The following is a 72089-nucleotide window of genomic DNA, read 5'->3' as shown; positions in this document are numbered from 1 at the left end:
ACTGGGAAGAAATGAAACACGCAGAACCAGATCCATGGAATGGAATTGAGGGTCCAGAAATAAACCCAAGCTTCTATGGTCAATTCCTCGATGCCAAAGGAGAGTACACAATAAGGATGCGAACAAAAGCCTCTGCAACGAAAGACAATGGGAATTGGAGATGGTTCCATCTGAAAAATCACATTGGCTTTTGGTCTCATAACACCTCAGATTCAGTGAAACACATCAACGCAAAACTGAAGAGATGAAAGTCCTGGAAATAAACAAGGGACATTGGCTCCTTAATGTCAGGGACTTCTCAACATGTGTGGGGGGTGAAGCAAAATTGGGTGTCTTCAAGTCAAGGAAACAGGAAACCAAAGGACACCAATGGGCTTGCATCCATTTGAACAGCTATGCAACAGAAAAGCTAAGCATTCACAAATCAAAATGGTAACAAACTGAACACAAAAGAATATTTGCAAGCAGAATACCGGCGAAGGGGTTCCTTCGTAAAAGAGAGTGAGAATTCCCACCACTAAGTCTCCCAGAATTGACCACAGACGAATCCCTTCCCCTCACACAAACTCCAGTCTCAAATCATTACCTCACTCGAAAGGAAAAACTATAGCCTCACCCTAGGTCAATATTATACATGTGTCCATGCATTCACAGATTGTGAGCATCCACAGGAGAGACACAGAGAAGAAGAGACAGACTGAAGTTGGACAGGTCATAAAAGAGACGGAACGAGGGACAGAGACTGAACAATGGAGAGAGGAAATGAGTCAATTTCACAGAATTTATATGTATCTCTCTTGAGGATGGAAACAATGACAGTGCCTATTCCCCCTCGATGATTAGACTCAAAGACAAGGATGTGGGGAGCCACTGTTGGAACAGCCTCCCCCACCCCTCGAGGCTGAGTGGGACACTTGAGTAGGACGAGGAAGGTTGATATCAGAAGGGGCGATGTCTGAATATGACCTTTGGATCCTCGCAATGCAGGGGTCAAGAAATAGGCAGGAAGGGGACTGCCTTCGCCCAGGTCCCAGAGCCCATCCAGGCCTGATTCTGCCCCATTCTGTGCTAGGTCAGCCCTGTGTGGAATCCTTCCTTTGGGAAGTCTGTGTCCAAGCTCCTTTTGATGGAGGCCCAAAGTTTGAACAGGCACTGGAGCTCTTCGTAAGCTGACAGACCTAGGCAGGTGATGGGAGAGGGACCCCCACTCTGCACACGGAGAGACTGGGGAAACCCTGCGGGGCACATGTCTTGCCCAGGGCCACATCACTCCTGAGAAGAAGGAGCCTTGGTTGAAAGCAGCTCTGTCCTCAGAGCTCAGGCTCTGGCTGCACCAAGTTCTCCCCAAGGCTGTTGGATGGGGTGTGTAGGTGTCACTTTGCCTGCACTTGGACTAAGGGCGTTGGGGAACAGCCAGATACCAGAGGTTCCCTTTGGGAGCTTGTGGAAGGGACCTCAGCCACGAACCCAGGAAATGATGTCACTTCCTGGCAACAGAACCCAACAGAACCCTCAACCCATGTATCCAGGCCTCCCCAGGGGAAAGAAGCCCCAAGCCAGATCACTTGCTTTCAAGATGTTCTGCTGCTTGCCCCTGCTAAGAGGCCGGGGCCTCAGGAGAGCTCACAGGCAGAGTGTGTGGGAATGTGGTCGACACTGGCTCAGGCACCCCCTTCCTTGAGAGGCCTCTGGCCCTTTGCCCAAAGGAACAGAAAGGTACCAGGGGAGCCCCAGACCGGGTCCAGCCACATCTCCCGTCCCATGCGGGGAAGCCTGAGGCCTTTCCCTGTGTGTGGATGGGGGTTTCTCCGGGTGTGTCGAACTCAAGCAAGCCCAGCCACATGAGGGTCAGGAGTCATTGGGCTGCTTGTGGCCATACCCCAGGGGAGAGCAGGCTGGGTGGCATGAGGAGAGTCCGGGCAGTGCCAGCTGCCCATGCTGGCCGCACACCCTAATGAGGTTTTCTGTCCTTCTGGGTGGGTATCTGACCAAACACTTGTGTCTCTGGTCTTTCGTGGAGCAGAAGGGCAGGCAGGCAGAAGCAGCAGCCATCCTGGCCAGGCACAGATCAGAAATATCGAAGCAGGGCTGGCTGATGGTCACTATCATTGCAGATCGTCCCAACTGAGGTGCCCCTGAGGGGCACAACCTATCCACCTCCCAGAGGGAGGGCTCAGCGCACCAGCCCCCTTCCCTGGAGGCTAAATACAGGCTCCAGGTGAGAATGGCCTCAGAGGGCTCAGCCCAAATGGCGTTGAAGAGGAAGAGGGCAAGGCCTGCTGCTCAGACACCACCCAGCACAAAACCCGGGGCCCAGTCTCAGGCTGCCACGAGCTCAGCACAGCTGGCTCTGACCCAGAGCTCTGAGAAGCCCTGCCTCGGAGGCAGCTGGAGGACCCGGAGCCCAGCAGCGCAGAGCACAGAGGTGAGGCGGCTGGGGCTGCTCCATGTGAGTGTGGGGAGGCAGTGCTGAGCCACAGAGAGAGGAGTCTCCCAGAGCTGGGTCTGGGCCTGGACCAAAGGCTGGCATCACACCACTCATCTTGGAGACTGCAGAGAAGACTCCGATGGTGGGCCTTCTTAGCGAATCTCTAGGAAGCTTTCTGTCCCACTTAGGCACATGGCAAGGCTGGCCTGTGGAAAACTCTTATTCTCCCCCAGCTCTAGCTCTGGCCGTCAAACTCAGCCAGCCTCCATGTCCAAGACCTGTCACTAAGGAGGTGGAGAGAGGTCCAAGTGCAGGACCCAGGGATCCAGTGAAGGGAGACCGAGACCTGAGACATCCCCTCCCAATGACACGGGGCCAGTCTGGTACTGGCCAGCACCCTCAGCACATCGGATTTCTGTGCCAGGATGACCCCCAGCCCCAGGCCCCGATGTCCCACCTGGCCTTCCAGAAACTCCACCTCCATGTGCACTTGCTCCTACTCAGCCTTTGGCAGCAGAACCCCAGTCAAGGCCTGAGTGACCACATGTGCAAAGGCAGCCTGCCCTGGCTCCTGGAAAGGACTCAGACGCCCACCATGACTGTCCCACCCCACAGGGAGAACAGGCCCCTGCTCTGGACAGAGACCCAGAGCCCTTCGGCAACCAAATTATCCAGGGGCAGGGTTGGCACTGCAGCCTCCATCCCTGTGTTTTCTCCATGGATGCTGTCCACTCCCTCCCCACCCAGGGGAGACTGAATTTCCTTAACCTGAGCTGATTTTCATCAGGGTCCTAGGCATTTTTCTCCTCCTCTTTATTTTCTTTTATAGCTTTCTGTATATTTTGCTCCTAAGTGTGTGTCAATAAAGCTTCCTTCATTGATGCCAGTTGGGAATATGGAGGCCTTCACAATGCTGTGTAAGCATCACCACTGTCTACATTGGGACGCCCTCATTCTATCCACCCTCACTACAAAAAGAAAAAAAAAGCCCCGATTCATGACAAGCAGTCCCCATCCAACTCTCCTCCGCCTGACAACATTGAGTCATCTTCTCTCTGCATTTCTTCCCATGCTTTCGGGGTCCCCAGTCAATGCCAATCACTAAAATGAGAGGAAACTGGATTCTGCACTGACTAAAGGTGCATGTTATAGTCTCTCAGTATTGTTAGTCTTGGCATTCCCGTGAATTCTACAGTGCATGGAATTCTCTAGGTCAGAATCCTGGAGTCGGTAGCTTTTCCTTTCTCCAGGGGATTGTGCTGATTCCCCACATATTGGAAGACCAAACTGGAGAATTCTGGTTTCTATGTCATTTGAAGGATCCTTTGGGTATCTGATAGGACCAGGTAGATGTTTTCAAGATGTCATCTGCCAAACGAAGCCCTCTCGGCAAATGTGTTCAGAATCTCCAGGTAGCATTGCTGTTGCAATTGGGACATCTCAGGCACAAGAGAAAGGCTGAGTTCTTCCACCGGCACAAACAAACTCTCAGCAATAAACCAGGCAGGAGAAATGGAAAGATAAACCCACACCAACAAAGGGACAAATATTCCTCAGAACACAAGGCCAGAGAAAGACCCACCATTCTTGTGGCCCCCATACGCTGGAGAAAATCAGTGATCGGGAAGGAAACAGAAGAAACATGTGCAGGTCCGATGAGAGGCAATGCACATGGCTAGTGTAGCTCAGAGACAGCCTGACGCTTCGCATGGACATGCGGGCAAAGGGAAACACAGTGCAAGTGGTGCTGGTCATCATCTCAGAGCTAGGTGCTCAGGATGGTGACAACCAAGCTTCACGACCACGAGAGGGAGTGGAGGGCCTAGCAGAGCCCATAGACATTTCTCTTGCTCTCTGGCAGAAGAGTGTGCCAGACCCATCAAAGTCCCACAGGAGCATCTCTTGACGATAAGTGCTCACCCTCAGGGTGGATCCCACTCCACTTCTGGCACGGTTGTTCCTCTCCTCTGAAATGCTCACCTCTGGCGGTCCGAAACGGCAGGCCTGCTGGGCGCCTGTGGAGTCGAAACTCACTTCAACTACTCACACAGTCAAGGACACTCAAGGATGCTTGTGGCCTCTGGCTCAAAGATGGAAGATCAGCACCCTGTCAACCCGACCTGGGGATCGGTGCTGAAAGGGAGGCCGCACCCGACTCCCTTTTCACTGGACACAGCGTTCCTGATGCTAGAGCTGCTGAATCCATTCATCTGCGGAAATGCAAGCTGAAAAACCCCCATCTTTCCAAGAAGGTCTACAAAAGAGTTTATGAGCAACGCATTTGGAAATCAGAGGGGATGTCATGCATGTCCATGGAAACTTGACACCTCTCAACCAATGCACTTCAAATGATTCCTAGACATACGTTCCATGCAAAACCCTTCACAAATCCAGAAGGAAATGGAGCAGACATTAGACATGAGCTCTTAGTCTCCACACACACTACAGTAAGGAACTACACAGAGAGTAACCAGGGAACACAATGAACGTTGTCTAACCAAGATTTGTACTCTGGGAAATACGGTCTGTAAAACACAAACGACACCTCCCAAGCTGGGAGACAACTGTTTACAGACACAGAACTTAGGCAGGATTTGGCTCCTAATACACAAATGACATGAATACAAACGAGACTGAAGGAGAGGACTGTGAAGGGACACCAGGCGAAGGAAAGGACACAGAGAGTACACCGAGTGATGCCCAGCATCGAGGGCCTGAGAAACACGGTCTAGCTGTACTCCCCGAGACTCGTGGGACCCTGGACTTGGCCTGTTCTACAAAGAAGCTCAGAGAGATGGACAGTGAGGATGGGGAAGAGAAATCCTTGGCATTTCTAACACTCACTGCAATCGCTTAGAAGGACAAGGCAAGGATCAACCCCACCGACAGTGACATTCACTGAAAGGCAATAGCTAGAAGTCCCTCTAACCCAGGAGGGAAGTCCCTCTTCTCAGAGAACTGCAAGAGATGGATGAAAGAAGCTGAAGCCCACAAATCCAATGGAAAATAAGCTGTGCTCACGGAGCAGAAGAATTCCTCCTGGTAAGATGATGTCAGTTCCCCATCCCCCTTATCCCCACAGTGGGGCATTACAGAGGTTCCACGCTATTCCTCTCAAAATACCAACTGCTGCTCTGAGGACATTATAACCAAAGAATTCCAAAATGTCTATGGAAACACAAAGGAGACAAAAGGGTCAATGCGATCAGATTCAGTGAAACACATCAACGCAAAGCCTGAAGTGATGAAACTCCTGGAAATAAGCAGGGGCCATAGGGTCCACCTTGTCAGGGATTTCTCAACATGTGTGTGTGTGGGGGAAGCAAAATTGGGTCTCTTCAATTCAAGGAAACAGGAAACCAAGGGACACCCACCAGCTTCCATCCACTTGAACAGCTTTACAACAGAAAAGCTAAGCATTCACAAATCAAAATGGTAACAAAGTGAACACACAAGCATATTTGCAAGCAGAATATCGGAGAAGGGGTTATTATGTAAGAGAATGAGAACTCACACCACTAAGTCTCCCAGAAAAAACCCCAGACCTAACCCTTCCCCTAACACCAACTCCAACCCCAAACCTGTACCTCACTCAAAATGAAACCCTAAAGCCTCAGCCTAGGCCAAAAATATGCATGCGTACATGCCTTCTCAGGCATGCGAGCATCCACAGGAGAGACACAGAGTGGAAGAGACAGACTGAATTTGGAAAGGTCAAGCAAGAGAGGAAACGAGGGAGAGAGACTGAACAATGCAGAGAGGAAATGAGTCAATTTCACAGAATTTGAATGAATCTCTCTTGAATTTGGAAAAAATGACTGTGCCTATTCTCTTGCAAGTGGTAAAATGACCCACGATAATGGGACTCAAAGACAGGGATGCGGGGAGCCACTGTTGGGGAGGCCTTCCCTCCCCTCGAGGCTGAATGGGACACTTGAGTAGGACGAGGAAGGTTGATATCAGAGGGGGCAATGTCTGAATATGACTTTCTGGTCCTCCCAATCCGGGGGTCAAGAAATAGACAGGAAGGGAACTGCCTTTTCCCAGGTAACATAGCCCATCCAGGCCTGATTCTGCCCTTTTCTGTGTTAGGTCAGCCCTGTGTTGAATCCATCCTTTGGGAAGTCTCAGTGTCCAAGCTCCATGTGAGAGCGGCCCAAAGTTTGAACAGGCACTGGAGCTTTTCGTAGGTTGACAGACCTAGGCAGGAAATGGGAGAGTGATCCCCACTCTGTAGATGGAGAGACATGAAACCCTGCAGGGCACATGGCTTGCCCAGGGCCACATCACTTCTGAGAAGAAGAAGCCTGGGCTGAAAGCAGCTGTGTCCTCAGAGCTCAGGCCCTGGCTGCACCCAGGTCTCCCCAAGGCTGTGTGGGTGTCACTGTGCCTGCACGTGGCCTAAGGAAGTGGGGGAACAGCCAGAAACACAGAGGTTCCCTTGGGGAGCTTTGTGGAAGAGACCTCAGCCACGAACCAGGAAATGATGTCATTTCCTGGGAACAGAACCCAACAGAACCCGCAACCCATGTATCCAGGCCTGGCCAGTGGAGAGGAGCCCCTGGCCAGATCGCTTGCTGTCAAGATGTTTTGCTGTTTGCCCCTGCCCAGAGGCCGGGTCCTCAGGCGAGCTCATCTGCCAAGTGTGTGGGAATGCAGTCGACGGTGGCTCAGGGGTCCCCTGAGAGGCCTCTGGCCCTTTGCCCGAATGGACAGAAAGGTAACAGGGGAGGCCCAGGCCACGTCCGGCCACCTCTCCCATCCCACCCGGGGAAGCCTGAGGCCTTTCCCTTTGTGTGGATGGGGGTTTCTTGGGGTGTGTCTGCCTCAAGGACGCCCAGCTGCATGTGGGTCAGGAGCCGGTGGGATGCTTGTGTCCACATCCCAGGGGAGAGCAGGCTGGGTGGCATGGGCAGAGTCCGGGCAGAGCTGGCTGCCCAGTCTGACCTCACGCCCTCATGGGGGTCTCTGACTTCCCGGGTGGGAATCTGAGACACACGTCTCTCTGGTCTTTCTGGGAGTAGAAGGGCAGGCGGGCAAAAGCAGCAGCCATCCTGGCCAGGCTCAGCTCAGAAATATTGAAGCGGGGCTAGCTGATGGTTACTGTAATTGCAGATCGTCTGAGGGGCACACCACATCCACCTCCCAGAAGGAGGGCTCAGAGCACCAGCCCCCTGCCTGGGAGGCCCAGTGCAGCCTCCAGGTGAGCGTGGTCACGGAGGGCTCAGCCCACCTGGCGATTAGGAGGAGGCGGGCAAGACTTGCTGCCCAGACGCCACCCAGCACACACCCCGGGGCCCAGTCTCAGGCTGCCATGGTGCTCAGCACAGCCGGCTGTGACCCAGAGCTCCGAGATGCCCTGCCTAGGATGCAGCAGGAAGACCTGGAACTCAGTACGGCAGAGCACAGAGGTGAGTTGGCTGGGGCTAATACCTGTGAGCGTGGGGACGCGGTGCTGAGCCACACAGGGAGGAGTCCCACAGAGCTGGGGCTGGGCCTGGATCAAAGGCTGGTCTCATACCACCCATCTTGGAGACTTCAGAGAAGACTCCGATGCTGTGACTTCTTAGCGAATCTCTAGGAAGCTTTCGTGCCCACTTAGGCACATGGCAATGTTGGCCTGTGGCAAATTTTTCTTCTCCCACATCTCTAGCTCTGGACATCAAACTCAGTCAGCCTCCACGTCCAAGACCTGTCCCTAAGGAGGTGGGAGCTCAAGGAGCAGGACCCAGGGATCCACTGAGGGGAGATCGAGACCTGAGACGTCCCTCCCAATGTCATGGGGCCAGTCGGGTACTGGTCAGCACCCTCAGCACATCCGAAATCTGTGCCTGCAAGACCTCCAACCCCAGGCACCGATGTCCCACCCCACCTTCCAGAAACTCCACCTCCATGTGCACTTGAAACTGCTCGGGCTTTGGTGGCAAAACCCGAGTCAGGGCCTGAGTGCCTACTTTCGCAACGGCAGCCTGACCTGCCTCCTACCAAGGACTGAGATGCCCACCATGACTGTCCCAACCTTGCAGGGAGAACAGGCTCCTGCTCTGGACAGAAGCCAAGAGCCGTTTGGCAACCACATCATCCAGGGGCGCGGTTGGCTCTGCAGGCTCCGTCCCTGTGTGTTCACCATGTACGCCGTCCACTCCCTCCCCACCCAGGGGAGAATTACATTCCTTACCCTGAGCTGATTTTCATCAGGGTCCTAGGCATTTTTCTCCTCGTCCGAAAGGCAGTACTTGGATGCAATCTTAAAAATGACAGAATGATTTCTGTTCGTTTCCAAGGCAAACCATTCAATATTACAGTAATCCAGGCCTATGCCCCAACCAGTAACGCTGAAGAAGCCGAAGTTGAACGGTTCTATGAAGACCTACAAGACCTTTTAGAACTAACACCCAAAAAAGATGTCCTTTTCATTATAGGGGACTGGAATGCAAAAGTAGGAAGTCAAGAAACACCTGGAGTAACAGGCAAATTTGGCCTTGGAGCATGGAATGAAGCAGGGCAAAGGCTAATAGAGTTTTGTCAAGAGAACGCACTGGTCATAGCAAACACCCTCTTCCAACAATACAAGAGAAGACTCTACACGTGGACATCACCAGATGGTCAATACCGAAATCAGATTGATTATATTCTTTGCAGCCAAAGATGGAGAAGCTCTATACAGTTAGCAAAAACAAGACCAGGAGCTGACTGTGGCTCAGATCATGAACCCCTTATTGCCAAATTCAGACTTAAATTGAAGAAAGTAGTGAAAAACACTAGACCATTCAGGTATGACTTAAATCAAATCCCTTATGATTATACAGTGGAAGTGAGAAATAGATTTAAGGGACTAGATCTGATTGATAGAGTGCCTGATGAACTCTGGACGGAGGTTCGTGACATTGTACAGGAGACAGGGACCAAGAGCATCCCCATGGGAAAGAAATGCAAAAAAGCCAAATGGCTGTCTGAGGAGGCCTTACAAATAGCTGTGAAAAGAAGAGAAACAAAAAGCAAAGTAGAAAAGGAAAGATATAAGCATCTGAATGCAGAGTTCCAAAGAATAGCAAGGAGAGATAAGAAAGCCTTCCTCAGCAATCAATGCAAAGAAATAGAGGAAAACAACAGAATAGGAAAAACAAGAGATCTCTTCAAGAAAATTAGAGATTCCAAGGGAACATTTCATGCAAAGATGGGCTCGATAAAGGACAGAAATGGTAGGGACCTAACAGAAGCAGAAGATATTAAGAAGAGGTGGCAAGAATACACAGAAGAACTGTACAAAAAAGATCTTCACGAGCAAGATAGTCACGATAACGTGATCACTGACCTAGAATCAGACATCTTGGAATGTGAAGTCAAGTGGGCCTTAGAAAGCATCACTAAGAACAAAGCTAGTGGTGGTGATGGAATTCCAATTGAGCTCTTTCAAATCTTGAAAGATGATGCTGTGAAAGTGCTGCACTCAATATGCCAGAACATTTGGAAAACTCAGCAGTGGCCACAGGACTGGAAAATGTCAGTCTTCATTCCAATCCAATAGAAAGGCAATGCCAAAAAATGCTCAAACTACCACACAATTGCACTCATCTCACTCGCTACTAAAGTCATGCTCAAAATTCTCCAAACCAGGCTTCAGCAATATGTGAAGTGTGAACTCCCAGATGTTCAAGCAGGCTTTAGAAAAGGCAGAGGCACCAGAGATCAAATTGCCAACATCCGCTCGATTATGGAGAAAGCAAGAGAGTTCCAGGAAAACATCTATTTCTGCTTCATTGACTATGCCAAAGCCTTTGACTGTGTGGATCATAATAAATGTGGAAAATTCTGAAAGAGATGGGAATACCAGACCAACTGACCTGCCTCTTGAGAAACCTGTATGCAGGTCAGGAAGCAACAGTCAGAACTTTACATGGAATAAACGACTGATTCCAAATAGGAAAAGGAGTATGTCAAGGCTGTATATTGTCACCTTGTTTATTTAACTTATATGCAGAGTACATCATGAGGAACGCTGGGCTGGAAGAAGCACAAGCTGGAATGAAAATTGCTGGGAGAAATATCAGTAATCTCAGATATGCAGATGACACTACCCTTATGGCAGAAAGTGAAGAGGAACTCAAAAGCCTCTTGATGAAAGTGAAAGAGGAGAGTGAAAAGGTTGGCTTGAAGCTCAACATTCAGAAAACAAAGATCATGGCATCTGGTCCCATCACTTCATGGGAAATAGTTGGAAAAACAGTGGAACCAGTGTCAGACTTCATTTTTGGGGGCTCCAAAATCACTGCAGATGCTGATTGCAGCCATGAAATTAAAAGACGCTTACTAATTTGAAGGAAAGTTATGACCAACCTTGATAGTATATTGAAAAGCAGAGACATTACTTTGCCAACATAGGTCCGTCTAGTCAAGGGTATGGTTTTTCCCGTGGTCATGTATGGATATGAGAGTTGGACTGTGAAGAAATCTGATCGCCCAAGAATTGATTCTTTTGAACTGTGGTGTTGGAGAAGACTCTTGAGAGTCCCTTGTACCGCATGGAGATCCAACCAGTCCATTCTAAGGGAGATCGATCCTGGGTGTTCATTGGAAGGACTGATGCTAAAGCTGAAACTGCAATACTTTGGCCACCTCATGCGACGAGTTGACTCACTGGAAAAGACTCTGATTCTGGGAAAGTTTGGGGGTGGGAGGAGAAGGGGACGACCGAGAATGAGATGGCTGGATGGCATCACCGACACTGTGGATATGAGTTTGAGTGTACTCCAGGAGTTGCTGATGGATAGGGAGGCCTGGCGTGCTGTGATTCATGAGGTCGCGGGGAGTTGGACAGGACTGAGTGACTGAACTGAACTGAACTGACTGATAGCTTTCTGTATATTTTGCTCGTAAGTGTGTGTCAATATAATTTTCTTCCTTGATGCCAGGTGGGAATATGAAGGCCTTCACAATGCTGTGTAAGCATCAACACTGTCTACATTTGGACACCCTCATTCTATCTCCCCCCCCGACTTCAAGCAAAGCCTGTATTCATTGCAAGCTCTCCCCGTTCCAATCTCCCCCGCCTGACAACATTGAGTCTTCTTCTCTCTGCATTTCTTCCCATTTTGGGTGGTTCAACAATCAATGCCAATCACTAAAATGAGAGGAAACTGGATTTTGCTCTGACTGAAGGTGAACGTTATAGCCTCTCAGTATTGTTAGTCTTGGCATCCCCGTGAATTCTACCATCCATGGAATTCTCTAGGCCAGAATCCGTGAGTTGGTAGCTTTTCCCTCCTCCAGGGGATTGTGCTGAGTCCCCACATATTGGAAGACCAAACTGGAGAATTCTGGTTTCTATGTCATTTGAAGGATACTTTGGGTATCTGAAAGGACCGTGTAGGTCCTTTCAAAATGTCATCTACCAAACGAAGCCCTCTCAGCAAATGTGTTCAGAATCTCCAGGTAGGCATTGCTGTTGTAAGTGGGACACCTCAGGCACAAGAGAAAGGCTGAGTTCTTCCGGCGGCACAAACAAACTCACAGCAATAAAGCAGGAAGGAGAAATGGAAAGATAAACCCACACCAACAAAGGGACAAGTGTTCCTCAGAACACAAGGCCAGAGAAAGATCCACCATCCATGTGGCCCCCACATGCTCAAGAAAGTCAGTGCTTGGGAAGGAAACAGAAGAAACATTCACAAGTCCAATGAGAGGCAATGCACATGGCTAGTGTAGCTCAGAGACAGCCTGACGCTTCGCATGTATACGCGGGCAAAGGGAAACACAGTGCATGTGGCGGTGGTTATCATCTCAGAGCTAGGTGCTCAGGATGGTGATAACCAGCCTTTGGGACCCAAAGAGGGAGCGGAGGGCCTAGCAGAGCCCACAGACATCTCTCTCACTCTCTAGCAGAAGAGTGTGCCAGACCCATCAAAGTCCCACAGAAGCATCTCTTGATGATCAGTGCCCAACCTCAGGGTGGATCCCACTCCACTTCTGGCACGGTTGTTTCTCTCCTTTGAGATGCTCATCTCTGTCGTTCTGAAGCGGCAGGCAAGCTGGGTGCCTGTGGAGATGAAACTCCCTTCAGCTGCTCACACAGACAAGGGCACACAAGGATGCCTGTGGCCTCTGGCTCACGGATGGAAGATCGGGGCCCTGTCAACCGAAAATGGGGATCGGTGCTGAAAGGGAGGCTGCACCAGACTCCCCTTTCACTGCTGCTAGCGTCCCTGCTGCTAGAGCTGCTGAAACCAATCATCTGTGGAAATGCAAGCTGAAAAACCCCCATCTTTCCGAGAAGGTCTCCAAAAGAGTTTAGGAACAATTCATTTGGAAACCAGAGGGGATGACATACATGTCCATGAAAACTTGACACCTCTCAATAATTGCACTTCAAATGATTCCTAGACATATGTTCCATTCCAAACGGTTCACAAATCCAGAAGGAAATGGAGCAGACATTAGACATGAGCTCTTAGTTTTCACACACAATACAGAAAGGCACTACACAAAGAGTAACCGGGGAACACAGTGAAATTTTTAAAATCCAAGATTTGGCCCATTTTTTGATTGGGTCACTTATTTTTCTGGAATTGAGCTGCAGGAGATGCTTGTATATTTTGGAGATTAATCCTTTATCAGTTGCTTCATTTGCTATTATTTTCTCCCATTTTGAAGGCTGTCTTTTCACCTTGCTTAGAGTTTCCTTTGCTGTACAGAAACTTTTGATTTTATTTAAGTCCCATTTGTTTATTTTTGCTTTTATTTCCAATATTCTGGGAGGTGGGTCATGGAGGATCCTGCTGTGATTTATGTTGGAGAGTATTTTGCCTACGATCTCCTCTAAGAGTTTTATAGAATCTGGTCTTACATTTAGCTCTCTAATCTATTTTGAGTTTATTTTGTTGTGTGGTGTTAGGAAGTGTTTTAGTTTAATTCTTTTACAAGTGGCAGACCTGTTTTCCCAGCACCACTTGTTAAAGAGACTGTCTTTTCTCCATTTTATATTCTTGCCTCCTTTGTCAAAGATAAGGTGTCCATAGGTGTGTGGATTTATCTCTGGGCTTTCTATTTTCTTCCATTGATCAATGTTTCTGTCTTTATGCCAGTACCATACTGTCTTGATGACTGTAGCTTTATAGTAGAGCCTGAAGTCCAGCAGGCTAATTCCTCCAGTTCCATTCTTCTTCTTCAAGATTGCTTTGGCTATTCGAGGTTTTTTGTATTTCCATACAAATTGTGAGATTATTTGTTCTAGTTCTGTGAAAATTATCATTGGTAGCTTGATAGGGATTGCTTTGAAAGTATAAATTACTTTGGATATTATACTTATTTTCACAATATTTATTCTTCCAATCCACGAACACGGTATATTTCTCCATCTATTAGTGTCCTCTTTGGTTATTTTCACTAGACTTTTATAGTTTTCTATGTACAAGTCTTTTCTATCCTTAGGTAGATATATACCTAAGTATTTAATTTTTTCTTTGCAACAGTGAATGAAATAATTTCCTTAATTTCTCTTTCTATTTTCTCATTATTAAAGTATAGGAATGCAATGGATTTCTGTGTGTTGATTTTATATCCTGCAACGTTACTGTATTCATTGATTAGCTCTAGTAGTTTTCTGGTAGAGTCTTTAGGGTTTTCTGTGTAGAGGATCATGTCATCAGCGAACAGTGAAAGTTTTACTTCTTCTTTTCCAATTTGTATTCCTTTTGTGTCTTTTTCTGCTCTGATTGCTATAGCCAAATCTTCCAGAACTATGCTGAATAGTAGTGGTGAGAGTGGGCACCCTTGTCTTGTTCCTGACTTTAGGGGAAATGTTTTCAGATTTTCACCGTTGAAGATAATGTTTGCTGTACGTTTGCCACACATACCTTTTATTATGCTGAGATATGTCCATTCTATTCCCACTTTCTGGAGGGTTTTTATCATAAATGGATGTTGTATTTTGTCGAAGGCTTTCTCTGCATTTATTGAGATAATCATATGATTTTTATTTTTCAGTTTGCAAATGTGGAGTATTACGTTGATTGATTTGCGGATATTGAAGAATCCTTGCATTCCTGGGATAAAGCCCACTTGGTCATGGTGTATGATCTTCTTAATGTGTTGTTGGATTCTGATTGTTAGAATTTTGTTAAGGTTTTTGCATCTATGTTCATCAGTGATATTGGCCTGTAGTTTTCTTTTTTTGTGGGATCTTTAGCAGGTTTTGGGATTGGGGTGATGGTGGCCTCATAGAATGAGTTTGGAAGTTTCCCTTCCTCAGCAATTTTCTGGAAGAGTTTGAATAGAATAGGTGTTAGCTCTTCTCTAAATTTTTGGTAGAATTCAGCTGTGAAGCCGTCTGGACCTGGGCTTTTGTTTGCTGGAAGATTTCCGATTACTTCCTCTAGATTCGTGCTTGTGATGTGTCTGTTCAGATTTGCTATTTCTTCCTGGTTCAGTTTTAGCAAGGTGTACTTTTCTAGGAATTTGTCCGTTACTTACAGGTTATTCATTTTATTGCCATATAATTGCTTATAGTATTCTCTAGTAATCCTTTGTATTTCTGTGTTGTCTGTTGTGATCTCTTCATTTTCATTTCTAATTTTATTGATTTGGTTCTTCCTCCTTTGTTTCTTGATGAGTCTGACTAGTGGTTTGTCAATTTTATTTACTTCTCAAAGAACCAGCTTTTGCCTTTGTTGATTTTTGCTATGGTCTCTTTTGTTTCTTTTGCATTTATCTCTGCCCTAATTTTTACGATTTCTTTTCTTGTACTAACCCTGGGGTTCTTCATTTCTTCCTTTTCTAGTTGCTTTAGATGTAGAGTTAGGTTATTTAGTTGACTTTTTTCTTGTTTCTTGACGTGTGCCTCTATTACTGTGAACTTCCCCCTTAGCACTGCTTTTGCAGTGTCCCAGAGGATTGGAGTTGTTGTGTTTTCATTTTCATTCATTTCTATGCATATTTTGATTTCTCTTTTGATTTCTTCTATTATTTGTTGATTATTCAGCAGCGTGTTGTTCAGCCTCCATATGTTGGCATTTTTAATAGTTTTTCTCCCGTAATTGAGATCTAATGTTACTGCATTGTGGTCAGAAAAGATGCTTGGAATGATTTCAATTTTTTTGAATTTACCAAGGCTAGATTTATGGTCCAGGATGTTATCTATCCTGGAAAAGGCTCCGTGTGTGCTTGAGAAAAAGATGAAATTCATTGTTTTGGGGTGAAATGTCCTATAGAGACCTATTAGGTCTAACTGGTCTATTGTATCATTTAAAGTTTGTGTTTCCTTGTTAATTTTCTGTTTAGTTGATCTATCCATAGATGTAAGTGGGGTATTAAAGTCTCCCACTATTATTGTGTTATTGTTAATTTCCCCTTTCATACTTGTTAGTAATTGTCACATATTGTGGTGCTCCTATGTTGGGTGCATAAATATTTAAAATTGTTATATCTTCTTCTTGGATTGATCCTTTGATCATTATGTAGATTTCTTCTTTGTCTCTTTTCACAGTCTTTGTTTTAAAATCTATTTTGTCTGATGTGAGTATTGTAACTCCTGCTTTCTTTTGGTCTCTATTTGTGTGGAATATCTTCCTCAAGCCCTTCAATTTCAGTCTGTATGTGTCCCTCGTTTTGAGGTGGGTCTCTTGTAGACAACATATATAGGGGTCTTGTTTTTGTATCCATTCAGCCAAACTTTGTCTTTTGGTTGGGGCATTCAACCCATTTATGTTTAAGGTGATTATTGATAAGTATGATCCCGTTGCCATTTTCTTTATTGTTTTGGATACTAGTTCGTATACTCTTTCTTCGTTTCCTGTCTAGAGAAGATCCTTTAGTATTTGTTGGAGAGCTGGTTTGGTGATGCTGAATTCTCTCAGCTTTTGCTTGTCTGTAAAGCTTTTGATTTCTCCTTCATATTTGAATGAGATCCTTGCTGGGTATAGTAATCTGGGCTGTAAGTTACTTTCTTTCATCACTTTAAGTATGTCTTGCCATTCCCTCCAGGCCTGAATTGTTTCTGCTGAGAGATCAGCGGTTACCCTTATGGGGATCAACTTGTGTGTTATTTGTTGTTTTTCCCTTGCTGCTTTTAATATTTGTTCAAAGACATAAAGATGGCTAACAAACACATGAAAAAATGCTCAACATCCCTCATAATCAGAGAAATGCGAATCAAAACCACAATGAGATACCATTTCACACCAGTCAGAATGGCTGCTTTCCAAAAGTTTACATGAAATAAATGCTGGTGAGGGTGTGGAGAAAAGGGAACCCTCTTACACTGTTGGTGGGAATGCAAACTAGTACAGCCACTATGGAGAACAGTGTGGAGATTCCTCAAAAAACTGGAAATAGAACTACCATATGATCCAGCAATTGCACTCCTGGGCATACACATGGAGGAAACCAGAATTGAAAGAAACACGTGTACTCCAATTTTCATCGCTGCACTGTTTATAATAGCCAGGACATGGAAGCAACCTAGATGTCCGTCTGCAGATGAATGGATAAGAAAGCTTTGGTACATATACACAATGGAATATTTTTCAGCCATCAAAAAGAATGCATTTGAATCAGTTTTAATGAGGTGGATGAAATTGGAGCCTATTATACAGAGTGAAGTAAGCCAGAAAGAAAAACACCAATACAATATACTAACACATATATATGGAATTTAGAAAGATGGTAGCATTAACCCTGTATACGACACTGGAAAAGCGACATAGGTATATAAAACAGTCTTTGGGACTCTATGGGAGAGGGTGAGGTGGGATGATTGGAGAGAACGACATTGCAGCACATATATTATCATATGTGAAATGAATCACCAGTCCAGATTCGACACATGATACTGGATGCTTGGGGCTGGTGCATGGGGATGACCTGGAGGGAGGATATGGGGAAGAGGGAAGTGGGAGGGGCTTTCAAGAAAGGGAACACATGTAAACCCGGAGCAGATTCGTCTCAATATATGGTGAAACCAACCAATATATTAATGTAAGGTAATTTGCCTCCAATAAAATAAATTAAAAAAAATAAAATCCAATATTTGGACTCTGAGAAAGACCTTCTGAAAAACGCAAATGACATATTCCAAGCTGGGAGACAACAGTTTACAGACACAGAGCTTTGGCAGGATTTGGCTCCTAATACACAAACGAGATGAACAGAAACGAGCCTGAAGGAGAGGTCTGAACGGACACCAAGCGAAGGTTGGGACACGGAGAGTACACTGAATGATGCCCAGCACTGAGGGCCTTAGAAACACGGTCTAGCTGCACTCCCCCTGCCCCATGGGTCACTGAACTAGGCCTCTTCTACCTGGAGGCTCAGAGAGAAGGACAGTGAGGAAGGGGAAGAGAAATCTTTGGCATTTCTAACACTCAGAGCAAATGCTTTGAAGGAGAAGTCAAGGAACAACCCCACCGACAGTGACAAACCGAGAAATTCAATAGCTAGGAGTCCATCTAACCCAGGAAGTAAATCCCTCGTCTCAGAGAACTGCAAGAGATGGATGAAAGAAAGTGAAGCCCACAAATCCAATGGAAAATAAGCTGTGCTCACGGAGCAGAAGAATTCTTCCTGGTAAGATGATGCCAGTTCCCCATCCCCCTTATCCCCACGGTGGGTCAATCCAGAGGTTCCACGCTATTCTTCTCAAAATACCAACTGCTGCTCTCAGGACATTATAACCAAAGAAATCCAAAATGTCTATGGAAACACAAAGGAGACAAAAGGGTCAATGCGATCTGCCGCAAAGCCCTGAAATGGACATAGCAGGCTGCCTGATAGCCATTTTAATTATCACACCAGGATAACAGGACAGCATGGTACTGGGAAGAAATGAAACACGCAGAACCAGATCCATGGAAAGGAATTGAGGGTCCAGAACTTAACCCAAGCTTCTATGGTCAATTCATTGACGCCAAAGGAGGGGAGGCGATGAGAATGGAAACAAGAGCCTCTGCAACGAAAGGACGTGGGAAATGGAGATGGTTCCATCTAAACAATCACATTGGCTTTTGGTCTCAGAACACGTCAGATTCAGTGAAACACATCAACGCAAAGCCTGAAGTGATGAAACTCCTGGAAATAAGCAGGGGCCATAGGGTCCTCTTTGTCAGGGATTTCTCAACATGTGTGTGTGTGGGGGGGAAGCAAAATTGGGTCTCTTCAATTCAAGGAAACAGGAAACCAAGGGATACCCACCAGCTTCCATCCACTTGAACAGCTTTGCAACAGAAAAGCTAAGCATTCACAAATCAAAATGGTAACAAAGTGAACACACAAGCATATTTGCAAGCAGAATATCGGAGAAGGGGTTATTATGTAAGAGAATGAGAACTCACACCACTAAGTCTCCCAGAACAAACCCCAGACCTAACCCTTCCCCTAACACCAACTCCAACCCCAAACCTTTACCTCACTCAAAATGAAACCCTAAAGCCTCAGCCTGGGCCAAAAATATACATGTGTACATGCCTTCACAGGCATGCGAGCATCCACAGGAGAGATACAGAGTGGAAGAGACAGACTGAATTTGGAAAGTTCAAGCAAGAGAGGAAACGAGGGAGAGAGACTGAACAATGCAGAGAGGAAATAAGTCGATTTCACAGAATTTGCATGAATCTCTCTTGAGGTTGGAAACAGTGACAGTGAATATTCCCCTGCCAGGGGGAAAATGACCCACGATGATGAGACTCAAAGACAAGATTGCGGGGAGCCACTGTTGGGGCAGACTCCCCCAACCCTCGAGGCTGAGTGGGACATTTGAGTAGGACAGGGAAGGTTGATATCAGAGGGGGGGATGTGTGAATATGACCTTCCGGTCCTCCCAAATCGGGGGCCATAAATAGGCAGGAACGGGACTGCCTTTTCCCAGGTCCCAGAGCAAATCCAGGCCTGATTCTGCCCATTGTGTGCTAGGTCAGCCCTGTGTGGAATCCATCCTTCGGGAAGTCTGTGTCCAAGCTTCAAGTGAAAGCTGCCCAAATTTTGAACAGGCACTGGAGCTCCTCGTAGGCTGACAGACCTAGTCAGGAGACGGGAGATTGTGACCCACTCTGCAGATGGAGAGACGGGAAACCCTGTGGGGCACATGGCTTGCCCAGGGCCACAACACTTCTGAGAAGAAGGAGCCTGTTCTGAAAAGAGCTGTGTCCTCAGAACTCAGGCCCTGGCTGCACGCAGATCTCCCCAAGGCTGTGGGATGGGCTCTGTGGGTGTCACTGTGCCTGCACGTGGCCTAAGGGCATGGGGAAACAGCCAGAAAACCAGAAGTTCCGTTTGGGAGCTTTGTGGAAGGGACCTCAGCCACGAACCAGGAAATGATGTCACTTCCTGGCAACAGAACCCAACAGAACCCGCAACCTGTGTATCCAGGCCTGGCCAGCAGAGAGGAGACCCTGGCCAGATCGCTAGCTGTGAAGATATTCTGCTGTTTGCCCCTGCCCAGAGGACGGGGTCTCAGGCTAGCTAACAGGCAGAATGCATGGGAAGGCGGTCAACACTGGCTCAGGGCCCACCCCCCGAGAGGTCTCTGGCCCTTTGCTGAAGGAAAAGAAAGGTAACAGGGGAGCCCCAGACTGGGTCCGGCCACCTCTCCTGTCCCACACGGGGAAGCCTGAGGCCTTTCCCTGTGTGTGGATGGGGGTTTCTTGGGGTGTGTCTGCCTCAAGTAAGCCCAGCCGCATTTCAGTCAGGAGCCCATGTGCTTCTTGTGTCCACACCCCAAGGGAGAGCAGGCTGTGTGGCCTGGGGAGTGTCCGGGCAGAGCCACATGCCCAGGCTGACCTCATGCCCTCAGGAGATTCTCCATCCTCCCGGGTGGGTATCTGAGCAGGCACTTGTGTCTCTGGTCTTTCTTGGAGCAGAAGGGCAGGCAGGCAGAAGCAGCAGCCATCCTTTCCAAGCTAACCTCAGAAATATCGAAGCAGGGCTGGCTGATGGTCACTGACATTGCAGACCGTCCCACCCGAGGTGGCCTCTGAGGAGCACACCCCATCCAACTCCCAAAGGGAAGGTTCAGAACACCAGCCCCCTGCTCGGGAGGCCCAGTGCAGGCTCCAGGTGAGGGTGGCCACGGAGGGCTCAGCCCAACTCCGATGAAGAGGAAGTGGACAAGGTCTGCTGTGCAGACTCCACCCAGCACACACCCTGGGATCCAGTCTCAGACTGCCACGGAGCTCAGCACAGCCGGCTCTGATGCAGAACTCCGAGAAGCCCTGCCTCGGAGGCAGCAGGAAGACCTGGAGCCCAGCACGGAAGAGCACAGAGGTGAGTTGGCTGGGGCTACTGCCTGTGAGTGTGGGGAGGCGGTGCTGAGCCACACAGGGAGGTGTCCCCCAGAGCTGGGGCTGGGCCTGGAACGAAGGCTAGCCTCACACCACCCATCTTGGAGACTGCAGAGAAGACTCTGATGCCGGGCCTTCTTAGCAAATCTCTGAGAAGCTTTCGTGCCCACTTAGGCACATGGCAAGGCTGGCCTGTGGCAAACTTTTCTTCTCCCCCAGCTCTAGCTCTGGCCGTCAAACTCAGCCAGCCTCCATTTCTAAGACCTGTCCCTACGGAGGTGGGAGCTCCTGGTGCAGGACTCACGGATCCACTGAGGGGAGATCGAGACCTGAGACATCCCCTCCCAATGACAAGGGACCAGCCGGGTATTGGCCACCACCCTCAGCACATCAGATCTCTGTGCCTGCACAACACCCAGCGTCAGACCAAGATGTCCCACCCCGCCTTCGAGAAATTCCACCTCCATGTGCACTTGCTGCTGCTCAGGCTTTGGCGGCAGAAACCGTGTCAGGGCCTGAGTGACCAACTTTGGAGCAGCAGCCTGCCCTGCCTCCTACCAAGGACTCAGACTCCCACCATGACTATCCAACACTTGAAGGAAGAACAGGACCCTGCTCTGAATACAAGCCCAGAACCCTTTGGCAACCACATCATCCAGGGGCGCAGTTGTCTCTGCAGCCTCCATCCCTATGTGTCCCCCGTGGACACCGTCAACTCCCTCCACACCAAGGGGAGATTGACTTTACTTCCCCAGAGCTCATTTTCATCAGGCTCCTAGGCATCTTTCTTCTCATCTTTTATGTCATTTATGGCTTTCTGTATATTTTGCTCTCAAGCGTGTGTCAATAAATTTTCCTTCCTTGGGAATATGGTGGCCTTTACAATGCTGTGTAAGCGTCACCGCTGTCTACATTCAGACACCCTCATTCTATTCCCCCCACTTCACAGTAAAGCCTGGATTCATGGCAAACATTCCCCGTTCCTCTCTCCCCCACCTCTCAACATTGAGTCCACTTCTCTCTGCATTTCTTCTCATCCTTTCGGGGTTCCCAATCAACGCTATTCACTGAAATGATAGGAAACTGGATTTTGCTCTTATTGAAGGCGAAAGTTATAGTCTCTAAGTATCGTTAGAGTCTTGGCATCCCTATGAATTCTACAGTCCATGGAATTCTCTAGGCCAGAATCTTGGGTGGGTAGCTTTTCCCTTCTCCAGAGGATTGTTCTGACTCCCCACATATTGGAAGACCAAAGTGTGAAGTAGCCTTTGGGGATCTGAAAGGACTTGTAGTTCCTTTTATAATGTTATCTTCCAAATGAAGCCCTCTCGGCTAATATGCTCCGTATCTCCAGGTAGGCAGTGCTGTTGTAAGTGGGACACCTCAGGCACAAAGGAAAGTCTGAGTTCTTCCGCTGGCACAAACAAACACACAAGAATAAACCAGGCAGGAGTAATGGAAAGATATACCCACACCAACAAAGGAACAAGTGTTCCTCAGAACACAAGGCCAGAGAAAGACCCACCTTCTTTGTGGCCCCCACATGCTTGAGAAAATCAGTGATCAGGAATTAAAAAGAAGAAACATGTGCAGGTCCAATGAGAGGCAATGCACATGGCTAGTGTAGCTCAGAGATGTCCTGACTCTTCGCATGGTCACATGGGCAAAGGGAAACACAGTGCAGGTGGCGGTGGTCATTTCACAGCTAGGTGTACAGGATGATGACAACCAGCCTTCGGGATCCAAAGAGGGAGGGGAGGGCCTAGCAGAGCCCATAGACATCTCTCTCGCTCTCTGGCAGAAGAGATTGCCGGACCAATCAAAGTCCCACAGTACCATCACTTAATGATCAATGCCAACCCTCAAGGTGAATTCCACTTACTTCTGACACGGTTGCTCCTGTCCTCTTAGATGTTCACCTGTAGTGATCCAAAGCTGCAGACCTGCTGGGCGCCTGTGGAGTAGAACCTCACTTCATCTGCTCACACAGACAAGGACACACAAGGATGCCTGTGGCCTCTGGCTCACAGATGGAAGATCAAAGCCCTGTCAACCTTACCTGGGGACCAGTGTTGAAAGGGAGGATGCACCCGACTCCCCTTTCACTGGACACAGCGTCCCTGATGCTAGAGCTGCTGAATCCATTCAACTGTGGAAATTCATGCTGAAAAACACCCATCTTTCCGACAAGGTCTCTAAAAGGGTTTACGAGCAACGCATTTGGAAACCAGAGGGGATGACATGCATGTCCATGAAAATTGACACCTCTCTACAAATGCACTTCAAATGATTCCTAGACATATATACCATGCAAAACGGTTCATAAATCCAGAAGTAAATGGAGCATACATTAGACATGAACTCTGAGTCTTTACACACAATACAGAAAGGCACTACGCAAAGAGTAACCAGAGAACACAGTGAACTTTGTCAAATCCAAGATTAGGACTCTGGGAAAGACCATCTGAAAAACACAAAAGACACCTCCTACGCTGGGAGACAACTCTTTGCATACACAGAGTTTAGGCAAGATTTGGCTCCTAATATGCAAACGACATTAACACAAACTAGCCTGAAGGAGAGGTCTGAAGGGACACCAGGTGAAGGAAGGGACACAGAGAGTATACCAATGATGCCCAGCACTGAGGTCCTGAGAAACACGGTCTAGCTGCACTCCCCGAGCCCCGTGGGACCCTGAACTAGGCCTCTTCCACCTGGAGGCTCAGAGAGATGGACAGTGAGGAAGGGGAAGAGAAATCCTCGGCATTTCTAACACTCACAGCAAATGCTTAGAAGGAGAAGGCAAGTGTCAACCCCACCGACAGTAAATTCCCTGAAAGGCAATAGTTAAGAATCCATCTAACCCAGGAGGGGTGCCCCTCTTCTCAGAGAACGGCAAGAGATGTATGAAAGAAGGTGAAGCCCACCAATCCAATGGAAAATAAGCTGTGCTCATGGATCAGAAGAATTACTCATGATAAGATGATGTTACTTCCCCCTCCCCCGGACCCACACCGTGGGGCAATCCAGAGGTTCCACGCTATTCTTCTCAAAATAAAAACGGCTGCTCTCAGGGCATAAAAACCAAAAAATTCCTAAATGTCTATGGAAACACTACGGTGTCAAAAGAGTCAATGCAATCGGCCGCAAAAACCTGAAATGTATATAGCAGGCTGCTGATAGCCAATTAGATTATCACACTAGGATCATCAGGACAGCATGGTACTGGGAAGAAATCAAACATGCAGAACCAGATCCATGGAATGGAATTGAGGATCCAGACATAAACCCAAGCTTCTACGGTCAATTCCTCGACGCCAAAGGAGGGAAGGCGATAAGAATGGGAACAAGAGTCTGTGCAACGAAAGACCGTGGGAATTGCAGAAGGTTCCACCTGAACAATCCCGTTGGCTTTTGGTCTCAGAACACGTCAGATTCAGTGAAACACATCAAAGCAAAGCCTGAAGTGAAGAAACTCCTGGAAATAAGCAAAACACAAAAGGGGACCTGCCTTCTCTGAAGCAACACGGAGGATTTCCTGAGGTCCCCGTCCCAAATCGAGAGGGGGACCAAGCTTCCCGCCGCAACTCGAAAAACACCTCAATATTTTCCCCTCAATGCGAGATGAGGATATTTTCCGCTGCAGAGACTCAAGAGAAATCGCACATTACTGTTTGAAACTCGAACTGGTACTTGACACCATTTATGCGACCCAGAAACTTCCCCAAGAAAGCCGTCCACATTGAAGCGGAGAACACAATTTTCTATACAACACTAGATGTGATCCTGTTATTCTATTGTGTCTCGAGAGGAATCACCATGTTCCCCTTCTAACACACAATGAGACCCAACTTCCCTGGGACATTGCGATCAAGGTCCTGAGGTCCCCGTCACAACACGACAGGAACATCTAGCTTCCTGCCGCAAGTCGAGAAACACCACAATATTACCCCTCAATGAGAGATGAGGAAAATTTCCACTGCAGATCTCTAGAGAAATCCCACATTGCCGCTTGAAACGCGAACGTTAACTTGACAACATTTATGCGACTCAGAAAGTTCCCTAACACAGCGGTCCCCATTGAAGAGGAGTACACATTTCACGGACTCAAATCGAGAAGAGGCCCTATTCCCTTTTAACGGCTCGAGAGTAATCCCGAAGTTTTCCTTCCAACACAAAAGGGGAACTGACTTCTCTGAAGCAACATGGAGGATTTCCTGATGTCCCCTTGGCAAATCAAGAGAGAGCCCAAGCTTCCCGCCGCAACTCGAGAAAAACCACAAGATTCTGCCTTCAAGGCGAGATGAAGAACATTTGCATTTCAGATTCGCAAGAGAAATTCCACATTCCCGCTTGAAACTCGACAGTTTACTTAACATCCTTAATGAGACTAAAAACTAAACCTACATACACAGCCCCAATCCAGAGGAACACCGAGTTTCTTGCGACACTGACAAAATGCCCCGTTTTCCACTCCTTTTTCCAGATGAGAGTTGATTTCTCTGCTTCCTCTGGAATGGAAATCAGACGTTCCGATCCCACAGGACGGGCAGGCAGGTACCACCTTGAAACTCGGGAGGATAACCGGTTTTCAAAACACAAATGGAAAAGGTACAGATGTCACCACCCACTCGAGATATTGTCTGATTCTACTGCACAGATTCAGATGTATCCTCGAGTATCAACTCAGAAGACGATTGGAGACCTGACTCCACAGCATACTCTATACAATGTCCAGGTAAAAAAGGAAAACTAAAGTGGCCTATCACCCGTATTACAACTCGAGAAAAAAGCGCAGTTCCAGGTCTGAACAAGAGACGAGGCCTGAATCCCCCGGAGAATTTTGAGAGCAAAAAAAATTTCTCTGTCTCCACTGGAAAAGAATAAACAGTGGATCAACTGAATGCAAGATCAGGTCCTATTCCTCTGCTGCTCCTTATAGAGGAATCTCGAACTTCCTCTTCGAAAATGATAGGAGACCTGACTTTCCCTGGGGCAACACGAGCGAGTTCCTGGGGACCCCGTCGCAACTCGAGAGGAACGCCAAGCTTCCCGCTGCAAGTTGAGAAACACAACAAAATTATCCCCTCAGTGCAAAATGAGGAAAATTTTCACTGCAGAATCTCAAGAGAAATCCCACACTCCCGCTTGAAAGGCAAACGGGTACTTGACATCCTTTATGCGAATCAGAAAGTTCCCTCACACTGCCGTCCCCATTGGAGAGGAGAACACAATTTACGGACTCAGGTCGAGAAGAGGCCCTGTTCACATTTAACAGGTCGACAGTAATCCTGAAGTTCCCCTTCCAACACAAAAGGAGACCTGACTTCCCTGAAGCAACACGAGCGAGTTCCTGAGGTCCCCGTCGCAAGTCGAAAAAAATACGAAGTTTTACGCCACAACTCGAGAAACACCACAAAATTGTCCCCTCAATGCGAGATGAGGATAATTTCCGCTGCAGAATCTCAAGAGAAATTGCACATTACCGCTTGAAACCCGAACAGAACTTGACACACTTTATGTGACCCCAAAATTTTCCCCAGGTAGCCGTCCACATTGAAGCAGAGAACACAATTTATCTATACAGCACTAGATGTGACCTTATTACTCTCCCGTGCCTCGAGAGGAATGGCGATGTTCCTCTTCCAACACGCAAGGAGACCTAACTGCCCTGAGATATCGAGATCGAGGTACTGAGGACCCCGTCGTAACTCGATAGGATTTCAATTCTTACCGCCGCAAGTCGAGAAACACCACAAAATTATCCCCTCAATGCGAGATGAGGACATTTTCCGCTGCAGCATATCAAGAGAAATCCCACATTCCCGCTTGAAAGGTGAACGAGTACTTGACACCCTTTATGCGACTCAGAAAGTTCCCTCACAGAGACGTCCGCTTTGGAGAGGAGAACACAATTTAGGACTCAACTTGGTAAGAGGCCCTATTTCCATTCTAAGCCTCGAGAGTAATCCCGATGTGACTAACAAAACGAAAGAAGATCTGACTTCCCAGGGACTACAGGAGGGAGGTCCTGAGATCCGTTTCCCCTTTCGAGAAGAACCCCAAGCTTCCCACGGCAACTCGAGAAAAACCACAAGATTCTGCACTCAAAGTGAGATGAGGAAAATTTCCCCTGCAGAATCTCAAGGGATATCCCATATTCCCGCTTGAAACCAGAACGGGTACTTGACACCCTTTATGAGACTCAATATATTCCGTGACATAGCTGTCCCCACTTGAGAGAACACAATTTATGGACTCAACTTTAGATGAGACCCTATTCCCATTCCACGCCTCTAGAGTAATCCCGATGTTCCCCTACCAAAACGAAAGGAAACCTGACTTTCCATGGACTACACGAGCGAGTTCCTGAGGTGTCTGTCGCATCTCGAGAAGGACATTAAGATTCCCGTGGCTACTCGTGAAAAACCACAAGATTCTTCACTCAAGGTGAGATGAGGAAATTTTACCCTGCAGAGTCTCAAGAAAAATCCCACATTCCCGGTTGAAACGCGAACGGGTACTTGACACCCTTTATGAGACTCAAGACATTCCCTGACATAGCTGTCCCCACTTGAGATTAGAACAAAATTTATTGAATCAACTTAAGATGAGGCCCTATACCCATTCCATGCCTCGACAGTAATCCTGAGGTTCCCCTACCAAAATGAGAGGAGATATGACTTCCCAGGGACTACACGAGTGAGTTCCTGAAGTCCATGTTACAACTCGAGAGGGACCTGAAGCTTCCCGCCGCAATTCGAGAAAAACCACGGGATTCTGCACTCAAGGTGAGATGAGAAAAATTCCCCTGCTGAGTCTCAAGAGAAATCCCACATTCCTGCTTGAAATGCGAACAAGTATTGACAACCTTTATGTGACTCAAGACATTCCCTGACATAGCTGGACTCACTTGAGAGGACAACACAATTTATGGACTCAACCATAGATGAGGCCCTGTTCCCATTCCACGTCTTGAGAGTAATCCCGAGGTTCCCCTACCAAAACAAAAGCAGACCTGACTTCGCAGGGACTACAGGAGCGAGTTCCTGAGGTCCATGTCACAACTCGAGAAGGATCCCAAGCTTTCCGCCGCAACTCGAGAAAAACCACAAGATTCTGCACTCAAGGTGAGATGAGGAAAATTTCCCCTGCAGAGTCTCAAGAGAAATCCTATATTTCCCCTTGAAACGTGAATGGGTGCTTGACACCCTTTAGGCAAATCAAGACATTCCCTGACATAGCTGTCCCCACGTGAGAGGAGAACACAATTTATGGAATGAACTTGAGATTAGGCCCTATTCCCATTCCACGCCTTGAGTGTAATCCCAATGTTCCCATACCAAAACGAAAGGAGAACTGACTTCCCTGGGATTACACGAGGGAGTTGCTGAGGTACTTTTCGCAACTTGAGAAGGACCCCAAGCTTCCCATCACATCTCGAGAAAAACAACAAGATTTTGCACTCAAGGTGAGATGAGGAAAATTTCCCCTGCACTGTCTCAAGAGAATTCCCACATTCCCGCTTGAAACGTGAACGAGTACTTGACACCCTTTATGCGACAGAGACATTCCCTGACATAGCGGTCCCCACTTGAGAAGAGAACAAATTCTATGGACTCATCATTAAAAGAGGCCCTATTCCCATTCCACGGCTCGAGAGTAATCCTGATGTTCCCCTACCAAAGCGAAAGGAGACCTGACTTCCCAGGGAGTACACGAGCGAATACCTGAGGTCCCTGTCGCAACTCGAGAAGGACCCCAAGCTTTCCGCCGCAACTCGAGAAAAACCACAAGATCCTGCACTCAATGTGAGATGAGGAAAATTTACCCTGCAGAGTCTCAAAGGAAATCCCACCTTCCCGCTTGAAACACAAACGAGTTCTTGACACCCTTTATGCGACTCAAGACATTCCCTGAAATAGCTGTCCCCACTAGAGAGCAGACCCCAATTAATGCACTCAATTTTATGAGGCCCCATTCCCATTCCACGCCTCCAGAGTAATGCTTATGTTCCCCTTCCAAAACGAAATGAGACCTGACTTCCCAGGTACTACACGAGCGAATTCCTGAGGCTCCTGTCGCAACTCGAGAAGGACCACAAGTTTCCGCCACAACTCGAGCAAAACCACAAGATTCTGCAGTCAAGGTGAGATGAGGAAAATTTCCCCTAGAGGGTCACAAAAGTTATCCCACATTACGGCTTGAAACTCGAACGGGTACTTGACACCCTTTTGCGAATCAGAACATTCCCTGGCATAGCAGTCTCCACTTGAGAGGAGAACACAGTTTTTGGACTCAACTTGAGATGATGCCCTATTCCCATTCCACCCCTCGAGAGTAATCCCAATGTTCTCCTACCAAAACCAAAGCAGAATTGACTTTCCAAGGACTACACGAGCGAGTTCCTGAGGTCCCTGTCCCAACTCGAGAAGGACCCCAATCTTCCCGCCGCAACTCGAGAAAAACCACAAGATTGTTCACTCATGGTGAGATGAGGAAAATTTCCCCTACAGAGTCTCAAGAGAAATCCCACATTCCCTTTTAAACTTGAATGGGCACTTGACACTATTTCTGCGACACAAAAAGGACCCTTATAAGCTGTCCCCACTGGAGAGGAGCACACAATTAATGGACTCTTCTCTAGATGAGGCCCAATTCACATTCGATGCCTTGAGAGAAATCCCGAAGTAGCCTTTCCAACAGGAAAGGAGACATGACTTCCCTGGGGCAACACGAGCGATTTCTTGAGATCCCCGTCGCAACCTGAAAGGGACCCCAAGCTTCCAGCCTCAACTCGAGAAAAACAACAAGATTCTCCCCTCAATGCGAGATGAGGAATATTTCTGCTGCAGAGTCTCAAGAGAAATCACACATTCCCCCTTGAAACTCGAAAGGGTACTTTAAACCCTTTTTTTGAGACAAAAATCCCTGACTAATCCGTCCCACTGGAGAGGAACACACGATTAACCAATTCAACACAAGATGATGCCCAAATCACTGTCCACGCCATGATTGGAATCCCGAGGTTCCCCTTCCAACACGATTGGAGACCTCAGGTCCCAGAGGCAACAGGAGCGAATTCCTGAGTTCCCCGTAGCAATCGAGAAGGAACCAAAGTTTCCCTCCTCAACTCGAGAAAAACCATAAGATTCTGCACTCAAGGTGAGATGAGGAAAATATCCCATTTAAAGTCCCATGAGAAATCCCACATTCCCGCTTGAAACTCGAAAGGGTACATGACGCCCTTTATGAGACTCATGACATTCCATGACATAGCTGTCGCCACATGAGAGGAGAACACAATTTATGGACTCAACTTTAGATGAGGCCGTATTCCCATTCCATGCCTCGAGAGTAGTACCGAAGATCCCCTACCAAAAGGAAAGGAGACCTGACTTCCCAGGGACTACACGAGCGAGTTCCTGATATCACCATCAAAAACGGAAAGTGACTCCAAGCTTCAAGCTGTAACTTGAGAAAAACCACAAGATTCTCGCTTCAATGCGAGTTGAGGAACATTTCTGCTGCAGAGTCTCAAGAGAAATCACACATTCCTTACTTGAAACCCGAATGGATACTTGACACCCTTTATGCGACTCAAGACATTTCCTGACATACCTGTCCCCACTTGAGAGGAGAACACAACTTATGGACTCAAATTTAGATAAGGCCCTATTCTCATTCCACGCCTCAAGAGTAATCCCGAAGTTCCCCTACCAGAGGAAAGGAGACCTGATTCCCAGGGACAACACGAGCGTGTCCCTGGGGTGCACGTTGTAAGTCGAAAAGGACCCCAAGTTTCCACCACAACTCGAGAAAAACCACAAGATTCTTCACTCAAGGTGAGATGAGGAAAATTTCCCCTGCAGAGTCTCAAGAGAAACCCCACATACCCTTTTAAACTCGAACGGGCACTTGACACTATTTCTGTGACACAAAAAGGACCCTTACTAAGCCGTCCCCACTGGAGAGGAGCAAACATTTAACAGATTCATCTCTGGATGAGGCTCAATTCACATTCGATGCCTAGAGTGAAATCCCGAAGTACCCTTTCCAAATGGAAAGAAGACCTGACTTCCCTGGGGCAACACGAGCGATTTCCTGAGATCCCCGTCGCAACCCGAAATGGACCCCAAGGATCCAGCCGCAACTCGAGAAAAACCACAAGATTCTCCCCTCAATGCGAGATGAAAAATATTCCTAGGGCAGAGTCTCAAGAGAAATCACACATTTACCCTTGAAACTCGAAAGAGTACTTTAAACCATTTCTTTGACACAAAAAGATCCCTGACTAATCCGACCCCACTGGAGAGGAACACACAATTAACGGACACAACACAAGATGATGCCCAAGTCACATTCCATGCCACGAGCGGTATCCCGAGGTTCCTCTTCCAACACGATTGGAGACCGGATGTCCCTGGGGCAACATGAGCGAATTCCTGAGATACCGTCACAATCCAGAAGGAGCCAAAGCATCCCACCGCAACTCGAGAAAAAACGTAAGATTCTGCACTCAAGGTGAGCTGAGGAAAATTTCCCATGGAGAGTCCCAAGAGAAATTCCACATACCCGCTTGAAACTCGAAAGGGTCCATGACACCCTTTATGTGACTCAAGACATTCCCTGACATAGCTGTCGCCACATGAGAGGAGAACAAAATTTATGGACTGAACTTTAGATGAGGCCATATTCCCATTCAATGCCTAGAGAATAATCCCGAAATCCCCTACCAAAACGAAAGGAGACCTGACTTCCCAGGGACTACACGAGCGAGTTCCTGATATCACCGTTGCAACCTGAAAGGGACCCCAAGCTTCAAGCCGCAACATGAGAAAAACCACAAGATTCTCCCCTCAATGCGAGAGGAGGAACATTTCTGCTGCAGAGTCTCAAGGGAAATCACACATTCCTTACTTGAAACCCGAATGGATACTTGACACTCTTTATGCGACTCAAGACATTTCCTGACATACCTGTCCCCACTTGAGAGGAGAACACAACTTATGGATTCAAATTTAGATAAGGCCCTATTCTCATTCCACGCCTTAAGAGTAATCCCAAAGTTCCCCTACCAGAGGAAAGGAGACCTGATTCCCAGGGACAACACGAGCGTGTCCCTGGGGTGCACGTTGTAAGTCGAAAAGGACCCCAAGTTTCCGCCGCAACTCGAGAAAAGCCACAAGATTCTTCACTCAAGGTGAGATGAGGAAAATTTCCCCTGCAGAGTCTCAAGAGAAACCACACATACCCTTTTAAACTCGAACGGGCACTTGACACTATTTCTGTGACACAAAAAGGACCCTTACTAAGCCGTCCCCACTGGAGAGGAGCACACAATTAACACACTCAACATTAGATGAGGCCCAATTCACAATTGACGCCTCGAGTGAAATCCGAAAGTACCCTTTCCAATAGCAAATGAGACCTGACTTCCCTGGGGCAACACGAGCGCTTTCCTGATTTCTCCATCGCAACCCAAAAGGGACCCCAAGCATCCAACCGTAACTCGAGAAAAACCAGAAGATTCTCCCCTTAATGCGAGATGAGGAATATTTCTGCTGCAGGGTCTCAAAAGAAATCATATATTCCCGCTTGAAACTCAAAGGGTACTTTAAACCCTTTCTTTGATACAAAATAGATCCCTGACTAATCCGTCCCCACTGGAGAGGAACACACAATTAACAGACTCAACAAAAGTTGATGCCCAAATTACATTCCACGTCATGAGTGGAATCCTGAGGTTCCTCTTCCAACATAATTGGAGACCGGACGTCCATGGGGCAATATGAACGAATACCTGAGGTACTGTCTCATTCAAGAAGGAGCCAAAGCATCCCGAAGCAACTTGAGAAAAAACGTAAGATTCTGCACTCAAGATGAGCTGAGGAAAATTTCCCATGGAGAGTCCCAAGAGAAATCCCACATTCCCGCTTGAAACTCGAAAGGGTCCATGACACCCTTTATGTGACTCAAGACATTCCGTGACATAGCTGTCGCCACATGAGAGGAAAAAAATTTATGGACTGAACTTTAGATGAGCCCGTATTCCCATTCCATGCCTCAAGAGTAATCCTGAAATCCCCTACCAAAACCAAAGGAGACCTGACTTTCCAGGGACTACATGATCGAGTTCCTGATATCACCATTGCAACCTGAAAGGGACCCCAAGCTTCAAGCCGCAACATGAGAAAAACCACAAGATTCTCCCCTCAATGCGAGATGATGAATATTTCTGCTGCAGAGTCTCAAGGGAAATCACACATTCCTGCTTGAACCTCGATATGGTATTGAAACCCTTTCTGAAACACAAGAAGAACCCAGACTAAGCTGTCCCCACTGGAGAGGAGCACACAATTATCGGACTCAACACAAAATGAAAAGCAAATCTCATTCCATGCCATGATTGGAATCCCGAGGTTCCCCTTCCAACACGATGGGAGACCTGCTGTCCCTGGGATAACACCAGAGAGTTTCTGAGGTCCCCGTCGCAACTTGAGAAGGGCCATAAGCTTCCTGCCGCAACTCGAAACTAACCACAAGATTGTGCACTCAAGGTGTGATGAGGAAATTTTTCCCATGCTTAGACTGAAGAGAAATCCCACATTCCCGCTTGAAACTCAAACCAGGACTTGACACACTATATGTGACCCAAGACATTCCTTGACATAGCTGTCCCCACTTGAGAGAAGAACACAATTAATGGACTCAATTTTATTATTATTTTTTTATTTTTTTTTGGTCTCAATTTTAGATGAGTCTGTATTCCCATTCTACTCCTTGAGTGTAATCGCGATGATCTCCTTGCAAAAAGAAAAGTGACCTGACCTCCCTGAAGTAAAAGGAGCTAGGTTCTGAGGTCACTGTGTCAACTTGAGAGGGACTACAAGCTTCCCGCAGCAACTCGATAAAAACCACGAGATTCCCAAATCAATGCGAGATGAGGAATTTTCTGCTGCAGTGTCTCAAGGGAAAACCCACATTACCGCTTGAAATTCGAAGAGTACCTCGACACCCTTTCTGAAACCATAATAGTTCCTTGACTAAGCCGTCCCTGCTGGAGAGGAGCACACAATTTATGGACTCATCTCTAGATGACGTCCAATTGCCATTCCACGCCTCGAGAATGATCCCGAGATTTCCCTTCCAAAACACAAGGAGACCTGATTCCCTGGGGCATGACCAGCAAGTAACTGAGTTCCCCGTTGCAACTCGAAAAGGACCCAAGCTTCCAGCCGCAACTCGAGAAAAAACACAAGATTCTGTACTCAAAGCGAGATGAGGAAAATCTCCCCTGCACAGTCTCAAGGGAAATCCTATATTCACGCTTGAAATTCGAACGGACACTTAACACCCTTTATGCGACTCAAGACATTCCCTGACATAGCTGCCCCCACTTGAGAGGAGAACACAGTTTATGGACTCAACTTTAGATGAGGACCTATTCCCATTTCACGCCTCAAGAGTAATCCCGATGTTCCCCTACCAAATGAAAGGAGACATTACGTCCCAGGGACTTCACGAGCGAGTTCCTGAGGTCCCTGTCGCAACTCGAGAAGGACCCCAATATTCCCGCCACAACTCGAGAAGAACCACAAGATCCTGCACTCAAAGTGAGATGAGGAAAATTTCCCCTTTGAATCTCAAGAGAAATCGCACATTTCTGCTTGAAACTTGAACGGGTACTTGACACACTTTATGCGACTCAAGACATTCCCTGATAGCTGTCCCCACTTGAGAGGAGAACAAAATTTATGGACAAACGTTAGATGCGGCCCGATTCACATTCCTCACCTCGTTAGTAATACCGATGTTCCCCTCCCAAAAAGAAATGAGTCATGACTTCCCAGGGAATACACCAGCGAGTTGCTGAGGTCCCTGTAGCAACTTGAGAAGGACCCCTAGCTTCCCGCCTAAACTCGAGAAAAACCACAATATTCCGCACTCAAGGTGAGATGTGGAAAATTTCCCCTGCAGAATATCCAGAGAAATCCCACATTCCCGCTTGAAACGCGAAAAGTTTCTTGACACCCTTTAAGTGACTCAAGACATTCTCTGACATAGCTGTCCCAACTTGAGAGGAAAACACAATTCATGGACTCAACTTTACATGAGGCATTATTCCCATTCCACACCTCGAGAGTAATCCCGATGTTCCACTACCATAAGGAATGGGGACCTGAATTTCCAGGGTCTACACGAGTGAGTTCCTGAGGTCTGTGTCACGACTCGAAAAAGACCCCAAGCTTCCCGCCACAGCTCGGAGAAAAACCAAAGATTCTGAACTTAAGTTGAGATAAGGAAAATTCCCCTGGCAGAGTCAAGAGATATCCAACATTCCCGCTTGAAACGCCAACAAGTAATTAACACCCTTTATGCGTCTCAAGACATTCCTTGACATAGCTGTCTCAATTTCAGAGGACACCACAATTTACTGACTCATCTTTAGATGAGGCCCTATTCCCATTCCACGCCTCGAGAGTAATCCCGATGTTCCCGTACCAAAACGAAACGAGACCTGACTTCCCAGGGACTACAGGAACGATTTACTGAGATCCCTGTCGCATCTCGAGAAGGATGCCTAGCTTACCAAGCAAACACGAGCAAAACCACAAGATTCTGCACTCAAGGTGAGATGAGGAAAATTTTCCCTAGAGGGTCACAAAAGTTATCCCACATTACCGCTAGAAATTCGAATGGGTACTTAACACCCTTTATGCGACTCAAAAACTTCCCGACATAGCTGTCCCCACTGGAGAGGAGCACACGTTTTTCCGACTCAACAGCAGAGGAGGCCCTATTCCCATTCCACGTCTCAAGAGTAATCCCGAAGTACCCCTTCCAAGATGACAGGAGACCTGAATTCCCTGAAGCAACACGAGCGATTTCCTAGGTTCCCTTCGCAAATAGAGAGAGATACCAAGCTTCCCTCCGCAACTCGAGAGAAACAACAAGATTTGCCCTAAAGGCAAGATAAGGAGCATTTCCGTTGCAGATTCTCAAGGGCAGTCCCATATTCCCATTGGAAACTCCAGAAGGTTCTTAACATCCTTTATGTGACTGAAAAATTACACCAAGCTACCCCATCCCAATCAAGAAGAACACCGAGTTTCCTGCCACAACTGACAAAGTGCCCTGTTTCCAGTTCTCTTTTCCAGATGACAGTTGATCCCACTGCTATGTCTGGAATGGAATCCGGACATTCCCGTGGCACAGTACAAGGAGGCCAGTACCACCCTGAAACTTGGGAATATCCACAGGGTTTCAAAACACAATTGGAAAAGGTACCGGTGTCCCCACCCACTCGAGATATTCTCTGATTCCACTGAACAGATACAAATGTATCCTCGAGGATCAACTCACAAGACGAGTGGAGACCTGACTCCCCGAGCATTCTCAATACAATCTCCAGGTACAAATTCAACTCGACTGTGGCCTAACACCCCTTTTACAAATCGAGAAGGAAGCCGAGTTCCAAGTCTGAAAACGAGAGGAGGCCTGACTCCCCAGGTGAAATTTGAAAGCAATCCTAAGAACTCTGTTGCTACTGGAGAGGAATGCTGAGTTAAACCGACGCGAATCTAGATGCAGACCTCTTTCTTTGCAGCAACGCCAAGGAATCCTAATTTTCCTCTTGCAAATGGAAAGGAGTTCTGACTTCCCAGAGACAACACGGGAGGCTCCCTGATATTCCCGTCGTTACTCGAGTGGATCACCAAACTTCCCATAGCAACTCGAGCAAAACCTCAAGATTCCGCTTTCAAAGCAAGATGAGGTAATCTTTTTTTCCTGAAACACATAGACAGAAGTCACGAGTTCCTTTTCCCAATTCGATATGAGGCTTGACTTCCTTGATGCAACTTAAGGGTCGCCCAGAGATACCCATCCCGATGAGAGAAGAAAACTGAATTTCCTCACCACAATTTAAGAGAAGGCCTGTGATCACACCTCAGCTGAAGATAATGGGACATTCCAATTTCAAATGAAGAGGAATCCCAACTTCCACTCACACCACTTGATGAGTCCTGTCACATCTGTTGACACTCGAGGGCAACCCAATAGATACTGCAGCAAGGTCAAAGGACTCCGAGTTCACACTCAACTGGAGATGAGTCATGTTGTGTTTGCAGCAGCTCCAGTGGAACACAGAGTATCAACTCCTAACGTGATCGGGGACATTAATCCCCTGCTGAGTCTCTCGGAAAAAGCCCAAATTTCCTGCTCAAACAGATAGCGGGCCTGATAATCCTTTTACAACTTGGGGGGAAATCTTAGTTCCCTCCTCAACGAAGACTACGCCTGACTCCCCAGGGGAACTTTCATAGCAACCCCAAGATCCCTGTGGCCACTGGAGAGGAAAACTGAGTTTACCCTCTCAAGTCTAAATGTGGCCCTCATGCCCTGCAACGACTCGAAAGGAATCACGAAGTTCCACTTACAACACGACAGGAGACCTGACTTCCATGACGCAAAACTAGCGAGTCACAGTGGTTCCCTTCGTAACTCGAGAAGACCTCCAAGCTTCAAGACGCAATTCGAGAAAAACCATGAAATTCTACACTCCACGTACAGGTCGCCCCTATCCGCTAATTAAACTTTCTGGATGTTCCCGACAAACAATAGCCAATCAGACTTTCTCTGTTTCCAGTGAAAAGGGACTCGGGTGCAGCCTCCCTTTCAGCACCGATCCCCAGGTCGGGTTGACAGGGTTCTGATCTTCCATCTGTGAGCCGCAGGCCACAGGTATCCTCGTTTGGCCTTGGCTGTGTGAGCAGCTGAAGGGAGTTTAGTCTCCGCAGGCGCCCAGCAGGCCTGTGGCTTCAGACCGCCAGAGGTGAGCATCTCAGCAGACAGAAACAACCGTGCCAGAAGTGGAGTGAGATCCACCCTGAGGGTGGGCACTGATCGCCAAGAGATGCTCCTGTGGGACTTTGATGGGTCCTGCACACTCTTCTCCCAGAGAGTGAGAGAGATGTCTATGGGCTCTGCTAGGCCCTCGGTTACCTCTTGTGGTCCGGAAGGCTGGTTGTCACCATCTGGAGCACCTAGCTCTGAGATGATGACCACTGCCACCTGCACTGTGTTTCCCTTTGCCCGCGTGTCCATGCGAAGTGTCAGGCCATTTCTGACCTACACGAGACATGTGCATTTCCTCTCATTTTACCTGCATATGTTTCTTCTCTTTCCTTCCCGATCTCGATTTTCTCGAGGATATGGGGGCCAAAAGGATGGTGGGTCTTTCTCTGGCTTTGTGCTCTGAGCAACACTTCTCCCTTTGTTGGTGTGGGTTTATCTTTCCATTTCTCCTGCCTGGTTTATTGTTGTGAGTTTGTTTGTTCCGGCAGAAGAACTCAGCATTTCCCTTGTGCCTGAGGAGTCCCAATTACCACAGCACTGCCTACCTGGAGATTTTGAGCACATTTGCCAAGAGGCTTCGTTTGGCAGATGACATCTTGAAAGGACCTACACTGTCCTTTCAGATACCCAAAGGCTACTTCAATGACATAGAAACGAGAATTCTAAAGTTTGGTCTTCCAATAGGTGGGGAGTCAGAAACTCCCCTGGAGAAGGGAAAAGCTACCCACTCCAGGATTCTGCTCTAGAGAATTCCACCAACTGTAGAATTCATGGGGATGCCAAGATTCTAACAATACTGAGAGACTGCAACTTTCAACTTCAGTCAGAGGAAAATCCAGTTTCCTTTCATTTCGGTGATTGGCATTGATTGTGGCCTCAAAAGGATGGGAAGAAATGCAGAGAAAAGTAGACTCAATGTTGTCAGGAGGGGGAGAGAGGAACGGGGAGTGCTTGCCATGAATCTAGGCTTTGCTGGGAAGTGGGGGGAATAGAATGAGGGTGTCTGAGTGTAGACAGTGGTGATGCTTACAGAGCATTGTGAAGGCCTCCATATTCCCAGATGGCTTCAAGGGAGGAAAATGTATTGATACACACTTATGAGCAAAATATACATAAAGCCACAAAAAACATAAAAGATGAGAAGAAAGATACCTAGGAGCCTGATGAAAATCAGCTCAGGGGAAGGGAATTTAATCTCCCCTGGGTCGGGAGAGAGTGGACGGCGTCCACGGGGAACACACAGGGATGGAGGCTGAAGAGCCAACCGCACCCTTGAACCAGGTATTTTCCAAAAGGGCTCTGAGTCTATGTCCAGAACTGGGACCTGTTCTCCCTGCAGGGGAGGGACAGAAATGGTGTGCGTCTGAGTCCTTGGCAGGAGCCAGGGCAGGCTGCCCCTGCCCAGGTGGTCACTCAGGCCCTGACTAGGGTTCTGCCGCCAAAGCCCAAGCAGGTGCAAGTGCACGTGGAGGTGGAGGTTCTGGAAGGTGGGGTAGGACATCAGGGCCTGGGGCTGGGGGTCCTGCAGGCACAGAGATCCAATGTGCTGAGGGTGCTGGCCAGTACCCGGCTTGCCCCGTGTCTTTGGGTGGGGACGTCTCAGGTCTCGATCTCCCCTCATTGGATCCCTGGGTCCTGCACCTGGAGCTCCCACCTCTGTAGGGACAGGTCTTGTTCGTGGAGGCTGGATGAGTTTGACGGCCAGAGCTAGAGCTTGGCGAAAAGAAGAGTTTGCCACAGGCCAGCCTTGCCATGTGCCTAAGTGGGCATGAAAGCTTCCTAGAGATGCACTAAGAAGGCCCAGCATTGGTGTCTTCTCTGCAGTCTCCAAGATGGGTGGTTTGAGTCCAGCCTTTGGTCCAGGCCCAGCCTCAGCTCTTGAGGACTCATCCCTGTGTGGCTCAGCACCGCCTCCCCACACTCACATGCAGCATCCCCAGCCACCTCACCTCTGTGCTCTGATGTGTTGGGTTCCAGGTCCTCCTGCTGCCTCCGAGGCAGGGCTTCTCAGCGTCTGGTTTAGAGCTGGCTGTGCTGAGCTCAGTGGCAGCCTGAGACTGGATACCCGGGTGTGTGCTGGGTGGTGTCTGAGCAGCAGGCCTTGCCCGCTTCCTCTTCATCGCCAGTTCGCCTGAGCCCTCCGTGGTCACACTCACCTGGAGCCTCCACTGGGCCTCCAGGGCAGGGGGTGGTGCTCTGAAACCTCCCTCTTGGAGGTTGATGGGTTGTGCACCTCAGGGGCCACCTCGGGTGGGACGCTATGTAATGATAGTGACCACTAGCCAGCCCTGCTTCAATATTTCTGAGCTGAGCCTGGACAAGATGTCTAAAGTTTCTGCCCGTCTGCCCTTCTGCTCCCAAAAAGAACAGATACGGGTGTCTGCTCAGTACCCACCGGGTAGGACGGAGACCCCCCATGAGGGTGTGAGGTCAGCCTGGGCACACGGCTCAGCCCGGACGCTCCCCATGCCACCCAGCATGCTCTCCCCTGGGCTGTGGACACAAGCGACCCACGGGCTCCTGACCCATATGCGGCTGGGCTTTCCTGAGGCAGACACACCCCATGAAACCCCCATCCACACACAAGGAAAGGCCTCAGGCTTCCCCATATTGGACGGGAGAGGTGGCCTGACCTGGCCTGGGTCTCCCCTGTTACCTTTCGGTTTCTTCGGGCAAAGAATCAGAGGCCTCTCTGGGGGCCCTGAGCCAGCGTCGTCCGCGTTCCCACATACTCTGCCTGTGAGCTTGCCTGAGGCCCTGGCCTCTGGGCAGGGGCAAACAGCAGAATATCTTGAAAGCAAGCGATCAGCTGGGGGTTCCTCTCTGCTGGGGAGGCCTGGAAACCCGGGTTTCGGGTTCTGTTGGGTTGTGTTTCCAAGAAGTGATATTATTTCCTGCTTTTGTGGCCAAGGTCCATTCCACAAAGTTCCCCAAGTGAACCTCTGTGTTTCTGGTTGTTCCCCCATGCCCTCAGGACACGTGCAGGCAAATTGACACCCACACAGCACAATCCACAGCCTTAATAGACCAGCGTGCAGCCAGGGCCTCAGATCTGAGGACACAGCTGCTTTCAGCCCAGGCTCCTTGTTCTCAGAAGTGATGTGGCCCTGGGCAAGCCATGTGCCCAGCAGGGTTTCCACAGTCTCTCCATCTGCAGAGTGGGGATCACTTTCCCATTTCCTGCCTAGGTCTGTCAACCTACGAACAGCTCCAGTGCCTGTTCAAACTTTGGGCCGCTCTCACATGGAGCTAGGACACTGAGACTTCCCAATGGACGGATTCCACACAGGGCTGACATAGCACAGAATGGGGCAGAATCAGGCCTAGATGGGCTCTGGGACCTTCGAAGATGAAGTCCACTTCCTGCTTATTTCTTGACCCCAGCATTCGGAGGACTGGAAGGTAATATTCAGACATCGCCGCCTCTGATATCAACATTCCTCGTCACACTCAAATGTCGAACTCTTCCTCGAGGGGTGGTGGAGCCTGCCCCAACAGTGGCTCCCCGCATACTTGTTTTTGAGTCTCATCATCTTGGGTCATTTTCCCCCTTTCAGGGGGAATTGGCACTGTTACTTTTCCCAAACTCAAGTGAGATTCATGCAAATACTGTGAAATCGATTCACTCTCTCCATTGTTCAGTCTCTCTCCCTCGTTCCCTCTCTTTCTTGACCTTTCCAAATTCAGTCGTTCTCTTCCTCTCTGTGTTTCTCCTCTGGATGCTTGCATGCCTGAGAAATGCATGTACACATGTATATGGTTGACCTTCAGTTCAGTTCAGTTCAGTTCAGTCGCTTAGTCGTGTCCGACTCTTAGCAACCCCATGAACCACAGCACGCCAGGCCTCCCTGTCCATCACCAACTCACGGAGTTCACTCAAACTCATGTCCATCGAGTCGGTAATGCCATCCAGCCACCTCATTCTCTGTCGTCCCCATCTCCTCCTACCCCCAATCGCTCCCAGCATCAGAGTCTTTTCCAGTGAGTCAACTCTTCACATGAGGTGGCCAAAGTGTTGGAGTTTCAGCTTTAGCATCAGTCCTTCCAGTGAACACCCAGGATTGATCTCCTCTAGAATGGACTGGTTGGATCTCCCTGCAGTCCAAGGGCCTCTCAAGAGTCTTCTCCAGCACCACAGTTCAAAAGCATCAATTCTTCGGCGATCAGGTTTCTTCACAGTCCAACTCTCACATCCATACATGACCACAGGAAAAAACATAGCCTTGACTAGAAGGACCTTGGTTGACAAAGTAATGTCTCTGCTTTTTAATATGCTATCTAGGCTGGTCATAACTTTCCTTCCAAGGAGTAAGCGTCTTTTAATTTCATGGCTGCATTTAGTATCTGCAGTGATTTTCGAGCCCAAAAAAATAAAGGCTGACACGATTTCGACTCTTTCCCCATCTATTTCCCAAGAAGTGATGGGACCAGATGCGATGATCTTCGTTTTCTGAATGTTGAGCTTCAAGCCAACATTTTCACTCTCCTCTTTTGCTTTCATCAAGAGACCTTTGAGTTCCTCTTCACTTTCTGCCATAAGGATGGTCTCATCTGCATATCTGAGTTTATTGATATTTCTTCTGGCAATCTTGATTCCAGCTTGTGCTTCTTCCAGCCCAGAGTTCCTCATGATATACTCTGCATAGAAGTTAAATAAGCAGGGTGGCAATATACAACCTTGACGTACTCCTTTTCCTATTTGGAACCAGTCTATTGTTCCATGTCCAGTTCTAACTGTTGCTTCCTGACCTGCATACAGGTTTCTCCAGAGGCAGGTCAGGTGGTCTGGGATTCCCTTCTCTTTCAGAATGTTCCACAGTTTATTGTGATGCACACAGTCAAAGGCCTTGGCATAGTCAATGAAGCAGATATAGATGTTTCCCTGGAACTCTCTTGCTTTCTCCATAATCCAGCGGATGTTGGCAATTTGATCTCTGGTGCCTTTGCCTTTCCTTAAACCTGCTTGAACATCTGAAAGTACACGATTAACATATTGCTCAAGGCCAGCTTGGAGAATTTTGAGCATGACTTTACTAGCGTGTGAGATGAATGCAATTGTTTGGTAGTTTGAGCATTCTTTGGCATTGCCTTTCTATGGGATTGGAATGAAGACTGACCTTTTCCAGTCCTGTGACCACTGCTGAGTTTTCCAAATTTGCTTGCATATTGAGTGCAGCACTTTCACAGCATCATCTTTTAGGATTTGAAATAGCTCAATTGGAATTCCATCACCTCCACTAGCTTTGTTCGTCTTGCCTTCACATTGCAAGATGTCTGGATCCATGTGAGTGATCACGCCATCCTGATTATCTTCATCGTGAAGACCTTTTTTGTACAGTTCTTCTGTGTATTCTTACCACCTTCTCTTAATAACTTCTGCTTCTATTAGGTCCATACCAGTTCTGTCCTTTATCGAGCCCATTTTTGCATGAAATGTTCCCTTGATATCTCTAATTTTCTTGAAAAGATCTCTTGTTTTTCCTATTCTGTTGTTTTCCTCTATTTCTTTGCATTGATCGCTGAGGAAGGCTTTCTTATCTCTCCTTGCTCTTCTTTGGAACTCTGCATTCAGATGCTTATATCTATCCTTTCCTCCTTTACTTTTCGCTTCTTTTCTTTTCACAGCTATTTGTAAGGCCTCCTCAGACAGCCATTTTGCTTTTTTGCATTTGTACCTTGAGATTGTATTGAGTATGCTCATGGAGTCAGGTCACCATTTGTCCTGTGATTTGATACTCAAGGCTACATTTGAAACTGTGCAGTAGAATCAGACAATAGGGTCGAATCTAGTGCTGTGTAGATAATTTTTGTTCTCCGCTTCAATGTGGACCACTATCTCGGGGATGTTTTGGAGTCACATAAAGGATGTCAAGTACCCGTTCGAGTTTCAAGCAGTAATGTGTGATTTCTCTTGAGACTCTGCAGCGGAAAATATCCTCATCTCGCATTGAGGGGAAAATTTTGTGGTGTTTCTCGAGTTGTGGCGGAAGATTGGGGTTTTTCTCGACATACGAAGGGGACCTCAGGAACTCGCTCGTGTATCCCAGGGAAGTCAGGTCCCCTTTTGTGTTTGAAGTGGAACTTCGGGATTTCTCTCAAGCCGTTAAATCAGAATAGGGCCTCTTCTCGAGTTGAGTCCGTGAATTGTGTTCTCTCTAATGGGGACGGCTCTGTTAGGGAACTTTCTGAGTCACATAAAGTGTGTCAAGTTGCCGTTCGCATTTCAAGCGGGAATGTGGGATTTCTCTTGAGATTCTGCAGCGGAAAATTTCCTCATCTCGCATTGAGGGGATAATTTTGTGTTGTTTCTTGACTTGCAGCAGGAAGCTTCATGTTACTCTCGAGTTGCGAAGGGGACCTCAGGACCTAGATCACAATGTCCCAGGGAAGTTAGGTCTCCTTGCGCGTTGGAAGGGTTACATCGGAATTCCTCTTGAGGCATGGCAGAGTAATATGGTCGCATCTAGTGCTGTGTAGACATATTGTGTTCTCCGCTTCAATGTGGATGGCTATCTCGGTGAAGTTTTTGGTCGCATAAAGGGTGTCAAGTTCCCGTTCGATTTTCAAGCGGAAATGTGGGATTTCTCTTGAGATTCTGCTGCAGAAAATTTCCTCAGCTCGCATTGAGGTCATAATTTTGTTGTGTTTCTGGAGATTTGGTGGGAAGCTGGGGGTACCTCTCGAGTTGAGACGGGGACCTCAGGAACTCGCTCGGGTTGCTTCAGGGAAATCAGGTCCCCTTTTGTGTTGGAAGGGGAACTTCCGGATTACTTTCGAGCCATTAAATGGGAGTAGGGCCTCTTCTCGTGTTGAGTCCATAAAGTGTTTTTCCTCTCCAATCGGACATATGTGTAAGGGAACTTTCTGAGTCACATAAAGGGTGTCACTACCATTTTGCCTTTCAATCGGGAATGTGGCTTTTCTCTTGAGATCCTGCAGCACAAAATTACCTCATCTCGCACTGAGGGGATAATTATCTGGTTTTTCCCGAGAAGCAGCGGGAAGCTGGCAGTAATGTTCGAGGTACAACGACGACCTCGGGAACTCATTCCGGTTGCTTCAGGGAAGTCAAGTTCCCTTTTGTGAAGCAAGTGGAAATTCGGGATTCCTTTCACGACGTTAAATGGGAAAAGGGCCTCTTCTCGAGGTGAGGCCATAAAGTGTGTACTCCTTTCAAATGGGGATGGCTGTGTGAGGGAATTTTCTGAGTCCCATTAAGGATGTCAAATATCCTTTTGCCTTTCAACAGGGAATGTGGGATTTCTCTTGAGATTCTGCAGCGCACAATTTCCTCATCTCGAATTGAGGGGATAATTTTGTTGTTTTTCTCTAGTGTCTACGGGAATCTTGGGGTACTTCTCGAGTTGCGACGAGGACCTCATGAACTCGCTCGGGTTGCTTCAGGAAAGTCAGTTCCCCTTTTGTCTTGGAAGAGGAACTTCCAGGTTACTCCAGAGGCATTAAATGGGAATAGAGCCTCTTCTCGTGTTTAGTCCATAAGGTGAGTTCTACTCTCCAATCGGGAATGCTGTTTGAGGGAACTTTCTGAGTCGCATAAGGGGTGTCAAGTACACTTATGCCTTTCAATTGGGAATGTGGGAATTCTCTTGAAATTCTGCAGCCCAAAATTTCCTCATTTCACTTTGAGGGGATAATTTTGTGGTGTTTCTCGAGTTGCGGTGGGAAGCTGGAGGTACTTCTCGAGTTGCAACAGGGACCTCAGGAACTCCGCTCGGGTTGCTTCAGGGAATAAGGTCATCTTTTTTGTTGGAAGGGGAACTTCCGGATTACTCTCGAGCCGTTAAATGGGAATAGGACCTCTTCTCGAGTTTAGTCCAAAAAGTGTGATTTCCTCTCCAATGGGGCGGGTGTTTGAGGGAACTTTCTGAGTGGTACAAAGTTTGTCAAGTAACCTTTTGCCTTTCAAGCGGGAATGTGGGTCTTTTCTTGAGATCTGCAGCCCAAAATTTCCTCATTTCGCTTTGAGGAGATAATTTTGTGGTGTTTCTCGAGTTGGGGGTAGCTTGGTGTACTTCTCCAGTAGCCACGGAGACCTCAGCTACTCGCTCGTTTTGCTTTAGGGAAGTCAATTCCCCTTTTGTGAAGGAATGGGAATTTCGGGATTACTCTCGAGCCGTTAAATGGGAATAGGGCCTCTTCTCGAGTTGAGTCCATAAATTGTGTTCTCCTCTCCAATGGGGACGAATGTGTGAGGGAATTTTGTGAGTCTCACCCGCAGACCCGAGAGACCCCGGCCTCACCCGCACAGATGTGAGAGATGCCGGCCCCAGAGCAACCGACCATGCAAAGATGCGCGGCCAGGAGGAGTTATCCCAAGCCTGAGGCCAGGGCAGGCGGCCGATAGGAGGTACCCCACGTCCAATAGGCGGTGGATATTCTAGGGAGGGCCGACAGGATCGACTCACGTTCAAGGTCAGGAGGGGCAGTCTTGAGGACATAGCCCTCATTCAAGGTAAGGTGCAGCAACTGCACTTTCTTGGAGCAGCTGTGAAGAGATGTCCCACACCCAAGGTAAGAGAAACTAAATAAGATGATAGGTATTGCGATGGGACATCAGAGGGCAGACACACTGAAATCATAATCACAAGAATCTAGCCGATCTGATCACATGGGCCACAGCCGAATGTGGTCCACTGGAGAAGGGAATGGCAAACCACTTCAGTATACTTGCCTTGAGAACCCCATGAAAAATATCAAAGGGCAAAATGACAAGATACTGAATGAGGAATTCCCCAGGTCGGTAGGTGCCCAGTATGCTACTGGAGATCAGAGGAGAAATAACTCTAGAAGGAATGAAGGGATGAGCAAAGAAAAACCAGTACCCAGTTGTGGATGTGACTGGTGATAGAAACAAGGTCCGGTGCTGTAAAGAACAATATTGCATAGGAACGTGGAAAGTTAGGTCCATGAATCAAGGCAAATTGGAAGTGGTCAAACAGGGGATGGCAAGAGTGAACATAGACATTCTAGGAATCAGTGAATTAAAATGGACTGGACTGTGTGAATTTAACTCAGTTGACCATTATATATACTACTGTGGGCAGGAATCCCTTAGAAGAAATGGAATAGCCATCATGGTCAACAAAAGAGTCTGAAATGCAGTAATAGGATGCAATCTTAAAAACGACAGAATGATTTCTGTTCGTTTCCAAGGCAAACCATTCAACATTACAGTAACCCAGGCCTATGCCCCAACCAGTAACGCTGAAAAAGGCGAAGTTGAATGCTTCTATGAAGACCTACAAGACCTTTTAGAACTAACACACAAAAAAGATGTTCTTTTCATTCTAGGGGACTGGAATTCAAAAGTAGGAAGTAAAGAAACACCTGGAGTAAGAGGCAAATTTGGCCTTGGAGCACGGAATAAAGCAAGGCCAAGGCTGATAGAGTTTTGTCAATAGAATGCACTAGTCATAGCAAACACCCTCTTCCAACAACACAAGAGAAGACTCTACACGTGGACATCACCAGATGGTCAACACCGAAATCAGATTGATTAAATTCTTTGCAGCCAAAGATGGAGAAGCTGTATACAGTTAGCAAAAACAAGATCAGGAGCTGACTATGGCTCAGATCATGAACTCCTTATTGCCAAATTCAGACTTAAATTGAAGAAAGTAGGGAAAAACCCTAGACCATTCAGATATGACCTAAATCAAATCCCTTATGATTATACAGTGGAAGTGAGAAATAGATTTAAGGGACTAGATCTGATTGATAGAGTGCCTGATGAACTCTGGACGGAGGTTCGTGACATTGTACAGGAGACAGGGACCAAGAGCATCCCCATGGAAAAGAAATGCAAAAAAAGCAAAATGGCTGTCTGAGGTGGCCTTACAAATAGCTGTGAAAAGAAGAGAAGCGAAAAGCAAAGGAGAAAGGGAAAGATATAAGCATTAGAATGCAGAGTTCCAAAGAATAGCAAGGAGAGATAAGAAAGCCTTCCTCAGTGATCTATGCAAAGAAATGGAGGAAAACAAAAGAATAGAAAAAACAAAAGATCTCTTCAAGAACATTAGAGATTCCAGGGGAACATTTCATGCAAAGATGGGCTCCATAAAGGATAGAAATGGCATTGACCTAACAGAAGCAGAAGATATTAAGAAAAGGTGGCAAGAATACACAGAAGAAGTGTACAAAAAAATCTTCACGACCAGGATAGTCACGATAATGTGACCACTGACCTAGAGCCAGACATCTTGGAATGTGAAATCAAGTGGGCCTTAGAAAGCATCACTACGAAAAAAGCTAGTGGAAGTGATGGAATTCCAGTTGAGCTATTTCAAATCGTGAAAGATGATGCTGTGAAAGTGCTGCACTCAATATGCCAACACATTTGTAAAACTCAGCAGTGGCCACAGGACTGGAAAAGATCAGTCTTCATTCCAATCCCAAAGAAAGGAAATGCCAAAGAATGCTCAAACTACCGCACAATTGCACTCATCTCACACGCTAGTAAAGTCATGCTCAAAATTCTCCAAGCCAGGCTTCAGCAATATGTGATCCGTGAACTCCCAGATGTTCAAGTGGGTTTTAGAAAAGGCAGGGGCACCAGAGATCAAATTGCCAACATCCGCTGGATCATGGAGAAAGCAAGAGAGTTCCAGAAAAACATCTATTTCTGCTTCATTGACTATGCCAAAGCCTTTGACTGCGTCAATCACAATAAACTGTGAAAGATTCTGAAAGAAATGGGAATATCAGACCACCTGAGCTGCCTTTTGAGAAACCTGTATGCAGGTCAGGAAGAAACAGTTAGAACTGTACATGGAACAACAGACTGGTTCCAAATAGGAAAAGGAGTACCCCAAGGCTGTATATTGTCACCTTGCTTACTTGACTTATATGCAGAGTACTTCATGAGAAATGCTGGGCTGGAAGAAGAACAAGCTGGAATCAAGTTTGCTGGGAGAAATATCAATACCTCAGATATGCAGAATACACCACCCTTATGGCAGAAAGTGAAGAGGAACTCAATAGCCTCTTGATGAAAGTGAAAGAGGAGAGTGAAAAGTTTGGCTTAAAGCTCAACATTCAGAAAACAAATATCATGGAATCTGGTCCCATCATTTCACTGGAAATAGATGGAAAAACAGTGGAAACAGTGTCAGACTTTATTTTGGGGGGCTCCAAAATCACTTCAGATGCTGATTGCAGTCATGAAATTAAAAGCCACTTACTCCTTGGAAGGAAAGTTATGACCAACCTTGATAGTATATTAAAAAGCAGAGACATTACTTTGCCAGCAAATGTCCGTCTAGTCAAGGCTATGGTTTTTCCCGTGGTCATGTATGGATGTGAGAGTTGGGCAGTGAAGAAAGCTGATCGCCGAAGAATTGATGCTTTTGAACTGTGGTGTTGGAGAAGACTCTTGAGAGTCCCTTGTACTGCAAGAAGATCCAACCAGTCCATTCTAAGGGAGATCAATCCTGGGTGTTCATTGGAAGGACTGATTCTAAAGCTGAAACTGCAATACTTTGGCCAACTAATGAGACGAGTTGACTCACTGGAAAAGATTCTGATCCTAGGAAAGGTTTGGGGCGGGAGGAGAAGGGGACGACAGAGAATGAGATGGCTGGATAGCATCACCGACTCTGTGGATATGAGTTTGAGTGAATTCTGGGAGTGGATGATGGACAGGGAGGCCTGGGTGCACAATGATCTATTGGGTCGCGGAATAGTCCGACACGACTGAGCGACTGAACTAAACTGTATAAAGTGTGTCAAGTACCCTTTTGCCATTCAGGCGGGAATGTGGAATTTCTCTTGATTGTGCAGTGCAAAATTTCCTCATCTCGCCTTGAGGGGATAATTTTGCGGTGTTTCTCGAGATGCGGCGGAAAGCTGGGTGTAATTCTCGAGTTGAGACGGGGACCTCAGGAATTCGCTCGGGTTGCTTCAGGGAAGTAAACTTTACTTTTGTGTTGGAAGGGGAACTTCCGGATTACTCTCCAGCCATTAAATGGGAATAGGGCCTCTTCTCAAGTTTAGTCCAAAAAGTGTGTTCTCCTCTCCAATGGGGATGGCTTTGTCAGGGAACATTGTGAGTCGCATAAAGGGTGTCAAGTAACATTTTTCCTTTCAAGCGGGAATGTGGGATTTCTCTTGAGATTCTGCAGCGAAAAATTTCCCCATCTCCCACTGAAGGATAATTTTGAAGTGTTTCTCGAGTTGCAGCCGGAAACTGCGGGTTCTTCATGAATTGCGATGGGGACCTCAGGTATTCGCTCGGGTTGCTACAGGGAAGTCAAGTCCCTTTTTATGTTCGAAGGGGAACTTCGGGAGTACTGTCGAGTCGTTAAATGGGAATTGGCCTCTTCTCGAGTTGAATTCATAAAGTGTATTCTCCTGTCCAACTGGGACGTCTGTGTGAGGGAAATTTATGTGTCGCATAAAGAGTGTCACGTACCCTTTTGATTTTCAGGCGAGAATGTGGGATTTCTCTTGAATAGTGCTGCGCAAAATTTCCTCATCTCGCATTGAGGGGATAATTTTGTTGTGTTTCTCCTGTTGAGGCGGGAAGCTGAGGGTACTTGTCGAGTTGCGAAGGGGATCTCAGGAACTCGCTCGGGTTGCGTCAGGGAAGTCAGGTCCCCATTTGTGTTGAAAGGGGAATTTCCAGTTTACTCTCGAGACGTTAAATGGGAATAGGGCCTCATCTCGAATTGAGTCTATAAAGTGTGTTCTCCTCTCCAATAGGGACGGCTATGTGACGAAACTTTCTGAGTCATATAAAGGGTGTCAAGCACCCTTTTGCCTTTCAAGATGGAATGTCGTATTTCTCTTGAGATTCTGCAGCACAAAATTTCCTCATCTAGCATTGAAGGGATAATATTGTGGTGTTTCTCGAGTTGAAACGGGAAGCTGGTGGTACTTCTCGAGTTGCACTGGGGACCACAGTAACTCGGTCAGATTGCTTTAGGGAAGTCAGGTCCCCTTTTGTATTGGAAGGGGAACTTCCAGTTTACTATCAAGCACTTAAATAGAAATAGGGCCTCATCTCGAATTGAGTGCAAAAAATGTGTTCTCCTCTCCCATGGGACTGCTGTGTGAGGGAACTTTCTGCTTCACATATAGGGTGTCAAGTACCCTTTTGCCTATCAACAGGGAATGTGGTATTTCTCTTGAGATTCTGCAGCACAAAATTTCCTGCACTCGCATCGAGGGCATAATTTTTTGATATTTCTCGAGTTGCGATGGGAAGCTAGGGGTACTTCTTGATTTGGGACGGGGACCTCTGGAACTCGCTCGGGTTGCTTCAGGGCAGTCAGGTCCCCTTTTGTGTTGGAAGGGGAACTTCAAGTTTACTCTCGAGCTTTAAATAGGAATAGGACCTCATCTTGAATTGAGTCCATAAAGTGTATTCTTCTGTCCAATGGGGACGGCTGTGTGAGGGAACTTTCTGGGACACATAAAGGGTTTGAAGTACACTTTTGCCCTCAAGAGGGAACGTGGTATTTCTCTTGAGACTCTGGAGCGCCAAATTTCCTCATCTCGCTTTGAGGGGATAATTTTGTGGTGTTTCTCGAGTTGCAGCGGGAAGCTGAGGGTAGTTCTTGAGTTGCGACGGGGACCTCAGGGACTCACTCCGGTTGCTTCAGGGAAGTCAGGTCCATTTATTGCTGGAAGGGAAACTCCCGGTTTACTCTTGAGCAGTTAAATGGGAATAGTACCTCATCTCTAATTGAGTCCATGAAGTGTGTTCTCCTCTACAATGGGGACTGATGTTAGTGAAATTTCTGAGTAGCATAAAGCGTGTCAAGTACCCTTTTGCCTTTCAAGAGGGAATGAGGGAATTCTCTTCAGATTTTGCAGCGCCAGATATCCTCATCCTGAATTGAGGGGAAAATTTTGTGGTGTTTCTCGAGTTGTGGCGGGAAGCTGGGGGAACTTCGCGAGTTGCGATGGGGAACTCAGGACCTCTCTCGGGTTGCTTCAGGGAAGTCAGTCCCTTTTTGTGTTGGAAGGGGATATTCTGGATGACTTTCAAGCCATTAAATTGGAATAGGGGCTCATCTCGAATTGAGTCCACAAAGTGTGTTCTCCTCTCCAATGGGGATGGCTGTGTGAGGGAACTTCCTGAGTCGAAAAAAGGGTGTCAAGTACACTTTTGCCTTCCAAGAGGGAATATGATATTTCTCTTGAGATTCTGCAGGGCAAAATTTCCACATCTCGCATTGAGGGGATAATTTTGTGGTGTTTCTCGAGTTGTGGCGGGAAGCTGGGGGTGTTTCGCGAGTTGCGACGGGGAACTCAGGACCTCTCTCGGGTTGCTTCAGGGAAGTCAGGTCCCCTTTTGTGTTGGAAGGGGATATTCTGGATGACTTTCAAGCCATTAAATTGGAATAGGGGCTCATCTCGAGTTGAGTCAATAAATGTGTTCCCGTCTCCAATGTGGACGGCTGTGTGAGGGAACTCTCTGAGTCGCATAAAAGGTGTCAAGTACCCTTTTGCCTTTCAAGACGGAACATGGTATTTCTCTTGAGATTCTGCAGCGCAAGATTTCCTCATGTTGCATTGAGGGGATAATTTTGTGGTGTTTTTCGAGTTGCGTCGGGAAGCTGGGTGTACTTCCTGAGTTGCAACGGGGACCTCAGGAACTTGCTCGGGTTGCTTCAGGGAAGTCAGGTCCCCTTTTGTTTTGGAAGGGAAACTTCCGGCTTACCCTCGAGCTGTTAAATGGGAATTGTGCCTCATCTCGAACTGAGTCCATAAAGTGTGTTCTCCTCTCCAATGGGGATGGATTTTAAGGAACTTTCTGAGTGGCATAAAGTGCGTCAAGTACCATTTTGCCTTTCAAGTGGGAATGTGGGATATCTCTTGAGATTCAGCAGGGCAAAATTACCTCATCTCGCATTGAGGGGATAATTCTGTGGTGTTTCTCGAGTTGCCGCAGGAAGCAGGGTGTACTTCTTGAGTTGCGACCGGGACCTCAGGGACTCGCTTGGGTTGCTCCTGTGAAGTCAAGTCCGATTTCGTGTTGGAAGGGGATCTTCCGGATTACTCTCTTGCCGTTAAATGGGAATATTGCCTCTTCTCAATTTACGTCCATAAATTATGTTCTCCTCTCCACTGTGAAAGGATGTTAGGGACCATTCTGAGTCGCCTCAAGGGAGTCAAGTACCCTTTTGCCTTTCAAGCGGAAATGTGAAATTTCTCTGAGATTCTGCAGCGCAAAATTTCCTCACCTCGCATTGAGGGGATAATTTTGTGGTGTTTCTCAAATTGCGGCGGGAAGCTGGGTGTATTCCTAAAGTTGCAACGGGGACCTCAGGAACTCACTCGAGTTACTTCACGGAATTCAGGTCCCCTTTTGTGCTGGAAGGGGAACTTCCAGATTACTTTCTTGCCCTTTAATGGGAATAGGGCTTCTTCTGGAGTAGAGTCCGTAAAGTGTGTTCTCGTCTCCAATGGGGACGGATGTTAGGGAACTTTCTGAGTGGCAAAAATTGTGTCAAGTACCCTTTTGCCTTTCAAGCGAGAGTGTGGGATTTCTCTTGAGTTTCTGCAGGGCAAAATTACCTCATCTCGCATTGAGGGTTTAATTTTGTTGTGTTTCTCGAGTTGCGACGGGAAGCATGGGTACTTCTCGGGTTGCGACGGGGACCTCAGGACCTCGCTTGTGTTGCTTCAGGGAAGTCAAGTCCCCTTTTGTGTTGGAAGGGGAACTTCCGGATTACTCTCGAGCCGTTAAATGGGAATATTGTGTGTTCTCAATTTAAGTCCGTAATGTGTATTCTCCTCTCCACTGAGGATGGATGTTAAGGACCATTCTGATTCGCCTCAAGGGAGTCAAGTACCCGTTTCCCTTTCAAGAGGGAATGTGGGATTTCTCTTGACATTCTGCAGCGGAAAATTTCCTCATCTCGCATTGAGGGGAAATTTTGTGGTGTTTCATGAATTACGGCGGGAATCTGGGGGTACTCCTCGAGATGCGATGGTGACCTCAGGATCTCACTCGATTTACTTCAGGGAAGTCAGGTCCCCTTTTTGCTGGAAGGGGAACTTCCGGACTTCTCTCGAGCCGTTAAATGGGAATATTGCCTCTTCTCGATTTGAGTCCATAAAGTATGTTCTCCTCTCCACTGAGGACGGATGTTAGGGACCATTCTTAGTCGCCTCAAGGGAGTCAAATACACTTTTGCCTTTCAATCGGGAATGTGAAATTTATCTGAGATTCTGCAGCGCAATATTATCTCATTTCGCATTGAGGGGATAATTTTGTGGTGTTTCACGAATTGTGGCAGGAAGCTGGGTGTATTCCTAAACTTGCAACGGGGACCTCAGGAACACACTCGAATTACTTCACGGAAGTCAGGTCCCCTTTTTTGCTGGAAGGGGAACTTCCGTATTACTCTCTTGCCATTTAATGGGAATAGGGCCTATTCTCGAGTTGAATACATAGAGTGTGTTCTCCTCTCTAATGGGGACGGACGTTAGGGAGCATTCTTAGTGGCATAAAGTGTGTCAAGTACACTTTTGCCTTTCAAGCGTGAATGTGGGATTTCTCTTGAGATTCTGCAGCGCAAAATTACGTCATCTGACTTTGAGGGTTTAATTTTATTGTGTTTCTCGAGTTGCGGCAGGAAGCAGGGGTTACTTCTCGAGTTGCGACGAGGACCTCAGGAACTCGCTCGGGTTGGTTCAGGGAAGTCAAGTCCCCTTTTTGTGTTGGAAGGGTAACTTCTGGATTACTCTCGAGCCGTTAAATGGGAATATTGCCTCTTCCCGAGTTGAGTCCATAAAGTGTGTTTACCTCTCCACTGAGGATGGATGTTGGATAACATTCTGAGTCGCCCAAAATGTGTCAAGTACCCTTTTCACTTTCAAGCGGTAATGTGGGATTTCTCGAGATTCTGCAGCGCAACATTTCCTCATCTCGCATTGAGGGGATAATTTTGTTGTGTTTCTCGAATTGCAGTGAGAAGTTGGGGGTAATTTTCGAGTTGCGACGTGGACCTCAGGAACTCGCTCAGGTTTCTTCAGGGAAGTCAGGTCCCCTTTTGTGTTGGAAGGGAAACTTCCGGTTTACTCTCTAGCCATTAAATGGGAATATTGCCTCTTCTCGAACTGAGTCCATAAAGTGTGTTCTCCTCTCCAATTGTGACTGTTTTTAATAAAATTTCTGAGTCGCATCAGATCAGTTCAGTTCAGTTAAGTCGCTCAGTCGTGTCCGACTCTCCGCAACCCCATGAATCACAGCACGCCAGGCCTCCCTGTGCATCTCCAACTACCGGAGTTCACTCAAACTCATGTATACAGAGTCCGTGATGCCATCCAGCCATTTCATTCTCTGTCGTCCCCTTCTCCTACCGCCCCCAAACTTTCCCAGCCTCAGAGTCTTTTCCAGTGAGTCAACTCGTCACATGAGGTGGCCAAAGTATTGCAGTTTCAGCTTTAACATCAGTCCCTCCAATGAACACCCAGGATTGATCTCCTTTAGAATGGACTGATTGGATCTCCTTGAAGTATAAGGGACTCTCAAGAGTTTTCTCCAACACCACAGTTAAAAAACATCGATCCTTCGGCGATCAGCTAAAGGATGTCAAATACCCTTCTGCCCTTCAAGAGGGAATGTGGCATTTCTCTTGAGATTCTTCAGCGCAACATGTCCTCATCTCGCAATGAGGGGATAATTCTGTGTTTTTTCTCGAATTGCGGCGAGAAGCTGAGGATACTTCTCGAGTTGCGACGGGGACCACAGGAACTCACTCGAGTTATTTCAGGAAAGTCAGGTGCCCTTTTGTGCTGAAGGGGAACTTCCGGATTACACTCGAGCCCTTTAATGAGAATAGGGCCTCTTCTAGATTTGAGTCCGTAAAGTTTGTTCTCATGTCCAATGGGATGGCTGTTGAGGGAACTTTCTGAATCGCATAAAGGGTGTCAAGTACACTTTTGCCTTTCAAAAGTGAATGTGGTATTTCTCTTGAGATTCTGCAGCGCAAAATTTCCTCATCTCGCATTGAGGGGATAATTTTGTGGTGTTTCTCGTGTTATGGCAGGAAGCAGGGGGTACTCTCGAGTTGCAATGGGGACTTCAGTAAATCACTCGGGTGGATTCATGGAAGTGAAGTCCCCTTTTCTGTTGGAAGGGGAACTTTCGGATTGCTCAAGAACCGCTAAAAGGGAATATCGCCTCTTTTCGAATGAGTCTATAAAGTGTATTCTCTCCACTGAGAACAGATGTGAGAGAATATTCTGAGTCGCATAAAGGGAGTCAAGTTCCCTTTTGCCTTTCAAGCTGGAATGTGGGATTTCTCTGGAGATTCTAAAGCGCAAAATTACCTCATCTCCTATTGAGGGGAAAATTTTGTGGTGTTTCTGGAATAGCGGCGGGAAGCTGGGGGTACTTCTCTAGTTGTGAGGGGGACCTCAGGAACTCACTCGAGTTATGTCAGGGAAGTCAGGTCCCCTTTTGTGCTGGAAGGGGAACTTCCGTATTACTCTCAAGCCGATAAATGGGAATAGGGCCTCATCTCGAATTGAGTCCATAAAGTCTGTTCTCCTCTCCAATGGAAACTGATGTAAGTTAAATTTCTGAGTTGCATAAAGTGTGTAAATTACCCTTTTGCCTTTCAAGAGGGAATGTGGTATTTCTCTTGAGATTCTGCAGCGAAAAATTTCCTCATCTCTCATTGAGGGGATAATTTTGTTTTGTTTCTCGAGTTTCGGAGGGAAGCTAGGGGTACTTTTCGAGTTGCGACGGGGACCTCAGGAACTCGCTCAGGTTGCTTCAGGGAAATCAGGTCCCCTTTTGTGTTGGAAGGGGAAATTCCAGTTTTCTCTCGAGACGTTAAATGGGAATAGTGGCTCATCTCGAAATGAGTCCATGAAGTTTGTTCTCATGTCCAATGGGGACGGCAGTGTGAGCGAACTTTCTGAGTAGCATAAAGGTTGTCAAGTTCCCTTTTGCTTTCAAGAGGGAATGTGGTATTTCTCTTTAGATTCTGCAGCACAAAATTTCCTCATCTCGCTTTGAGGGGATAATCTTGTGGTGTTTCTCGAGTTGCGGTGGGAAGCTGGGGGTACTTCTCGAGTTGCAAGAGGGACCTCAGGAACTCGCTCAGGTTGCATCAGGGAAGTCAGGTCCCCTTTGTTGTTGGGAGCAGAACTTGCAATTTACTATTGAGCCGTTAAATGGGAACAGGTCCTCATGTAGAATTGAGTCCATAAATTGAGTTCTCCTCTCCAATGGGGACTGATGGTATGGAAATTTCTGAAACGCGTAAAGGGTGTCAAGTACCCTTTTGCCTTTCAATAAGGAATGTGGTATTTCACTTGAAATTCTGCAGCGCAAAACTTCCTCATCTCGCCTTGATGGGATAATTTTGTCATGTTTCACGAGTTGCGGCGGGAAGCTGGGGGTACTTCTCGAGTGGTGACGGGGAGCTCAGGAACTCGCTCTGGTTGCTTCAAGGAAGTCAGGTCCCCTTTTCTGCTGGAACGGGAACTTCAGTATTACTCTTGCGCCCTTTAATGAGAATAGCACCACTTCTCGTGTTGAGTCCGTAAGGTGTGTTCTCCTGTCCAATGAGGACGGCTGTGTAAGGGAACTTTCTGAGCCGCATAAAGTGTGTCAAGTACCCTTTTTCCTTTCAAGAGGGAATGTTAGATTTCTCTTGGGATTTCTGCATCACAAAATTTCTTCATCTCGCATTGAGGGGATTATTTTGTGTTGTTTCTCGAGTTGCGACGGGAAGCTGGGGGTACTTCTCGAGTTGCGACGGGGACCTCAGGAACTAACTCGGTTTGCTTCAGGGAAGTCAGGTCCCCTTTGGTGTTGGAAGTGGAACTTCCAGTTTCCTCTCCAGCCCTTTAATGTGAATAGAGGCTCATCTCGAATTGAGTTCATAAAGTGTGTTCTCCTCTCCAAAGGGGATGGCTGTGTGAGGGAAATTCCTGAGTCGAATGAGGGTGTCAAGTACCTTTTTGCCTTTTAGGAGGGAATGTAGTATTTCCCTTGAGATTCTGCATCGCAAAATTTCTTCATGTCACATTGAGGGGATTATTTTGTGTTGTTTCTCGAGTTGCGACTGGAAGATGGGGGTACATCTCGAGTTGCGACAAGGACCTCCGGAACTCGCTCATGTTGCTTCAGGAAAGTCAGGTCTCCTTTTTTGTTGGAAGGCGAACTTCCGTTTTCCTCTCGAGCCCTCAAATGTGAACAGGGGCTCATCTCGAATTGAGTCCATAAAGTGTGTTCTCCTCTCCAATGGGGACGGCTGTGTGAGGGAAATTTCTGAGTCGAATAAAGGGTGTCAAGTTCCTTTTTGCCTTTCAAGAGGGAATGTGGTATTTCTCCTGAGATTCTGCATTGCAAAATTTCCTTATCTCGCATTGAGGGGATAATTTTGTGGTGTTTCTCGATTTGCGATGGGAAGCTGGGGGTACTTCCCGATTTGCGACGGGGACCTCATGAACTCACTCGGGTTGCTTCAGGGAAGTCAGGTTCCCTTTGGTGTTGGAAGGGGAACTTCCGGTTTACTCTTAAGCCCTTATGTGAACAGGGGCTCGTCTCGAATTGAGTTCATGTTGTGTGTTCTCCTCTCCAATGGGGACGGATGTGTGAGGGAAATTTCTGAGTCGAAAAAAGGGTGTCAAGTACCTTTTTGCCTTTCTAGAGGGAATGTGGTATTTCGCTTGAGATTCTGCATCGTAAAATTTCCTCACCTCGTATTGAGGGGATGATTTTGTGGTGTTTCTCGAGTTGCAGCGTGAAGCTGCGGGTCCTTCTGGAGTTGCGACGGGGACCTCAGGAACTCGCTCGGGTTGCTTCAGGGAAGTCAGGTCCCATTTGGTGTTGGAAGGGGAACTTCCGGTTTAATCTTAAGCCCTTATATGAACAGGGGCTCATCTCGAATTGAGTCCATAAAGTGTATTCTCCTCTCCAATGGGGATGGTTGTGTGAGGGAAATTTCTGAGTCGAAAAAAGGGTGTCAATTACCTTTTTGCCTTTGAAGAGGGAATGTGGTATTTCTCTTGAGATTCTTCATCGCAAATTTCCTCATCTCGCATTGAGGGGATAATTTTGTGGTGTTACTCGAGTTGCGGCTGGAAGCTGGGGGTACTTCTCCAGTTGCGATGGGGACCTCAGGAACTCGATCTCTTTGCTTCAGGGAAGTCCGGTCCCCTTTTTTATTGAAAGGGTACTTCCGGTTTCCTCTTGAGCCCTTAAATATGAACAGGGGCTCATCTCGAATTGAGTCCATAAAGTGTGTTCTCCTCTCCAATGGGAACTGATGTGAATGATATTTCTGAGTCGCATAAAGGGTGTCAAGTACGCTTTTCCGTTTCAAGAATGAATTGGTTATTTTTCTTTAGAGTCTCCAGCGCAAAATTTCATCATCTAGCATTGAGTCCATAAAGTGTGTTCTCCTGTCCAATTGGGACGGCTGTGTGAGGGAACTTCCTGAGTCGCATAAAGGGTGTCAAGTACCCTTTGCCTTTCAAGAGGGAATGTGCTATTTCTCTTGAGATTCTGCAGCACACAATTTCCTCATCTCTCATTGAGGGGATAATTTTGTGGTGTTTCTCGAAGTGCGGCGGGAAGCTGGGGTTACTTCTAGAGTTGCAACTGGGTCCTTAGGAAATCGCTTGGGTTACTTCAGGGAATTCAGTTTCCCTTTTGTGTTGGAAGGGGAACGTTCAGTTTCCTCTCGAGGCGTTAAATGGGAATAGGGCCGCATCTCGAATTGAGTCCATAAAGTTGGTTCTCCTCTCCAATGGGGACTGATGTTAGTGAAATTTCTGAGTCGCATAAAGAGTGTCAAGTACACTTTGGCCTTTCAAGAGGGAATGTTGTATTTCTCTTGAGATTCTGCAGCGCAAAATTTCCTCAACTCGCATTGAGGGGATAAATTTGTGGTGTTTCCACAGTTGTGACGGGAAGCTGGTGGGAATTCTCGAGTTGCAACGAGGACCTCAGGAACTCGCTCACGTTGCTTCAGGGAAGTCAGGTCCCCTTTGGTGTTGAAAGGGGAACTTTCGGTTTACACTCGAGCCGTTAAAAATAATAGGGGCTCATCTCAGTTGAGTCCATAAAGTGTGCTTTCTTCTCTAATGGGGACGGCTGTGAGAGGGAACTTTCTGAGTCGCATAAAGGGTGTCAAGTACCCTTTTGCCTTTCAAGAGGGAATGTGTTATTTCTCTTGAGTTTCTAAAGCGCAAAATTTCCTCATTTCACATTGAGGGGATAAATTTGTGGTGTGTCTCGAGTTACGGCGGGAAGCTGGGTGTACTACTCGAGTGCGACGGGGACCACTGGAACTTGCTCGGGTTGCTTCAGGGAAGTTAGGTCCCCTTTTGAGTTGGAACGGGACCTTCTGGTTTACTCTCGTGCCGTTTAATGGGAATAGGTGCTCATCTCGAATTGAGTCAATAAAGTGTGTTCTCTTCTCCAATGGGGACGTCTGTGTGAAGGAAGTTTCTGAGTCGCATAAAGGGTGTCAAGTACACTTTGCCTTTCAAGAGGGAATGTGGTATTTCTCTTAAGGTTCTGCAGCACACAATTTCCTCATCTCGAATTGAGGGGATAATTTTGTGGTGTTTCTCGAAGTGCGGCGGGAAGCTGGGGTTACTTCTTAAGTTGCGACTGGGACCTTAGGAAGTCGCTCGGGTTACTTCAGGGAATTCAGTTTCCCTTTTGTGTTGGAAGGGGAACTACCGGTTTACACTCGAGCCATTAAATGGGAATAGGGTCACATCTCGAATTGAGTCCATAAATTTGATTCTCCTCTCCAATGGGGACTGATGTTAGTGAAATTTCTGAGTCGCATAAAGAGTGTCAAGTACACTTTGACCTTTCAAGAGGGAATGTTGTACTTCACTTGAGATTCTGCAGCGCAAAATTTCCTCATCTCGAATTGAGGGAATAATTTTGTGGTGCTTATCATTTTCGTCGGGAAGCTGGGGGTACTTCTCGAGTTGCGACGGGAACCTCATGAACTCGCGTGGGTTACTTCAGGGAAGTCAGGTCCCCTTATGTGTTGGAAGGGGAACTTCCTGTTTACTCTCAAGCCCTTAAATGGGAATTGGGCCTCTTCTCGAATTAAGTCCATAAACTGTGTTCTCCTCTCCAATGGGGACTGATGTGAGTGATATTTCTGAGTCTCATAAAGGGTGTCAAGTACACTTTTCCGTTTCAAGAGGAAATTGTTTATTATTCTTTAGAGTCTCCAGCGCAAAATTTCATCATCTCGCATTGAGGGGATAGTTTTGTGGTGTTTCTCGAGTTGTGGCGGGAAGCTGGGGTTGCTTCTCTAGTTGGAACGCGGACCTCAGGAACTCGCTCTGGTGGCTTCAGGGAAGTCAGCTCCCCTTTGGTGTTGGTAGGGGAACTTCTGGTTTACTCTCGAGCCCTTAAATGGAAATACTGCCTCTTCTCGTTTTGAGTCAATAAAGTGTGTTCTCCTCTCCACCGAGGATGGATGTTATGGTCCATTCTGCGTCGCATAAAGGGAGTCAAATACCCTTTTGCCTTTCAAGCAGGAATGTGGGATTTCTCTTGAGATTCTGCAGCACAAAATTTCCTCATCTCGCATTGAGGAGATAATTTTGTGGTGTTTCTCGAATTGCGGCGAGAAGCTGTGGGTACTTTCGAGTTGCGACTGGGACCTCAGGAACTAACTTGATTTACTTCAGGGAAGTCAGGTCCCCTTTTGTGCTGGAAGGGAAACTTCAGGATTACTCTCGAGCCCTTTAATGGGAATAGGGCCTCTTCTCGAGTTGAGTCCATAAAGTGTGTTCTCCTTTCCAATGGGGACAGAAGTTAGGGAACTCTCTGAGTGGCATGAAATGTGTCAAGTACCCTTTTGCCTTTCAAGCGGTAATGTGGGATTTCTCTTGAGATTGTGCAGTGCAAAATTTACTCATCTCCCATTGAGGGGATAATTTTGTGGTGTTTCTCGTGTTGTGGCGGAAAGCAGGGGGTACTTCTCCAGTAGCAACGGGGACCTCAGGAACTCACTGGAGTTACTTCAGGGAAGTAAGGTCCCCTATTTTGCTGAAAAAAACCTTCTGGATTACCCTGGAGACCTTTAATGGGAATAGGGCCTCTTCTCGAGTTGAGTCCATAAAGTGTGTTCTCCCCTCCAATGAGGACGGATGTTAGGGAACTTTCTGAGTGGCATAACGTGTGTCAAGTACACTTTTGCATTTCAAGTGGCAAAGTGGGATTTCTCTTGAGATTCTGAAGCGGAAAATTACTTCATCTCGCATTGAGAGCATAATTTTGTGGTGTTTCTGTAGTTGCCATGGGAAGCAGGGTTTACTTCTCGAGTTTCGACGGGGAACTGAGTAACTCACCCAGGTTGCTTCAGGTAGTAAGTCCCCTTTTGTTTTGGAAGGGGAACTTACGGATTATTCTCGAGCGGTTAATTGGGAATAATACCTCTTCTCGATTTGAGTCCATAAAATATGTTCTCCTCTTCACTGAGGACTGATGTTAGGGAACATTCTATGTCGCATAAAGGGAGTCAAGTAGCCTTATGCCTTTCAATCGGGAGTGTGGGATTTATCTTAAAATTCTGCAGTGCAAAATTTCCTCATCTCCCATCAAGGGGATAATTTTACGATGTTTCTCCATTTGGGTCGGGAAGCAGGGGGTACATCTCGAGTTGCGACGGGGACGTCAGGAACTCCCTCGAGTTACTTCAGGGAAGTCAGGTCCCCTTTTGTGCTGGAAAGGAATTTCCGGATTACTCTTGAGCCCTTTAATGGGAATAGGGCCTCTTCTCAAGTTGAGTCCATAAAGAGTGTTCTCCTCTCCACTGGGGACGGATGTTAGGGAACTTTCTGATTGGCATAAGGTGTGTCAAATACCCATTTGCTTTTAAGCGGGAATGTGGGATTTCTCTTGAGATGATGCAGAGCAAAATTACCTCATCTTGCATTGAGGGGATAATTTTGTGGTGTTTCTCGAGTTCCGGCGGAAAGCAGGTGGTATTTCTCGAATTGCAACGGGGACCTCAGGAACTCGCTGGGGTTGATTCAGGAAGTCAGGTCCCCTTTGGCGTTGGAAGGGGAACTTCCGGTTTACTTTCGAGCCGTTAAATGGGAATAGGGGCTCATCTCGAATTGAGTCCATAAAGTGTGTTCTCCTCTCCAGTGGGGACTGATGTTAGTAAATTTTCTCAGTCGTATAAAGGGTGTCAAGTACCCGTTTGCCTTTGAAGAGGGAATGTGGTATTTCTCTTAAGATTCTGCAGTGCAAAATTTCCTCAACTCGAATTGAGGGGATAATTTTGTGGTGTTTCTCGAGGTGCGGCGTAAGCTGGGGTTCTTCTTGAGTTACGACGGGGACCTGAGGAAGTCGCTCGGGTTGCTTCAGGGAATTCAGGTCCCCTTTTGTGCTGGAAGGGGAACTTCCGTTATCCTCTCGAGAGGTTAAATGGGAATAGGGCCACATCTAGAATTGAGTCCATATAGTTTGTTCTCCTCTTAAATGGGGACTGATGGTAGTGATATTTCTGAGTCGAATAGAGTGTCAAGTACACTTTGACCTTTCAAGAGGGAATGTTGTATTTCTCTGGAGATTCTGCAGTGCAAAATTTACTCATGACGTATTGAGGGGATAATTTTGTGGTGTTTCTCGAGTTGCGACGGGAAGCTGGGGGTACTTCTCGATTTGCGACCGGGATCTCAGGTACTCGCTTGGGATACTTCAGGGAAGTCAGGTCACCTTTGGTGCTGGATTGCGATCTTCCGGTTTCCTCTCGAGCCGTTAAATGGAATAGGGGCTCATCTCGAATTGAGTCCATAAAGTGTGTTTTCTTCTCCAATGGGGACGGCTGCGAGAGGGAAGATGCTGAGTCGCATAAAGGGTGTCAAGTACCCTTTTGCCTTTCAAGAGGGAATGTGATATTTCTCTTGAGATTCTAAAGCGCAAAATTTCCTCATTTCACATTGAGGGGATAAATTTGTGGTGTTTCTCGAGTTACGGCGGGAAGCTGGGGGTAATTCTCGAGTTGCTACTGGGACCTCAGGAATTCGCTCGGGTTGCTTCAGGGAAGTTAGTTCCCCTTTTGAGTTGAAAGGAGAACTTCCTGTTGACTCTCGAGCCGTTAAATGGGAATAGGGGCTCATCTCGAATTGAGTCAATAAAGTGTGTTCTTTTCTCCAATGGGGACGTCTGTGTGAAGGAAGTTTCTGAGTCGCATAAAGGGTTTCAAGTACACTTTGCCTTTCAAGAAGGAAAGTGGTATTTCTCTTGAGATTTTTGCAGCGCAAAATTTCCTCATCTCGCTTTGAGGGGATAATTTTGTGGTGTTTCTCGTGGTGCGGGGGGAAGCTGGGGTTACTTCTCGAGTTGTGATGGGGACCTTAGGAACTCGCTTGGGTTGCTTCAGGGAATTCAGTTCCCCTTCTGTGTTGGAAGGGGAAATTCCGGTTTCCTCTCGAGCCGTTAAATGGGAATAGGGCCACTCTCGAATTGAGTCCATATAGTGTGTTCTCCTCTCCAATGGGGACTGATGTTAGTGAAATTTCTGAGTCGCATAAAGAATGTCAAGTAAACTTTGGCCTTTCAAGATGGAATGTTGTATTTCTCTTGAGATTCTGCAGCGCAAAATTTCCTATTCTCCCATTGAGGGGATAATTTTGTGGTGTTTCACCAGTTGCGGCGCGAAGCTGGGGGGACTTCTCAAGTTGCGACGGGGACCTCAGGAACTCTCTCGGGTTGCTTCAGGGAAGTCAGGTCCCCTTTCGTGTTGGAAGGGGAACTTCTGGTTTACTCTCGAGCCGTTAAATGGAATAGGGGCTCATCTCAATTGAGTCCATAAAGTGTGTTTTCTTCTCCAATGGTGACGGCTGTGAGAGGCAACTTTCTGAGTCGCATAAAGGGTGTCAAGTACTCTTTTGAATTTCAAGAGGGAATAGGTTATTTCTCCTGAGATTCTAAAGCGCAAAATTTCCTCATTTCACATTGAGAGGACAAATTTGTGGTGTTTCTCGAGTTGCGGTGGGAAGCTGGGGGTACTACATGAGGTGCGACGGGTACCTCAGAAACTCGCTCGGGTTGCTTCAGGGAAGTCAGGTCCCCTTATGTTTTGGAAGGGGAACTTCCTGTTTACACTCGAGCCATTAGATGGGAATAGGGCCTCTTCTCGAATAAAGTCCATAAACTGTGTTCTCCTCTCCAATGGGGACTGATGTGAGTGAATTTTCTGAGTCGCAGAAAGTGTGTCAAATACACTTTTCCGTTTCAAGATGGAATTGTTTATTTTATTTAGAGTCTCCAGCGCAAAATTTCCTCATCTTGCATTGAAGGGATAATTTTGTGGTGTTTCTCGATTTGTGGCGTGAAGCTGGGGGTACTTCTAGAGATGGAACGTGGATCTCAGGAACTCGCTCGGGTTGCTTCAGGGAAGTCAGTTCCCCTTTGGTTTCGGGAGGGTAACTTCTGGTTTACTCTTGAGCCGTTACATGGGAATAGGGGCTCATCTCGAAATGAGTCCATAAATGGTGTTCTCCTGTCCAATGGGAACGGCTGTGTGAGGGAAATTTCTGAGTCGCATAAAGGGTGTCAAGTACCCTTTTGCCTTTCATGAGGGAATGTGGTATTTCTCTTAAGATTCTCCGGCGAAAAATTTCCTCATCTCGCATTGAGGGGATAATTTTGTGGTGTTTCTCGAGTTGTGACGGGAAGCTGGAGTACTTCTCGAGTTGCGATGGGGACCTCAGGAACTCGCTCTGTTTGCTTAAGGGAAGTAAGTTTCCCTTTGGTGTTGGAAGGGGAACTTCCGATTTGCTCTTGACCATTAAATGGGAATAGGGGCTCATCTTGAATTGAGTCCATAAAGTGTGTTCTCCTCTACAGTGGGGACTGCTGTTAGTGAAATTTCTGAGTCGCATAAAGGGTGTCAAGTACCCTTTTCCTTTCAAGAGGGAATGTGGTGTTTCTCTTGAGATTCTGCAGTGCAAATTTCCTCATCTCGCCTTGAGAGGATAATTTTGTGGTGTTTCTCGAGTTGTGGCGGGAAGCTGGGGGTACTTCTCGAGTTGCCACGGGGACCTTAGGAACTCGCTTGGGTTTCTTCATGGAAGTGAGTTCCCCTTTGTTGTTGGAAGGGGAAATTTCGGTTTCCTCTCAAGCCGTTAAATGGGAATAGGGACTCATCACGAATTGAGTCCATAAATTGTGATTTCCTGTCCAATGGGAACAGCTGTGTGAGGGAACTTTCTGAGTCGCATAAAGGGTGTCAAGTACACTTTTGCCCTTCAAGAGGGAATGTGGTATTTCTCTTGAGATACTGCATTGAAAATTTCGTCACCTCTCATTGAGGGGATAATTTTGTGGTGTTTCTCGAGTTGAGTCGGGAACTTGGGGGTACTGCTCGAATTGCGACAGGGACCTCAGGAACTCGCTCTGGTTGCTTAAGGGAAGTCAGGTTCCCTTTGGTGTTGGAACGGGAACTTCCGGTTTACTCTCGAGCCGTTAAATGGGAACAGGGGCTCATCTCGAATTGAGTCCATAAACTGTCCTCTCCTTTCCAATGGGGACGGCTGGGTGCAGGATCTTTCTGTGTCCCATAAAGGGTGTCAAGTACCCTTTTGCCTTTCAAGAGGGAATGTGGTATTTCTCTTGAGATTCCGCAGTGCAAAATTTCCTCATCTTGCATTGAGGGGATAATTTTGTGGTGTTTCTCGAGTTGCGGCGGGAAGCTGGGGGTACTACTTGATTTGCTACGCTTACCTCAGGAACTCGCTCGGGGTGCTTCACGGAAGTCAGGTCCCCTATGGTGTTGGAAGGGGAACTTCCGGTTTACACTCGAGCCGTTAAATGGGAATTGGGCCTCATCTACAATTGAGCCCATCAAGTGTGTTCTCCTCTCCAATGGGGACTGATGTTAGTGAAATTTCTGAGTAGCATAAAGGGTGTTAAGTACACTTTTGCCTTTCAAGACGAAATGTGGTATTTCTCTTGAAATTCTGCAGCGCAAAATTTCCTCATCTCACATAGAGGGCATAATTTTGTGGTGTTTCTCGATTTGCGGCTGGAAGCTGGGAATAGTTTTCGAGTTGGGAGGGGGACCTCAGAAACTCACTCGGGTTGCTTCAGGGAAGTCAGGTCCCCTTTGGTGTTGGAAGGGGAACTTCCAGTTTACTCTCGAGCCGTTAAATGGGAATAGGGGCTCATCTCGAATTGAGTCTATATAGTGTGTTCTCCTCTCCAAAGGGGACTGATGTTAGTGAAATTTCTTAATTGTATAAACGGTGTCAAGTACAATTTTGCCTTTCAAGAGGGAATGTATAATTTTTCTTGAGATTCTGCAGTGTAAAATTTCCTCATCTCGCATTGAGGGGATAATTTTGTGGTGTATCTCGAGTTGCAGCGGGAAGCTGGCAGTACTTCTCGAGTTGCGACGGGGACCTCAGGAACTCTCTCGAGTTGCTTCAGGGAAGTCAGGTCCATTTTGGTGTTGGAAGGGGAACTTCTGGTTTACCCTCAAGCCATTAAATGGGAATATGGGCTCATCTCGAATTGAGTCCATTAAGTGTGTTCTCCTGTCCAAGCGGGATGGCTGTGTGAGGGAACTTTCTTAGTCTCATTAAGGGTGTCAAGTACCCTTTGGCCTTTCAAGAGGGAATGTGGTATTTCTCTTCAGATTCTGCAGCGCAGAATTACCTCATCTCGCATTGAGGGGATAATTTTTTGGTGTTTCTCAAGTTGCGGCGGGAAGCAGGGGGTACTTCTTGAGTTGCGACGGGGACCTCAGGGACTCGCTCCGGTTTCTTCAGGGAATTCAACTCTCTTTTTTATTGAAAGGGGAACTTCAGGATTACTCTCAGGCTATTAAATAGGAATGTTGCCTCTTCTCGATTTGAGTCCGTAAAGTGTGTTCTCTCTCCACTATGGATGGATTTTAGGGACCATTCTGATTCGCCAAAAGGGAGTCACGTGCACTTTTGCCTTTCAAGCAGGAATGTGCGATTTCTCTTTAGATTCTGCACCCCAAAATTTCCTCATATCGCACTGAGGGGATAATTTTATGGTGTTTCTCTTGTTGTGTCCGGGAAGCAGCGTATTTCTTGAGTTGCAATCGGGACCTCAGGAACTCGGTCCGGTTTCTTCAGGGAACTGGAGTCCACTTTCGTGTTGAAAGGGGAACTTCTGGGTTACTCTCGAGCCGTTAAATGGGAATATTGCCTCTTCTCGATTTGACTCCATAAATTGTGTTCTCCTCTCCAATGAGGACGGTTTTAGGGACCATTCTGAGTCGTCTAAAGGGAGTCAAGTACCCTTTTCCCTTTCAAGCGTGAATGTGGGATGTTTCTTGACATTGTGCAGCGTAAAATTTCCTCATCTCCCATTGAGGGGATAATTTTGTGGTGTTTCTCGAATTGCGGCGGGAATTTGGGGGTACTTCTCGATTTGCGACGGGTACCTCAGGAACTCACTCGAGTTACTTCAGGGAGGTCAGGTCCACTTTGTGGTGGAAGGGGAACTTCCGGATTACTCTCGAGCTGTTAAATGGGAATATTGCCTCTTCTCGATTTGAGTGCATAAAATTTGTTCTCTCTCCAATGAGGACGGATGTTAGGAACCATTCTGAGTCGCCAATAGTGTGTCAAGTACACTTTTGCCTTTCATCGGGAATGTGGGATTTCTCTTGAGATTCTGCAGCGTAAAATTTCCTCATCTCGCAATGAGAGGATAATTTTGTGGTATTTCTTGAATTGCGGCAGGAAGCTGAAGGTACTTCTTGAGTTACGACGGGGACCTCAGGAACTCACTCGAGTTATTTCAGGGAGTTCAGGTCCACCTTTGTGGTGGAAGGGGAACTTCCGGATTACTCTCGAGCACTTTAATGGGAATAGGGCCTCTTCTCGAGTTGAGTCCATAAAGTGTGTTCTCCTCTTCAATGGGGACGGATGTTAGGGAACTTTCTGGGTGGCATAATGAGTGTCAAGTATCCTTTTGCTTTTCAATCGGGAATGTGGGATTTCTCTTGAGAATCTGCAGGGCAAATTTACCTCATCTCGCATTGAGGAGATAATTTTGTGGTGTTTCTTGAGTTGCAGCGGGAAGCAGGGTGTATTTCCTGAGTTGCGATGGGGCCCTCAAGAACTCACTCAGGTTTCTTCAGGGAAGTCAGGTCCCCTTTTGTGCCGGAATGGGAACCTCCGGATTAAACGGGAGCCGTTAAATGGGAATATTGCCTCTTCTCGATTTTAGTCCATAATGTGTGTTCTCTCTCCAATGAGGACGGATATTAGGGACCATGCTGAGTCGCCTAAAGGGAGCCAGGTATCCTTTTGCCTTTCAAGTGGGAATGTGGGATTTCTCTTGAGATTTGGCAGCGCAAAATTTCCTCACCTCTCATTGAGGGGATAATTTTGTGGTGTTTCGTGAATTGCGGCGAGAAGCTGGGGGTACTTCTCGAGTTACGACGGTGACCTCAGGAACTCACTAGAGTTACTTCAGGGAAGTCATGTCCCCTTTTGTGCTGGAAGGAGAACTTGCAGATTTCTCTTGAGCCCTTTAATGGGAATAGGGCCTCTTCTCGAGTTGAGTCCATAAAGTGTGTTGTCCTCTCCAATGGGGACGGATGTGAGGGAACTTTCTGAGGGGCATAAAGTGTGTCAAGTACCATTTTGCCTTTCAAGCGGAAATGTGGGATTTCTCTTGAGATTCTGCCACACAAAATTACCTCATCTCACATTGAGGGGATAATTTTTTGGTGTTTCTCCAAATGCCACGGGAAGCTTGGGATAGTTCTCGAGGTGCGATGGGGACCACAGGAACTCACTCGAGTTACTTCAGGGAAGTCCGGTACCCTTTTGTGTTGGAAGGGGAATTCTGGATTACTCTCGAGCCGTTGAAAGTGAATATTGCCTCTTCTCGATTTGAGTCTTTATAGTGTGTTCTCTCTCCAGTGAGGATGGAGGTTAGGGACCATTTTGAGTCGCCAAAAGAGAGTCAACTACCGTTTTGCCTTTCAAGAGGGAATGTGGGATTTCTCTTTAGATTCTACAGTGCAAAATTTCCTCATCTCACATTGAGGGGATAATTTTGTGGTGTTTCTCAAATTGCTGCGGGAAGCTGGATGTACTTTTCGAGTTGGGACGGGTACCTCAGAAACTCACTCGATTTACTTCAGGGAGGTCAGGTCCACTTTTGTGGTGGAAGGGGAACTTCCGGATTACTCTCGAGCCCTTTAATGGGAATAGGGCCTCTTCTCCTGTTGAGTCCATAAAGTGTGTTCTCCTCTTCAATGGGGACAGATGTTAGGGAACTTTCTGAGTGGCATAAAGAGTGTCAAGTACCATTTTGCCTTTCAAACGGGAATGTGGGCTTTCTTTTCAGATTCTGCAGCGCAAAATTACCTCATCTCGCATTGAGGGGATAATTTTGTGGTGTTTCTCGAGTTGCGGCGGGATGCATGGTGTACTTCTCGAGTTGCGACAGGGACCTCAGGAACTCACTGTGGTTGCTTCAGGGAAGTCAAGTCCCCTTTTGTTTTGGAAGGGGAACTTCCGGATTACTCTCGAGCCATTAAAGGTTATATTGCCTCTTCTCGATTTGAGTCCATAAAGTGTGTTCTCCTCACCACTGAGGACGGATGTTAGGCACCATTCTGAGTCGCCAAAAGTGTGTCAAGTACACTTTTGCCTTTCAAGCAGGAATGTGGGATTTCTCTTGAGATTCTGCAGCGTAAAATTTCCTCATCTCGCAATGAGGGGATAATTTTGTGGTGTTACATTAATTGCAGCAGGAAATTGGGTATACTTCTTGATTTGCGACGGGGACCTCAGGAACTCACTTGAGTTACTTCAGGGAGGTCAGGTCCACTTTTGTGGTGGAAGGGGAACTTTCGGATTACTCTCGAGCCCTTTAATGGGAATAGGGCCTCTTCTCGAGTTGAGTCCATGAAGTGTGTTCTCCTCTCCAAAGGGATGGATGTTAGGGAACTTTGTGGGTGGCATAAAGAGTGTCAAGTACCCTTTTGCCTTTCAAGTGGGAATGTGGGATTTCTCTTGAGATACTGAAGCACAAAATTACCTCATCTCGCATTGAGGGGATAATTTGTGTTGTTTCTTGAGTGCGGCGGGAAGCCGGGGGTACTTCCCGTGTTACGACGTGGCCCTCAGGAATTCCCTCGGGTTTCTTCAGGGAAGTCACGTCCCCTTTTGTGTTGGAAGGGGAACTTCCGGATTAAACTCGAGCCGTTAAATGGGAATATTGCCTCTTCTCGATTTCAGTTCATAAAATGTGTTCTCTTCTCCACTGAGGATCAATGTTGGGGAACATTCTGAATCGCCTAAAGGGAATCAAGTACCCTTTTGCCTTTCAAGCAGGAATATGGGATTTCTCTTGAGATTATGCAGTGCAAAATTTCCTCTTCTCGCATTGAGGGGATAGTTTTGTGTTGTTTCTCAAATTTCAGCGGGAAACTGGTGGTACTCTCGAGTTGCGACGGGTACCTCAGAAACTCACTCGAGTTACTTCAGGGAAGACAAGTCCCTTTTGTGCTGGAAGGGGAACTTCCGGATTACTCTCCAGCCGTTATATGGGAATATTGCCTCTTCTAGATTTGAGTCCATAAAGTGTGTTCTCCTCTCTAATGGGGACGGATGTTAGGGAACTTTCTGAATGGCATAAAGAGTGTCAAGTACACTTTTACCTGTCAAGAAGGAAATTGGGATTTCTCTTGATATTCTGCAGCGCAAAATTACCTCATCTCGCATTGATGGTATAATTCTGTGGTGTTTCGCGACTTGAGGCCGGAAGCAGTGGGTACTTCTCGAGTTGTGATGGGGACCTCAGGAAAGTGCTCGTGTTGCTTCAGGGAAGTCAAGTCCCCTTTTGTGTTGGAAGGGGAACTTCCGGATTACTCTCGAGCCGTTAAATATTTGAGTCCATAAAGTGTGTTATCCTCTCCACTGAGTATGTATATTAGGGACAGTTCTGAGTCGCCTAAAGGGAGTCAAGTACCCTTTTTCTCTTTCAAGTGTGAATGTGGCATTTCTCCTGAGATTTTGGAGCACAAAATTTCCTCATGACCCATTGAGGGGATAATATTATGGTGTTTCTCTAATTGCGGCGGGAAGCTGGGTGTACTTCTCGAGTTGCGACGGGGACCTCAGGAACTCACTCGAGTTACTTCAGGGAAGTCAGGTCCCCTTTTGTGCTGGAAGGGGAACTTTCGCATTACTCTCGAACCCTGTAATGGAAATAGGGCCTCTTCTGGAGTTGAGTCCTTAAAGTGTGTTCTCTCCAATGGGAACGGATGTTAGGGAAATTTCTGAGTGGCATAAAGTGTGTCAAGTACCCTTATGCATTTCAAGCGGGAATGTGGGATTTCTGTTGAGATTCTGCAGCCCAAATTTCCTCATCTCACATTGAGGGGATAATTTTGTGGTGTTTCTCGAGTTGCGGCGGAAAGCAGGGCGTACTTGTCGAGTTGTGACGGGGACCTCAGGGACTCGCTCGGGTTGCTTAAGAGAATTCAAGTCAACTTTTGTGTTCGAAGGGGAACTTCTGTATTACTCTCGAGCCGTTAAATAGGAATATT

Source organism: Moschus berezovskii, chromosome 23, assembly GCF_049115385.1.
Source record: "Moschus berezovskii isolate FMDL1 chromosome 23, NW_MosBer_1.0, whole genome shotgun sequence".
Taxonomy (NCBI): domain Eukaryota; kingdom Metazoa; phylum Chordata; class Mammalia; order Artiodactyla; family Moschidae; genus Moschus; species Moschus berezovskii.
This window is presented reverse-complemented; position numbering follows the sequence as displayed.